At 36.2% G+C, this 72089-nt stretch overlaps 5 protein-coding genes across 5 annotated transcripts; 2 read left to right on the top strand and 3 right to left on the bottom strand.

The window, feature by feature from the left end:
- Positions 1 to 30536: 30536 nt before the first annotated feature.
- LOC143593002 (putative inactive receptor kinase At4g23740) lies at positions 30537 to 33472 on the bottom strand. Its single transcript, XM_077072758.1, has 2 exons — positions 32195 to 33472; positions 30537 to 31384 (listed from the first exon to the last, which is right to left on the bottom strand). Exons 1-2 carry the CDS (start codon positions 33438 to 33440, stop codon positions 30720 to 30722), a joined length of 1911 nt encoding a protein of 636 aa, XP_076928873.1. The 5' UTR covers positions 33441 to 33472; the 3' UTR covers positions 30537 to 30719.
- Positions 33473 to 36600: 3128 nt separating this feature from the next.
- On the bottom strand, positions 36601 to 40492 carry LOC143591288 (uncharacterized). The gene is made up of 5 exons (XM_077071540.1): positions 40272 to 40492; positions 40017 to 40069; positions 37144 to 37308; positions 36971 to 37078; positions 36601 to 36887 (listed from the first exon to the last, which is right to left on the bottom strand). Exons 1-5 carry the CDS (start codon positions 40471 to 40473, stop codon positions 36756 to 36758), a joined length of 660 nt encoding a protein of 219 aa, XP_076927655.1. The 5' UTR covers positions 40474 to 40492; the 3' UTR covers positions 36601 to 36755.
- A 3167-nt stretch (positions 40493 to 43659) lies between these two features.
- Positions 43660 to 44355, top strand: LOC143591277 (putative membrane-associated kinase regulator 6). The gene has a single exon (XM_077071530.1). It carries the CDS (start codon positions 43718 to 43720, stop codon positions 44231 to 44233), a length of 516 nt encoding a protein of 171 aa, XP_076927645.1. The 5' UTR covers positions 43660 to 43717; the 3' UTR covers positions 44234 to 44355.
- Positions 44356 to 48716: 4361 nt separating this feature from the next.
- LOC143591267 (S-type anion channel SLAH2-like) lies at positions 48717 to 52716 on the bottom strand. The gene is made up of 4 exons (XM_077071523.1): positions 52445 to 52716; positions 50959 to 51408; positions 49679 to 50446; positions 48717 to 49231 (listed from the first exon to the last, which is right to left on the bottom strand). Exons 1-4 carry the CDS (start codon positions 52565 to 52567, stop codon positions 48854 to 48856), a joined length of 1719 nt encoding a protein of 572 aa, XP_076927638.1. The 5' UTR covers positions 52568 to 52716; the 3' UTR covers positions 48717 to 48853.
- A 12225-nt stretch (positions 52717 to 64941) lies between these two features.
- On the top strand, positions 64942 to 65902 carry LOC143591257 (uncharacterized). Its single transcript, XM_077071518.1, has one exon. The coding sequence runs from the start codon at positions 65187 to 65189 to the stop codon at positions 65898 to 65900; it is 714 nt and encodes a 237-aa protein (XP_076927633.1). The 5' UTR covers positions 64942 to 65186; the 3' UTR covers positions 65901 to 65902.
- The last annotated feature ends 6187 nt before the right edge of the window (positions 65903 to 72089 follow it).

The raw sequence follows: 72089 nt of genomic DNA, 5'->3' as shown, positions 1-72089 counted from the left end.
ACACACTTAGGTCACGAGCACATTTGTTATCACATATTACTTTTAGTGACAATTTATATGGATTTAGGGATGTCTATTATTTGGAGTCGTCTTCGGCATAACAAACAAGATTTCTTTAGTAAGATTTTCTTCTCGCATAGACCAGGTGAGTTCATGCACTACCCTTTTTCTTAAATTTTTGGGTGGATACATGCTTCAATATATTTTTTTGAACTACTGGTGTATTGTTAATTAAGACCATTTTTGCTGCCATAAACAATCCCGGCTTTGTAGCACAATCATTAACTCTGAAAGGAGCCACGGGATATATGGGTAGTACTATCTGGGAGACCCCGCACACAGTGGGCCTACATCATGGGACGACCACCCGCTGAATGATAAAATGTATATCTTGTGACATATCCGCGCCATTTGTAACTTATGTTGGGCAGACATAAGTGTAATTTGACCCATAACAATAAGGGTATGGGTAAGGGGTATTTATTTTAGATGTTCACGGGTCGTGGACACAGGTTTGATTGTGAACTTGCTTAATGTGCACCGTACTATTTAGATCATTTTTATTTAAATGTTTTCATTACTTAAACTCATGAACTCACCAACTTTTTAGTTGACCAAATTATTTTAAGGATGTGTTCAGGTACCTCTTTTCAATATGTGGAATATATAGAGAATTAGACATGAACTTGTTTGGAGATAGAAGACTCTCTTTAGAAGACTTACATCAAACCATAGAGATTAACTCGAAGAAACCATTATGGATTGTAGAGCATATATTCTAATTAGATGGTAGTTGAACCTATAGCTTGTAGTTGTACTTGACATTTGATTGTAACCTTGATCTAGTGTCTTAATATAAATTAGTTACCATATTTCCGCTGTGTTTTGGTTGGTATTCAGTCATCACGTCCAACCCCCTAATCGGGGTGTGATACGAGATAAGTATTTTCTTGTAATTACTGAACATTTGTCTCCACTAGCAATATACAAGAACAAAAAAGAAGAAATTCAAAGTAATTCCGCCCATAAAACTGGTTGTTTTTTAGTTTCAGGTATTGTGTTTTCTTTTAATTTCAAATATTTTGCTTTATTTTTCATTTCATTTGTTTTAGTTAATTGAGTAAAGTGACATTTTCGTTCTTGTGGTTTGACAAATAATGTGAATTTAGTCCAAAAAGATTATTTTTTGCATATGGACCCTCCACGTTTCTCAGTTCTTGCCAATTACATCCAAATCACAAACTCCGTTAAATTTAGCCGTGAAGTCAGGGGTAGACATGTCTTTTCACCATTTCTTTATTATAATACTTATTTTAGTGAACTGCAGTTTTCGTCATTGTGGTTTGTCCAAATCAGCGGTTTTAGTCAAATAATTTCAAGTTTGCAATTTTCGTACTTGTAGTTTCATTTCATTTGCAACCAAACCCGAATTTATTAACCTCGTTAATTTTGGCCGTAAATCCATTTGCGTGCTCCTCACGTGACAACCAGTTTTGCCATTTCTCTCCCTAAATAAAGTTCAGTCATAATTCGTAAGCCCCCTCACGTGAGGGGTTGAGGTGATTTGGGGAGAAAGGAAAAAAAACAATAAACAAAACTCCCCTTCACGTGTAGGGCACACTGATGGGTTTAACGACCAGAACTAACGATATTAGGGAATTCAGGTTTAATTGCATGTGAAATGAAACCATAGGGAAGAAAATTGCAAATTTGAACTACTGGATTAAAACTGCAGACTTGGACAAAGTGGAGGGACGAAAACGACAGTTCACTAAAATAAGTATTATAATAAAGAAGTGGTGAAAAGACATGTCTACCCCTGACTTAATGATTAAATTTAACGGGGTTAGTAATTTGTATATAATTGGCAAGAACTGGGAGACGTGGAGGGTGCATATGCAAAAAATAAACTTTTTGGACTAAATTCGATTATTTGCCAAACCAAAATGACAAAAATAACACTTTACTCTAGTTAATTTTAATGAATTTATTATTTATTTAAAAATATTGATTAAAATTAATAAATATAAATAACAATTAGTTCACCCTTCTCACTCACTCCTTCCATAACCCTTTTCGGTGAGGATGAAAAGTGTAAATTCATTTTCCATCAAATTGCCTATGCTAGGGCTTTTAAAATGGCTCGCGGCTTGGAGTTTGCTCGAAACTTGCTTAAATTTAGAACGGGAAAAGCTCGCCCAATATGGTTCCATTTGAAAGTCAGCCGAGCCCGCTTACCCTAGCGTGGCTCAAATCAACTCGTGAACAACCCTAACCTACGTGTCAATATTTGACTTTTTTCACCTTGCCACTTTCAACTGTCCATAAGGCTATGTGTAGTGGAGGAACTACAAATTGGGGTGTTTTGCGTCTTATGACGCCCAGTCAGCAAATGGTGGGTTTTGTTTTTAACGTGTAATGGTGTTGTAGCCCCACATATATATATATATATATATATCACACACACATATATATATAATAATAATATAAACACACAAAACACACAGACATCGCAGGGCAAGAACCCCCCACCCCTCTCGCCAATAATTCGCCCAAGGGCGGTGTTCGCGCCCCAAATCACCGGATTTGCCGCCCACTACGGGTGGCCTAATAGATTGTATTATAATAATACCCCTGGGGTTTAGTGCTTAGTATTATCTTATAAATATAAATGTCTTTCTTAAAATACTAGAGTTAGTACCTTATAATAATAGGAAAAATAATATAAATATATATACAACATGGAGAAGATATTGGTTAAGGCAATGATAAATGGATAATAAAATCGAAGAAAGAAAAACCAAGAATTAATCCCTATGTACAGAAAATGGAAACTAAGAATTAATCCCCATGTTTCTGTAAATAAATTCCTAATTAAAAACTAGTAAAAATTTTGAAAGTTTTAACTAAAAATAAAAACAGAAAGGGGGTTCAAGATCCATTGTGAAAAGAAGGGCCAAATTGCAGAAACAGCACCAACTGAGTGGGGTTTATTATGTTATCCTCCAAGAAGACTCTCATGACTCATCAGAGGCTTTAAATTCAGCTCGAATTTTCATGACTTTTTTATTACTTTTTACTGAATCCAATGCCTAATAACATGTAAACAAAAAATTAAACAATGAATTTCATGGTACTATTTAGGGTTAAAATATTATGCCGGTAATATTTTTGGCAAATGGAGCATAAGCTTCTCTTTGAAGCAAGAGATGTTTGTCTCCCTTTCTATTATACTACAGTAATTATTGTTTGTCACCCAAGTTACCATTTTACCAAGTTACCGCCTGTCCGCCTGTAAGATATTTCCATGCATACTTAAAAAGTTTACGGAGGCACGCATGTACGTATACGTGGTATTCATTTGTTGTTTTAAAAATTAAAAAACGAATTATATGCTCTCCTTTAAAGCTTTGTCAAATTTCCACAACTAAGTTGGGTCCTATTCAAAAAACTGGTATGCCGAACAACACAGTGACGGATATAGAAGAAGTAATTAAGTTGCCGTACATAAAACGAAGTAGAAAAGAATTTGTATTAAAAATATACTTCGCTAAGAAAGTTAAGGGGCAACCATGGCTTGATCCACCAATTTTTTTTTTTTCAAAATGGTGTTTATTTATTTTTTTTTAAAAAAAGGAAAAGGTGTATCCACTGCTGCTAACAGAGGATTAGGAAGAACTAGTTTGAAAATGAAGTAGGATCCGCCATTGGTGAGGATCAATCATTGGGACCTGCCATTGGCAGCGAAAGAATATGCCACAATGATTGATCCTCACCTGCCAATGGCGGATCCTACTCCATTTTCAAACCTGTTCTTCTTAATCCTCAGCTGCCAGCAGTGGATACACCTTTTTCCTTTTTTTTTTTGATTTTTCCCGTTTTCCTTTTTTTTAAATAAACACCATTTTGAAAAAAAAGTATTGATCCACCTCTATAACAAAATATAAATATTTTTTTTTCAATAATTATATTTAATGTGTCGATATAAATACAATCCAAAATTTATTCTTTCCTTTTTAGTAAATTGTAACGACTTGTTAGTTGATGTATTTCAATTTATATTCAAAAATATAACACACTGTCCGAAATTTTAATTGGTTTATCCAAACTCGTTAACTTTAGGTACTTAAATGATGTTACTTATGGAAGAATTTGGAAAAACCCCAAAGATAAAGATACAAAGGGCGCTGCGAAACGAAGATTGGATTGCAAAGAAAAGTGCAAGGAAGAGAAGATCAATATTAGTTGTATTGAAGGATACACCCTGTATCATGGTCTGTATGGTGCTTGACGCCCGTATGAGGTTAATATTGAAGTTAATTGACTTAAAAATCGACGATTTGGCAGTCTTACACACAGTATGAAGGTATTAGAGGAGAAAACTTTGGACGCTTGGGACGGGTATTGAAACACTAATTTAGAGATCTTGTTTGGGAATAAAGATTAATTAAGCTGACTCATTAACGATTTTGCATTCTAATTTCATCACGTACACTTATAAAAATATGTTTTGTTTCATATTTACTGTTATGAGTAACAAAATTTTAATTATCATCTAGTTTTAAATAAATCTTGACGTCATTTGACTTGCTTATGAGCCTTAGTTGATTTTATTGAAGTTCTGATTTTTATCTCTTCTCGTATATACACACATATGTGTGTGTGTATATATATATATATATGTTGGTTTTATCATATGTTTACGTGGCTATATTTGTCATGCATGGCATGCTAACATATCTACGTACCTTAGGTTGTTAAATCTTGGGTTTGCACTTAATTAAGGGCTTGAGACTAGAAATAGTGATGGATAAGTTTATGGTATTCACAATCCAAAATCAAACATATCGTTTATTAATTGACCACACACAAAAATGTATCTTCTTAAAATACTTTGGAAAGATACGTAAAAGATTTTAGTATTTGAAAAGTAATAAACTTTACCCTAATATTTAATGAAACATGCATGCTTTAATAAAATTAGTTTGACCAAGTAGAAGAAATAAACGGCATGATACTACTGTAGGTCTATACTATATAGTTGAGTAGAGCATCAGTATTATATGTGGGGGCGTGGGGGTGAACGTAATCTTTTAGCCGTGACAGAGTTTTATCCGGTCAGCCAGGGCTCATGTGGGGTCTGCCCGACTTTATTTAAAAGCTGTTTAGCCGGTTACCGGCGGCGTGCACGGCCAAACAAGTCCACCGTTGCACGTGTCTCACTTACACGTGGGTTTCACGTGCCCACCACAATTTTGCCTCTTCACTGACTTTGGCTTGTATCTTTCTAAGAATATCTTGATAAGAATACATACAATTGGATTATTGTTAAGTATTGATAGGAAAAAAAATAAGTAATTTGTAATTATGATATGACCTTGAAGAGGTAGGTCCCAGCAGAGCCCAGTTGGACCCGCAAGACTCACCTCAAAGAGGGAAGCCTGCGTAGTTGAACCCGCAAGACTCACCTTCAACAGGAACGTCTGCGCAAAGGCTAAACTCGCAGAACTCACCTTGAAGAGGGACGTCTGCGCAGAAACCAACTGGATTCGCAGGACCCACCATGCTCAGAGACGTGACGTCCTTACGCGCAGTACGCAAGCTGTACCCGCAGGAAAAGCCTCCCAATGGTGAAGTACCCCGCCTGTTCCCGCAGCTGCGGATACAAGCCATCAGGGAAGGCTACCCGCGCAGCAAGGCTACACGCACAAGGCACTTAACTCTTAAATAATTCAGTAGTCACCTGAAGAAGGAGTGAGCAAGCCGTGAACACTCCCGCACAAAGCCGGGAAAACTCCCGCCCAAATGAGCCAGTCCGTACGATACTGGAGGATCTTTTGTACTGTACCTGATGAGGTATGGACAAAAGATCTGACCAAAGATACGACAGCTCACTGACAACAGTATGACGAGCAGCACGCTCTTGTACTGTATGTCACTATTAGCCGCTGCCTACTCACCAACCTGTCGGAGGACGTGCATAGCCTGCAGTTGGTGGAACAAGAATAGTACACAGCCGGCCTGGTCACTATCAGCCGCTGCCTACCCACCAACCACCAGCATGGCATGTGCGTAGCCCACAGTTGGCAAAACAGGAACACTATTCAGCCGGCTGTACCTGCTTGGAAACCTACCTTCGGCTATAAATACTCCAACACCTTGGAATGGTATCATTTTATCTCATATCTCATATCTTGATATATTACCTGATATCTGCTCTAGTCATTCTCTTAATATACACTTATATTCAAGAGCAATCTAGTCTGATTCTCACGCCGGAGGGTGGTCACAAGGAGGTACCCCCCCTTCTCAGTAACGAGCTCACGGTGTCTGTTTTGCAGGTTATCAGAAGAACCATCTTCGCCGGATCTAACCCCTCGTGGGAAACATTTATTTAACCCCCAGATTGTCCATAATCTGCCCGGGGTCGATTAGTGTTTCTTCATTGGCGCCATCCGTGCATAAAAGTTAGAACTAATTTTTTCAGTTTTTCAAACTTCTAGAAAGATGTTTAACGTTACTCAGGTCCCCAGGCCAGGAAGTAACCAAGAAACCCCGGTAACCGCAACCCCAGCTACTGGGAGGAACACCGGCGAATACACACATTTTACGAACACTACCCCGGTTACCCGAGCCGGGGCAAGTGCAGTAAACAATCCTCCCCTGGGATTCATTGATACCCAGGTGGAAAGACAACAGACGAGGCCCCCCCGCCAAACACTTGAACAAGTTAAAGCGTGGGCGGAAAAACGTCAAAGGGAATTCCGAGCTGAGTTGGATGAACGCTTGCGTTCACTCCAGGCTGACGAATTCGGAAGCACTCAACAGCTCAACATGAGCAATGAGTGCGAGTACTTGGACGATGATTCGGAAGAATCCGACACCGACGCAAACCCTCGCCATAGGGCGAAAGGGAAGCGTAAGGAAACGGACTTCCAACCGAGAAGGAATTTTGGAGAAACCTTCAAACCAAAAAACGCGGGTGGAAACCCACGTGACTTCTCTAAAACCTTCAGACCAACCGCTGCAAATGCGGGAACCTTCAAGTTTGCAAGGGACATTTACGGAAGCAATCGCCCCAAGAAGTGCCAAACATATGTCAAACATCGGCACCTATGATGGTATATCTGACCCAAACGATCATTTGAACAGATTCATAGCGGGGGCAACCGTCAGCAACTGGACGGAACCCACGTGGTGTTATATGTTCCAGATGACGCTGGTTGGAGCAGCCAAAGCATGGTTCGACCGTCTACCGGTCCACCATATCTACGATTGGGCAGACTTCCAACAGAAGTTTAGCCAACACTTCAGCCAACAAAGAAAGTATACCGAAGAGCAATGGACAATCCTCAATTGCATTCGAGAGGAAGATGAATCTTTGCTAGACTTCATCACTCGCTTCAACTCAAAGAAGCTAAGTCTGGGTAATATTAGCGAAGATCTTGTTCGCGCTGCTTTCATCCAGGGCACAAAAGACCCAGAGCTCATCCGCACCTTAACGGGTAAAGATGGCATGCCATCCACATGGGATGCCATCATGACAGCAGCTAAACGCTTCGCGGAAACGGAAAAGCAACTGGGCAGAGATCTTCCACAAAGCACAAACCTCTACACCCAGAAAACAAGAGAAAACAATGTCCTTACCGCCCGACTAAACAAAAAAAGGAAGCTAGGCATTTGGCAGTCAAGGGTAAACTTTGACACTTCATCCGGCTCGCACCCTCGATTAGGTGGAAAGAATAACATGCAGTCGTCGAACCGGAACTCCAGATGGACGCCACTCACCAAAAGCGTCACCGAGATATTCGACACCGAGAGACTCCCATGGCCAAAGGCTCCAATAATCCGAGAGCGTCACAACGCTGATCAGAGCAAATTCTGTGACTTCCACAGGACAAGAGGCCACAACACCGAGGAATGCGTAGATTTGAAGGACATCGTCGAAGCATTTGTCAGAGATGGGACGCTCACGCACCTCGTGGCGTAATGAACGCTGAGCAGGCTAATGCGTGTAGAACCCCAGTTGGGGAAAACACGAATAAAACTGCAGCTTCAATATCGGAGACTATATACTGCGTAAACAACGAGATTCCGAACCAAGTGCATATCGGCTCGAAAGGCTCGATGACACTCCCAAGAACATGGAATGGAGCTCAATTACACAGCGCATATAGATCAATTCCAAACTTGTAAGAGAAAAGGCCCAGAGCCACTTCTAATGGAAATGATTCTCTTTATCACATTGACGCTGATAACCTTACATTTATACTTAATGAACTTTCCACACTGATATGCCGGTCTTCACCGCATACATAAGTGGGGAAGTAAGTCGTTGCTTGTGGAAGGCGGCAAAACCCGCATAAACACAAAAAACGGCCAACCTTCACGCAGGTCAGTTATAGGTAAAGTTGGGTCATCCCACTAAATGAAAGTGCCGGTCCTACCCGCACAAATCATGATAGAAGAAACCGAACTAACCTATTGACAACCGCGCGTCGAACGGTTAATTTATTCAAAACACTGATATGCCCCCACCGCATAAATAAGTGCGAAAAGAAGTCGTTGCGTGAACCCGCATAAACACAAAAAACGGCAAGAATTTCTAAGGAAAAGAAGTGGGAACCATCTTCACGCAGGTCAGCCATAGGTAAAGTTTGGTCATCCTACTAAATGCAAGTGACGGTTTTACCCGCACAATCATGATAGAGGAAACTGAACTTTAACCTATCGACAACCGCGCGTCGAACGGTTAACTTATTCAGAACACTTAGAAAATATCTTCAAGGAAAAAATGAGGAAAACCTCCACCCAGGTCAGATATAGGTAAAGTTTAGCCATCCTACTAAGTGCAAGTGACGGTCTTACCCGCACAATCACGAAAGAGGAAGCAAAACTTTAACCTATTATCTGCCACGTTGATAGGTTAACTTATTCAAAGTACTTAAGAAATTGCTAAGTTAAACTACAGTATGCACAAGCGAATCATACATTGTTTATGCGGCAAAACAAGTGCCAAATTAAACTATAATATGCATGATCAAGTCGTACAACGTTTATAAAGCAAGAGTGACGGTCCTACCCGCACAAAAGATTTACATTCCATATAAATTCAAGTATTACAAGAATGGCCGGGTATCTACCCGCCTACAAGAGTGTAAATCTATACAAAAAACTATCCTAACAGTGAGAAGGGATCTAAAGGTTCAAGCTTCAGGACCCCTCCATCCAAACCCACTTGTACCCGCACCATCAGTTGGCTGTGGCGGTTCAAGGAAGGTCTTGAGAATGGTTAACCCATCATCAGCAGCAGCAACTTCGTTCACCTTCTCCACCACTGGATGCGGGAAGGCAGCATACTGGTTCACTGCTTGGTCATAAGCAGCTTCAGTATCCACATCATATAAAGGGAAGTTGGAAGGCGGGATGCCCTTCTCAACGAACCCTAGACCAAGCAGGAAGCCTGCCTTTTCCCCATCCTCATGCGAAGCGTTGAGGGCTGCGCTCATGGCATCGTCGTATGATGTGTCCGTGAAGACCCGATGCACAACCTACAAAACAAAATACAAGTATCAAAACCTTTTCTAAGAATAAAGAAAAGCGTGAAGACATTATGAAGCTAAGCTTACCTGCGACAACGCTTCTCGTAGAAGCCATTCCTTGGTAACCAGAGCCTCCTGGAGGGCAGCTTGAGCTTGGTTACGGGCGCGTTCGGCTTCACTTTTGTTTAGGTTGGCAAGCAACACTTCTTTAGCCGCAGCCTCTTCGACGCCCTTAAGCTTACGCTCAGTATGGTCAAGCACGCCCCTCTGGTCCAAGATCTCTTGGAGCTTCTTGGCGTCTTCCATGGCCAAGGCATCATGAGCCTGTTGGAGCCTCTCTAATTTGGCTTTAAGTTCCTCATTCTCGAGGCGTAGAGGCTCAGCAACAGCTTCAGCCTTGGTGGCCCTCTCAGTTGCGTTCAGTGCGGTTTCCTTAGCCAGCCGAAGCTGTTCGTTAACAGCTTGGGCAGCCTTGGAACGAGCCTCGAGACGGGCCTGAACTTTAACCTCAAGGGCCTGGAAGGCCTTCTCCTTCTCCGCAGCAACGGCGGAGAGCCTCCTGTTCTCCTCTCGGACAGCCCGCGCCTGAGCTACTTCTTGGATCCGAGCTGCCTTTAACTTGTCGTTTTCACGACAAAGCAGCTCGACGCGCGGCTGCATCCGGGCTAGGAGAATCTGGAGCTCATTTGTCAACCTACCCTCCTGGTAGCTTGACATTGCTTCCCCCAGCGCACCAGCGGGGGCGGCGTGGCGCGCCCATTCGACGCAGTCTACAGGCGTCCGAAGGGTGGTTCCCCGGCGGATGTTCCACCGCGGAACAAACACCTCATTCGAATCCGACACTGCAAAAACAAAAGGCAGTTAGGAAAAGATGATATATATATAATAAAAAGAGGCCAAATTCACCCTATGCACCTGTAGGGTCGACAACAGGCCGGTAGCCGCCGAACACATCACCTGAACCTAACGGATATCCATCCAAGAGGTCAGGCAGATGGGAAGGAGGCACAGATTGGCTTGAAGCCCCAAACATACCTGCTGAACCGGCCGGGGGCGAGGTAGTTGCCGGCGCGGGAGGCACGGTCGAAGCCGCTGCGGTGGGAACCAACGGAGGTGAACTCACCAGAGGTGAACTCACAACCGTGGCCGCGGCTGCGGAAGAATCCACAGAAACACTCACCGCCGGCTCAGTGAACGAATCAGTGAATATGGCACTGACAGCCGGCGGAGATGTCGTCACAGTTGGAACAGTTGGCTCAACTGGGTGAGCAACTGAACCAACTGAAGCAGGCGCAGTCGCCTGGGTCATCGCCTCAGGTAGGTTGACCAAGCCTACCGTCATGGGTCCGGAGGTGCTCCTCCCCGCTCCACACTGGAATGCGGTAGCATCCACGCCTGCACAAAGAAGATATAAGTATAATGGTGGAAAGCTATGCAGTTAAAGTAAAGGAAGATTATACTTACGGGTTTTCTTGAGCCTAAAGGTGCGAACAGGCGGGGACGAACCCGATGGAGCCGGCCTCTTCTTACCGATCACCGTCGTCGTCCTGGGCTGCTCGGAGGTGACAGTCGTCTCAGCCTCCGGAGCAGTGGTCTCAACACCACCTGGGTTCCCCGCCGCCTCCTCGCTCTCGGTCTCCGAGTTTGACCGGTTCCCCTGATCGGCGGTGGAGTCAACCTTCGCCTTGCCCTTTCCGCCAGCAGCCTTCTTCTTCCGCGTCAACAAAGGACCGTCTGCGGATACCTCATCAGAAGATGACAGAATTAGAGGAATTCCAGCAGAGGTTTCAGCATTGAGAGGTCGAGGGTTAAATAACTCTTTACCTGGCCGCGTGGCGCTCAGAATCGGGTGGCCTGGCGGGTAGACCTCCACAAACCGATCCCTCGTTTGCTCCAGGATGGGCAACTCGTTCTTATCAAGAGCACGAGTACCCATCCGAGCGGGACCATCAGCCTCCCGCGGATGCAGGAGCGACTGCAAGTCATTCCCCTCTGAAATAAAAAAAAGAAACAGTTTAGCGGAAAAACCCTAAATCAGCAAAAAGATGTGAAGCATACCGTAAGGGATAGAGTTCAAACCGTATTCAAGGACGATGGGAATCTGCGGCGCCTCCGCCCCAGCATTCTTCCACACCCTGCTCATCCCGAGCATCACCATCCCGGACTCCGCAAAGCGGTAAACCGGAGACTGGATCTGGAAAATCTTGGCGAACCATTCCGCCTCCTCATAGTTGGAGGCGTGAAGGTTCGGGAGAGCTCTCCCGTTCTTAAACGTCATCGCTATCGGGACGACGCGAGCGGAGATATAAAAGAACTCCCGCTTCCAAGACCGAAGACTGCGCTCGGTTTCGCAGATCTTCAGACCCTTGATCCGATTAACCAAGGTGTACCACCCCTGGATGCACCTCCAGGAGTAGAAGGTCATCAACCAATCAACGTGGGGCTCCACACTCAGAATGAGGCACACCCACTCAAAGTGGCGGATCTTGGCGATCGCCATCGGGTGTAGATCCGTCAAATGCACACCGTGCCTCTCCAAGACACGGTATACAAACTTCGTCAATGGGAACCTGAGATTCCCATAAACGAAGAATGCGGCATACACCCCTATTTTGCCCTTGGGGGCATCGTACACCGTCTGGGGTGGTTCCGGAAACTCAGGCTCGAACGGCTCGAGCATGAAATTCGGACGATGTACTGATAAAGCTCGGTGGGAAGAGCACACTGGCATTCGCCAGCAGTGCTCTTATCGTCTTTATCAGACGTAGACGTCGGGATCTCGACGTACACGTCAGGTTCCTCGGCGGCATCCTCAAAATCGTGAGTAGAATACATGGTTTGGAGGTAAAGAAAAACGGTTTCAGGAGAATGCTTGGCAGAAAGTTAAGAATATTCGCCGGAAATCGCTTAGAAAGAGAAGATAGAAGTGAAAGTGTGGATTACAAAGGACCCTCTCCCCCTTTATATACTCATCGCAATGAATGCGATGAATTTAATGTGGAGGAGAGAGAAAAGAGCTGGTGCAATGAAACTATGACACGTGGAAAAAGCAAGCTGGCAACAGCTGTTGACGGGACGCGCGCCGTAAAATCCGCACCCACGCGCCCAAAAAAACGCGCCCACGCGCCTGAAAAAGCGTCTGGAATGACCATGTACTGTCACGTCGCCATAACTTCCTGCACGTCCTGACACTGTCAGAAGAAACCGTCGGACGACGTTTCAACAGTTTGGACTGTTCTTATCCTTTCACCAACTCTTCGAATTTCAAAAAGATTCAAAAAGATTCAAAAGTAAGCGGGAATATACCCCTTACCTTGGCAACCAAGTAACTATAAGACAGGTGCGAGTACAGTGTTAAGGCAAAACCCTTCACATACTTAGCACCTGCAGGGAATTGAAGCCAAGAATACCTCGGAAACCAAGTAACCATAAGACGGGTGCGAGTACAGTGTCAAGGCAAAATCCTTCACATACTAAGCACCCACAGGGAATTGAAGCCAGGAATACCTTGGAAGTAAAGTAACTATAAGACGAGTGCGGGTACAGTGTCAAGGCGAAACCCTTCACATACCTAGCACTCCGCAGGGAATTGAAACCAAGAAGGATCTTCTGGGCCATGCTTGCGGAAACGGGAATAACATCCCCGCATAGCAGGAACGTCGAGAACTAGATTGAAGCTCCAAGATGGAATTGGTTGTTTAAACATAATTGATCACTATGTTCAAAACTACCAAAACCTCATGGAGAATCTACACAAGTGGAACTCAACGCTCCTGACTTGCGAGGAGGTTACAGACCCACCCGCATCACACCCAAAGATCAAGCAGAAAAGTCGGGAATTTCTGCACGTGACATTAGGACTTCCGCGGGAAGAATCCCCATGGAAAACCTTAAAACTAAACCCTTTTCAAATCCCTTTGCTCAAGTCCAAAAGTTCACCTCACTTATTAACAATTCATGAGAAGAACATTGGACTGGGGGGACTTGAAGAGGTAGGTCCCAGCAGAGCCCAGTTGGACCCGCAAGACTCACCTCAAAGAGGGAAGCCTGCGTAGTTGAACCCGCAAGACTCACCTTCAACAGGAACGTCTGCGCAAAGGCTAAACTCGCAGAACTCACCTTGAAGAGGGACGTCTGCGCAGAAACCAACTGGATCCGCAGGACCCACCATGCTCAGAGACGTGACGTCCTTACGCGCAGTACGCAAGCTGTTCCCGCAGGAAAAGCCTCCCAATGGTGAAGTACCCCGCCTGTTCCCGCAACTGCGGATACAAGCCATCAGGGAAGGCTACCCGCGCAGCAAGGCTACACGCACAAGGCACTTAACTCTTAAATAATTCAGTAGTCACCTGAAGAAGGAGTGAGCAAGCCGGGAACACTCCCGCACAAAGCCGGGAAAACTCCCGCCCAAATGAGCCAGTCCGTACGATACTGGAGGATCTTTTGTACTGTACCTGACGAGGTATGGACAAAAGATCTGACCAAAGATACGACAGCTCACTGACAACAGTATGACGAGCAGCACGCTCTTGTACTGTATGTCACTATTAGCCGCTGCCTACTCACCAACCTGTCGGAGGACGTGCATAGCCTGCAGTTGGTGGAACAAGAATAGTACACAGCCGGCCTGGTCACTATCAGCCGCTGCCTACCCACCAACCACCGGCATGGCATGTGCGTAGCCCACAGTTGGCAGAACAGGAACACTATTCAGCCGGCTGTACCTGTTTGGAAACCTACCTTCGGCTATAAATACTCCAACACCTTGGAATGGTATCATCTTATCTCATATCTCATATCTTGATATATTACCTGATATCTGCTCTAGTCATTCTCTTAATATACACTTATATTCAAGAGCAATCTAGTCTGATTCTCACGCCGGAGGGTGGTCACAAGGAGGTACCCCCCCCCCCCCTTCTCAGTGACGAGCTCACGGTGTCTGTTTTGCAGGTTATCAGAAGAACCATCTTCGCCGGATCTAACCCCTCGTGGGAAACTTCTATTTAACTCCTAGATTGTCCATAATCTGTCCGGGGTCGATTAGTGTTTCTTCATACCTATAACAATTTCTAGTATATACTTTTGTTTTCAAGATTAGACTAGTCTAATTGGCAAACTAATAGTAGTTTGGTTTGCCATGTATAAATTTAAAAAATAGTAAAAATCATTTTTGGTTGGTATTTCTTCACGAACAGTTCGTTGTGGAGAACTAGTTTACAATCAATTCTCATGCCATATGGCAACTAATTATTGGTGGTCATTTCTTTTTCATTTAACCTTTTTTTTTCTAACAATTAGTTTTCTATATAAATTGATCTTTGTTTAATAACTTAACTTAATTTATTTTCTGAATGAAACTAAAAACACACTCCTTAAAAAATGACGAACATTTTGATATGTATTTTTTAGAAAATGGATTTTTTTTTCAAAAATATGTATTTTTTAGAATATGATTCGCATATAATATTATTGGTGCATAAACTTCTTATCTTAAAATTTTATTATATTTATATTTTAAACACTTATAAACCCATATATATTTAATAAAAGTTTGGTTGGATTGGGTTGGGTTATAAATTAGAGTAATATATTTAGGTTTGGTAAAGAAACTATTTTTTTTAATATTAAATTAGGTTGAATTGGTTTGTGAATGTGGGTGGTCTTAATCCCGTTTTGCAAAAAAAAAGTGCTTTTGCTTTTTCTTGATGATTGATTTACATTTTCATCACAATAAGAAAATCCAAATTGTTTTGTTTTTACGCAATATTATTGAAACTTCAGTTGCACAAAAATGTATTCACCAGCATAATGTTCAAAACCAAATAAACTAAAACTTTAAACTAGCATAATTGAGTGACTAAGATGTGGTAACGAATATAGTAACAACTTGGTTTTCTAAGAAACCTCAATATTTCTTGAAAATTTATGATTTTTTTTACTAGAACAAAGGGATATATTTACACTGTGATACTATAATATAATGGTACTTCATCTCGAATTCCATTTGGATAATTCATAACGGATTACCAGTGAATCCATCTATTCACGGGTGAATAAATAGCTCACATTGGTTTTTATTTAACCTTACACATACATATTTATAAGGCACAAAGTGCAAACTGAGAATAATTGAAACAAACCAAACACATAACTAATTAACATGACACAACAAAATCGACTCTTCCCAGTTAATTGTAATCTTGTACAACCACTATCAGCCACTCCTATATCTTTGTAATCCAGTTCCAGATGAAGAATTCACGTACCATCTGGCCTCTACTTTCGATTTGTAGCCTCACAAAACACAACATATTATATTGACAACATTATAATCAAAGACCTGTCCAAGAGAGAAACAAATCAAAGATGATTCACGAGGTTTGAAATCCAAAGATGGGACGTGTACGTTCCCGGGAACGGAACTGGAACCGGAATGGGACCACAACCAAAAAAGTCTGAAGCCAACAAAATTTCCCCACAAATCAAATATTGGAGTGGATATGCGACATATCGTATAAACCAACATTCAGGATTTGAGTAGATTTTAATTTGATGTTGACTTAACATCATCATCATATTTACAAGGTAGTTGAGTTTAAATATTTTTCTGGAATGTTTTAATTTTAAAAGTGAAAAAATTGGCTAAATAAAGTAGAATTAATTGACAGTGTCAATATTTACATTTTCATTCATTGTTAACTAGTCATCATCAAACGAATGATTATAAGTCTTCTGTTTGGACATCTAGCGTTGAACGATTAAAAGATTTTACTGATTAAGAGATAATAACATGCTTCTGAAACTTACCTATAAAGAGACTTTATCATTAAGAGATAAAACCAAACTCACTTTACATTTGACCGATTTAGAAGTAGCATCTTAATATAATCATTAAGAGACTATCAAGCAACCCTTATTATTCTTCGGCAATTTTTTTTAAATACTTTTCATTAGTAATGAAAAATGAAGTATACAATCAGAATATTTGTTGTAGTAAAATATTTAATTATTCAATACACAATGTACTTAATTATCTATTATTAAAGTATATTTATTTATCAAAAAAACGGCTGTGTTTAAAGTAGGTAGACAAGGCATACCTAAACCTCTTAGTTTTGCAAAGATACCTGGAACAAAGGGAAGTGAGATATGGAAAGGTTGAAGCCAGAAAATAAGGATTATTTTGGTTCAGTATAGATAATTAACTAAAATAAATATTAAAAAATATGGTTTGGTTTTTCATTGTTGAATGTACACAGGATTTAGTCTTTCTTTTTGAAACCCTACATATGCCATCACTTTCTTTTTGTTATTATTACACATAAAACAAATTACAGATAGATCATTAATTCAGACGATAATGTATAGAATATTTGTTGATGAGTGATTACCTTTTAAACAATTATGAATCCTTTTCATTATAAATAAGTCATTTGGTTTTAATGAAAGTACCGAAAAGAATTATCAAAATAACACCAGTTGCAAAGTAACTAACATTTTAAACCCCTTTACTAAACTTTACCTATTTAATAACAGATAGCAATGCTATGCGTTAATAATCTATATTCTTCATAACTCTGGACTATTCGTCATATCACCGTCCACTTGATTTTTTCTCCACCTTTTAACCCCGCCGTTCAACTTATGTGATACTCTATTCTCCACATTTTCATTTATTTATATTATTTGAAAACAAAACAAAATGATATAATAAAAAGAAAAGAAAAAAAAAACAAATTGGTGGATTTGAATGGTTTGTGTGGGTTGGTTCATTGAGACCACAACACAATGGTCTTTTTTTTGGGGTGGGGGGGGGGGGTTTGGGGTAGGGACGTGGTGTTCAAGTGACATCATTTATGTTATCTCAGCACCAATAACAAAAATCCTTTAGTTATACCGCATGGTCTAAGCTTTTCAAGAGTGTGTTTGAATTCATTGTGCATGACCTAACTAGATGAGAGAAAAATCTATTAACCTAAAATAGTTCGGTTATTAATTTCTTATAATTGGTTTTTCAAATTTATATATTTATAGTTATGTAACGAAACTGATAACTAAATCTATTTTCAACAACAGATTGTAATGTATTCAAATTACAATAATATATTTTCTATAGCTTAGCATATGTAAACACCACCATACATTATTACTTTTCCCTTATTAACTAAAGGATTATTCAACGTATACATAAAAAGTAAGCCATTTTATTTGATAAAAGGTGTGAAAGTCGTTTTTCTATAAGCCTGCAACTTTATTTGAACCTGCTTCTTTGCTTGCTTGTTTATGGGGCTTCTTTAATATTTTCCTTTCATACTTGCAATTTCCAAGGACGTACCCACAATCTAAATTTATTAATAACCTCATGTTTACAATTGATCTTTAAACAAATCTGCATTTTATTGCCTACGTACACAATCCTTTCAAAAGAAATAAAAACAAATAATATCGATTATACTCTTCAGTGATTCAAATGACTGTTAAATAAATATATATCTCATCATACTCTATAATTTTAAGGAAAAAAAGGTATGATGCTTGTTCTTCCAATAGAACTGAGCTATATTATCTGATGAAACGTCTTTACATACTAAATTAATGATAAACAAACTATGATTATGAAATTATTAATTACTAATAAATGAAAGATGATTAGTAGACAAGATTAGCTAAAGCTAGTTGTGCCCATACTAGCTTCTACAAAGTACAACCACTACATCCACAATTTGCCACATAAACATCCCACTTAATTATGTTAATAAACATTATATATATTACCCTGAAAATAATCAAATTAGTGGGAGTCAACTGGTCTGTCCCCAATATATAAGTTGAATAATATAATGTATAAATATAGTTAGAAACAGAATTAAATTATGGGCAAAAAGAAGCTGAAATTCATGGACCATGTTTTCCCCTCTTACTTCTCCACTTCTTAGCACGATCGGTTTTTCATTTTTTAATCTACTTTGAAGATCTTCTCCCATCACTGTACGGCCGGCACCTGCTGTTATTATTTTATTAGTTATATGTATATATACCAGATTAATATCAACAATATATGACAGTAATTTTTAGATATTTCCTAAACTAATTGTTGATATCAGAGGTGGCAAATGGGTTGGGTTGGGTTGGGTTGAACGAGTCATGGGTTGAAATGAGTCATGGGTTGAAACGAGTATGAGTCATAATGAGTTTAGGTCAAAACGGGTCAATTAAAAAAATGGTTGTTTTGGTTTGGGTCAAAAGAGGTTGGGGTTAAACCGGATTTTGAGTTTTTTTTTTGTCAACGAGAATAACGTCGGAAACATTTTAGTTTTTTTTTCAATTTTCGTTTTTTATTTATATTTTAAATTATGATTTTTTTATTATTTTTTTTTTGAATTTTTTAAGGTGTTTTCTATTAAGATAAAAAACCCTTAAAAAATTATTCAAAAATAATAATAAAAAAATTATAACTCAAAACATAAATCGCAAACAAAAAGAGTAAAACGTTAAAATGTTTCCTACGTTGTCCTCGTTCCATAAAAAAAAACCACCACCTAGAATCGAACCGAAACTGAAAAATTCGATGAAAATGAAACAAAGAAACAAAAAGCCAAAACCGGACCACATCAATCGAAATCGAAAAAATCAATCAAAACGAAACTAAAAGAATTCAACCCGAACAAAAACAAAACTGAAAAAACGAAAAAAAAAATGAGTCTGGAATCGACCAGAAAGAAACAAAAGAAACCAAAACCCAACACGTCATGGGTGAAAACTCGTGTTGGCTTGAAACCTGAACCGAACCAGTTCCAATCTGAAACCCGTTTCGTGCCGAAACCTGTCTTGTACAAAAACCCGTTCCGATCCGAAACCTGTCACATTTCCTTAGGACACTAACCCACATCGACCCATTTCTTTGAACTTGTCAACCTATTTTGACCCGAAACCAAAAGGATGGAATTTCAAATGACTCATTTTGACCCATTTAGTTAAAACCTTTTACCCAAACCAACTCATCTAACTTTTAAAACAACTCAAATTGACTCATTTGAAAGAGTTTGGGTCAAGATTGCCACCCCTAGTTGATATATTACTTATTAGATGCGCGTTATTATAAAAAGAAATTTAAGAACATAAACTTTAATTTGTTATGTCTATAAGTTAAAAATAAATTTTATAAGTGGTGAAATAATTGAAGAAAACTTGCGTGAAACAAATATTGTTTACATGTATAAAACCCTAATATAGGTGTCACTAGTTTTTCCAGAGTAACGCTATGAGACGTGAGAAAAACTGTGATTATATTTGTTTACATCGTAAGACCATAGGCACACATAGTAAGCCGTAAGGTTGTACAAGTGCATTCGATACATACATACATAGACTGTACTAAGGGGGGAGGGGTGGTTCTATTTTCCTCATAAACCCAATAGTGGTGTGTCACATTACCAACACCAAATCCATCACATGTGGTGGAATTTACTAGGGGTGCTGGTGTGGCGTAATGGATTTTTGTTTTTTCCTTAATAAATACTAAATTAATCGACCTTCATCTCACCTTCACCGGACCTTTCTTCGGCCAATTTTCAGGCCAACATGACTCACTCATCCTGAAGAACAACTTCATTAATACTGGGTTTCACTCAAATCCAACCAAAACCCACTTCCTAAACACCCTCAAAACCTCAAATCCACCTTCACCCCATATCGCTGGACCTTTTTCCAGCCAAAATGACTCACTCATCCTGAAGAACAACTTGATCAATGCTAGGTTTCACTCAAATCCAACCAAAACCCACTTCCTAAACACCCTCAAAACCCCAAATCCACCTTCACCCTATATCGCTGGACCTTTTTCCAGCCAAAATGACTCAACCTTCACCCCATATCGCTGGACCTTTTTCCAGCCAAAATGACTCACTCATCCTGAAGAACAACTTGATCAATGCTAGGTTTCACTCAAATCCAACCAAAACCCACTTCCTAAACACCCTCAAAACCCCAAATCCACCTTCACCCTATATCGCTGGACCTTTTTCCAGCCAAAATGACTCACTCATCCTGAAGAACAACTTCATCAATGCTAGGTTTCACTCAAATCCAACCAAAACCCACTTCCTATACACCCTCAAAACCCCAAATCCACCTTCACCCCATATCGCTGGACCTTTTTCCAGCCAAAATGACTCACTCATCCTAAAGAACAACTTCATCAATGCTAGGTTTCACTCAAATCCAACCAAAACCCACTTCCTAAACACCCTCAAAACCCCAAATCCACCTACACCCCATATCGACGGACTTTTTTTTCCGCCAAACGACTCAAACATCCTAAAGAACACCCTCCCCTCCAACGGCTCCTCCCATCCAACGTTCCATTTTCCTCGATTTCCACCCCCCTCACAGCGTGATAGCCATCACGCAAACACCCCCATCACCCGTGGCACCGGCGGCGGTGTGCGTGAGGCTATCACGCGTGATGGAGGCCGGTCACGCTCCACCCCGAGTCCCCTAAGATGACTCATAAGTAGTATTTAATAGATAAAAATAAGGACGCGTTCGTTTCACGGAATGAAATGGAATTGGAATTGAAATTTGCATAGAAATTGAAATTTAAAGGAATTGAAATTGGAATTTAAACATTCCCAAAGGAATTGAATTTGCTGTAATTGGAATCTCAATTCCATCAAACGTGTTTGGTTGGCCAATGAGTCGGAGGCAATCACTTTGACCCACTCTACCGACGACCCACAATGTTTTTGGATGATCCGAACCGCTTCCACCCGACCTAACCCGACCCGCTTTCGTTTTTTTTGTTTCGTTATTTTTTCCAGTTTTGGTTAGTTTATTGGGTTTTGTTCCGGCTCGGTTTCAATTTTTGTGTTCGTTTAAGTTGGTTTTTCGTTTTCTTGTTTTCTTCGAGTTCGTTTTTTTCTCTTTTTTTTGTTAAGTTTTTTGAGATTTCGGCCCGTTTCGGTTTTTTTGATTCGTTTAAGTCATTTTTTTATTTCTGTTTGGTTCAAGTTCTTTTTTTTTTGCTTATTTTGTTCAGTTTTTTCGTTTTGTGTTTGGTTCAAGTTCGTTTCTTTGGCTTATCTTGTTCAGTTTCTTGGGTTTCGGCTCGTTTCAGTTTTTTTTGGTTCGTTTATGCTGTTTTTTTCAGTTTCTGTTTGGTTCAAGTTCTTTTTTTTTGCTTATTTTGTTCGGTTTTTTGGGTTTCGACCCGTTTCGTGTTTTTGGTTCGTTTTTTTCGGTTTCGGTTTGGTTCAAGTTCGTTTTTTTGCTTATTTTGTTCATTTTTTTGGGTTTCGGCCCTTTCAGTGTTTTTGATTCGTTTATGTTGTTTTTTCGGTTTCTGTTTGGTTCAAGTTCGTTTTTTGCTTGTTTTGTTCACTTTTTTGGGTTTTGACCCGTGTCGGCTTTTTTTGTTCGTTTTTATCGGTTTCTATTTGGTTCAACTTCGTTTTTTTTGCTTATTTTGTTCATTTTTTTGGGTTTCGGCCGTTTTGGGTTTTTGTGTTCGTTTATGATGTTTTATTCGGTTTATGTTTGGTTAAAGTTCGTTTTTTTGCTTATTTTGTTCAGGTTTTTTGGTTTCGGCCCGTTTCGGTTTTTTTTGTTTTGTTTATGTCATTTTTTTTGCTTCGTTTCCGTTAGGGTTTAATTTTTTGTTTCGTTTTGTTCGTTTCCCTTTTTTTTGTTTCATTTTAGTCGGTTTAACTTTTATTTTGGTTAGTTTTTTTGTTCGTTTATGTTTTTTTTTCTGTTTCGTTTTGGTTAGTTCGTTTTCGCTTTATTTCGATTTCTATTCTTTGTTTCGTTTTTGTTCATGAAATGGCCGGGGCGTCGGCGGACCGGGTCGGGTTGAGCCGAACTGACCCTGGCGTCAAACCGAACAGAAATTGACGCGGGGCGCCGAACCGAATGCGAGCTGACCCGGGGCGTTGACCCAAATACAACCCGGCCTAGAGCACTGAGCTGAAAGCGCTAAGACTCGAAGCGTCGACCTGAATGTGAACACACCCGAAATGTCGACCCGAACGCTGCCATGTTAGCCCCCCAATTAAAGATTCCATCAAATTTACTTGAATTCCTTCACATGATTGAAGGATTTAGAATCTCTTTATTTAAATGAATTTGAAGGAATTGAATTCCAATTCCAATTTCTTGTCAACCGAAAACACCAAAATGGAATTAAGATTTCAATTCTAACGAAACGTACACGCCATGCCATGAGATTTAAATTCCAATTCCTCTAAATTCTCACGAATTATGTGAAACGAACACGCCCTTACATATAGTGCCATAGTGGCATTTTGCATCACAGTTGGATCAAAATTAACCCATAAATGTTTATATAATTTTACAGTTAGGCAAGTATATATTAATTATTAAACATTTTTTCATTCAATCTTTGTATAAAATCGTATGAGATAAAATTGCTTGCAAATAGTACATCATATTTGTTAATTACTATTAGAATGAATATATGTATATCTAGAGGTGCACAAATCGGTTTTTTTAAAAAAACCGGTTCGGTTAATAACCGGACCGGTTTTTCTTGGCCTGGAAAAAAACCGGTTTTTAAATAACCGGACCGGTTTATTAACCGGTTTTTTTGGTGCAAAACTCGGACCGGTCTAACTGATTAGGACCGGTTTAGAAACCGGTTAGAACCGGTTAATAACCGGTTTTTTTAATTAACCGGTTTTTTTTTTAAATAACCGGTTAATAACCGGTTTTTTTTCATAATAACCGGTTTTAAAATTAACCGGTTTTTTCCATAACCGGTTCAGTAACCGGTTTTTTTCTCTAGAACTTGTAACCGATATACGAACCGGCGGTTACTAAACCGGTCAAACCGGTTTTTAAATAACCGGTTTTCGGTTTAAACCGTTGAACCGGTTCACCAACCGGTTTTTTTTGCCCATCTCTATGTATATCTACTTAATAAATACCATATAATTAGTTAATTCAACCTTAAACACTATCATTCGCTTTTGTTTGTTGCGGGAAGTTCAAAATCATTGTAACTTAAAGTGAATAGAAATTAATAATAATAAACTGCCAAAATTTGAATGCAAAACAATAAAACCAAGCAACATTTATTTGAAATTTGTAGAGAGAAATTAGAAAAAGAAAAATAATACCAAAGCAATATTTATTTGAAAATTGTAGAGCGTTTGGTATTTATTTATAGATTAGTAAAATATGAAGGTAAAACTACTGCGGTAGAAACTAGAAAACAATGAATGATCCAGAGGCAGGACAAAATAAATTCCTGAAGATCTTTGAACAATGTGATTTCTATTCTTGTTTTATTTAATCGATAACTTTATTTTAAATGAATGTAAAAATATTTTTGTCTTTTCCAAGGGTGATAGAGACGCATATTTTTATATGAATTTGTAATAAATGCTTATTGACCAGATTATACCATATGTTTAATATAAAGTTTTATCGATCTATGGCCTTTAGCTTGTGCATATAGTCAAAATCTACGTATAATGGCGGGCATGCTGCATGCATGTGTATATTTTAAGAATTCGTGTTTGTTACTTTATAACGTTACATTATTTTTCTCCCCTATAACCAAAAATAAAAATAGGTTGTGTGGTATTTTATATTTATTTGAACTTGTTTATGATTGGTGATATTTGTGTAATCAAATCATTTTACTATTTTAGTTAATTATATTGACTTAATATATGAACATCATTACGAGTGATAAGGTACAAAGTGCACAATCGTTTCAGACTAGTCTTGTTTTTGACTTCGATGATGTATTAAGGGGGCAGAGTTCCCAGTTGGATCTAACGGGTTGGGCCTGGTAATGTCTTACCCAATCGACCAATGACGTGCCACAATAATATTGCAGTAGTTAAAGCCCTAATTACTTACCACAAGAAAACCCAAGAAAAACGCACACACATAAAGGATTGAGGCACATGTGAGCAAACACGACCACACATCTAAGCCATAGTTTTTATTGATCATATTCCAATCGATAACCACATCCGCGTGCAAACACACACACATATAACGTAATTGTGAACATGAACACACGACAAGCACGCGATAATGGACCAACATGTTTACGAACACTAATGCATGTCACATATCAAACACAAACTGATGAAGTGGGTTTAGTGGAGAGAAGTGATGGTCACATTATGTTTGTGACGAGAGATGTCGGATCGACATATGAAGATGAGAAAAAGTGAAAGGTGGACTATGAGATGCAATTGATTTGTAATAGATTACCAAATCTGTAAGAGAAATGAATTGAATATACATCCCAAATTGTCATCTGATTCTTTTTACATATTTAGACGTGTCAGGATTTATGTTAAGAAAGCACCTATGAATTTTGACCGACCTGATAGATTGAAGATCAACTAGTAAACTAAGTGTCATTTTGGTCTTTTGATGGATAGATGGGAAAAATGCATTTTTAGATTTTACAAAGGTTTCCCCTCTTGTGGCTAGGGTAGTAGTGTGTTTTCACTTTTAATAGTGGGTCAGACTGCATTAAAACTGCTTCATAAGCAAGGTGACGAAACATGTAAATGTGTGTCTTGACAACCTTCACTTATGTATATACCCTTCGTATTCGATGCTTCAGGTTTCCTAGAGGCTGAGGTTGTAAACCTAGTTAATTGTGCCCAACGGACATGAACAGTAATGTTATGATCTCATGATTTATGAATGTTTTTAAACAACTTGTTTTGCTACTAAAAAAGGGATGCCGATCCAACTTGTTGCCCGATTACCTTCTATATAGATGTAAGCATTACTTTTCAATGAAATATAAGGCTACACATAACAATAAAAAAAATGCCAATGTATTCGTCATCAAGAAGCATATATAACTAGTTAACTACCAACATCTTCAATAGGATGGAAAATGAATAGCTTATTCATAATCTTAGAGGTTCTACACCTCCATATTCAATTGCTCCGTCTTGAAACTATAATTATTAAAATTTTGATGTGACAAGTAAATCATATGATCACCAGCTACAAAATTTTTGAAAAGTATGTAAGAAACTAATCTAATCTGTCTATTTTTCTTGTAACGCGACGACAGGGACATGAACACGACTATACAATTGAATAGATGGTCACGGTATACCTTTAGTTTAAAATACCAAATAATAGTAAAATGGTGGCCAAGGGAGGACACGTGATGTCCTTATGATTTTCTTGTTTTTAATTACTTGTATACTTAACATTAAGATTAAAAATAAAAACCCTTGTCCATCACTGAAAAAAATATAAATATTATAACATTAAAATCCTTCAAAAATGGACAAAGATATTATAAAAATTTTGTTAATAGCAATTAAGTTTTAATTACCGAACACGCACATTCGTTACTGTAGTTATACTCAACTTCACTATATATATATATATTATATCTACTCTGCATGATTTGAAACCACATATGCTTAGACATCTTTTTCTATGACCAATTTCTCATTTATTGCATCAGACATGAGCATCTAAGAAATATGATTTTAAATAGATTTGCATAGTGTTATTTAAATTTCCTTAAATATTTAATGACTAAGAATTAATATAAAATCACATAGTGCTTTGTAAAATTCTCGACAACCAATATATGTTACTTGCATAATTTATTATAACTATATAGTTTTATATATCATAGTGATGTCACTAATGACGGTTTAACCTCTTTATTAGCACTGCTTCTTCCTTGTTATGTGCTTTCTGTTTTTATCTTCGTCTTATTTAAACAAGAATTTACCAAATTGCTCCTCTATTTTCATTTTTACTTCTTTAAAATCAATAGAATAGTAGAAAAATGGTAATCCAAATGATATTTGCCAAAAACCTAAAATCATATGAAAAACGTACCACAAAATACTATGAAAAAATTCGAGAACCATGAACAAAGACGGTTAAGATATTTGTGATACGTTTACGTATCTCAGAGATTTAATTACTCGCATATTCGTAAAAATTATTATAAAAATCGAATACAAGGAAATTGGATGTAAATTACTGGAAACTGCTACGGGTAACTAAATGCATGTGGTTAAACTTGATAGTAGAGTCATAGCATTACTATACATAACCTGTTGGACTCGGATACGTAACCCAACAACCTTAGGAGTGAGAAAACAAAAAGTATAAAATGCAAAAAGAATAAATGATTGTCAAGAAACAATTTCTCATGTTGGATAAGTTTCAGTTTTGACTAACAAAAGTCAAGAACGGTTTTTGCCCAAACCGGTTGTTGAGTGAAAAACAACTGGTCGTTCAAGACCGGTTTTGGTTGTTACCAAGTCTAAAAAAGTGATTTTGATATATATTTTATAGTAGACAAAACCTGAAGCTTCATTTTGTTGGGCTCCTTTTTTTAATGATTAAAACAACACTGGGCCGGTTAAAAAGAAATCAAAAGTCCAATCAAATGAAAGCAGAAAGCGTTACCGGGCCTTAATGAAGTTTTTTTTATGAACTTACAATAATGAATAATCCAATTTCTTAACTTATTTTTCTTTTTTTTTATGGAGAGTATTTACTGTTCTTGTTGTTATAATTCTTTGTGAAAGTTTATATATTCTTGATTTTCTGTGGTAACATACTAACAGAGACTCCGAAAGAAATTAGGGTAAATTGGTAAAAATATGTTATTTATAATGTAATTTATTATATTTTGTTTGATCATAATAAACATTTAAATTTATTTATATTAAATTGCATTATTCTAATAATATTTTATATTAAAAAAATGGACTAATGATACTTATACTTTTCAATATTGATTTCGTCGTCAAGACAATCTATTCATATAATTCTACATGCGTTTAATTTAACTTTTAGACATGAAATCTTTCTTAGGAGATACATGGAAGTGTGGAACAATGCACAAAAATTTAGTGGTCTTGTCAATGAGGGCGGTCAGAGCGCTAGAGCTAACGTCAGGGATGGCAACGAAACTCGAACCCGATGGAAAAACCTGAAACCCGACATAAACGGGACGGGTAATACCCGATCCATTAGGGTTTGGGACGGGTTTGGGATTAGTTTTTAAAATTTTCGAGGGTTTGGGACAGGCTTGGGATTTCTAATATACCCCATTACCCGACCCGATTACCCGATAACATAAACTCATTTACCCGATTATATACCCGATGTACCCGATATAGCTTATTATATTATATATACATATATATATATACTATATTCCAAACATATTATTTGTCGGAACTTGTTTATGTCAATTATTTGCGACATGTTATCTTTATAGTGATCATCTTTGTAATCGATTAGTTATATTTTGTCAAAACCCGGTAGACCCAGCGGGTTTTGAGCCGGGTATACCCGACGGGTATTTTATTAAAACCCGATAAGAAATCGAAACCCGATGGGAAAACCCGAAACCTGACGGGTAATTACCCGATTAAAACCCGATGGGTTTGGGACGGACTTTCATAACCGGGTATGGGTTTGGGAATACCTAAACCCGACCCATTGCCATCTTTAAGAGCAAGTGGTTATGTAGGTAGCGAAGTTCAAGTATCTAAGATCATTTGTTCTGAGTGATAAGGAATTAGATAATAATGTGACCCATCGAGTTCAGGTAGGATGGTCTAGATGGAGAGCAGCCACATGTATATTGTGCGACAAGAGATTCCCAACTAAACTAAAGGGAAAATTTATAGGGTCGCAGTTAGACCTGCATTTTTATATGAAACCGATTGTTGAGCCATCAAGAAGACACAGGTGTGGAAAATGGAGGCAACAGAGATGAGAATGCTACGATGGATGTGTGGGCACACAAGGTTAGATCGAATAAGAAACGGTGTGTTTCGGGATATCTTAGGGGTAGCTAACATATCCAACAAGATAAGAGAGTGGGGATTGAGATGGATTGGACATGTGAAGAGAAGATAGACGACGAATCCTATTACATCCGTAGAAAACATTACTATAGAGTGGAGGAGGGGTGGAGGCTGATCTAAATTGACTTGGAATGAGATGATTAGACATGATTTGCTAGACCTAAACCTCTCCGAGGACATTGTTGAGGATAGGGATTTTGGAAACGTAGAATTAAGGTTAAGATTTTTTAGAGAGAAAGAATAACTTAGAGCATTCACATTCCATCCCCTATAATTATGTGTGAGGGGTTTGTAAATTATGGGGTGGGGTTGTGAGTGATTGTGAGTATAAATTATAGGGTGTGGAGAGAAATGTAGTGATTTTTTGTAAATTTGGGGAAACATTTGGGGAACATTGTTTGCCCCTATTTATTTTTTAATATTTGTTGGATTGGTTGTGAGTATAGGAGAGAGAAAACGGTAATGATAAAGGTATAAAAAATATTATTTAATTGAAAATGAGAGAGAAATGTAGTGTTTTTTAGTGTAATTCTCTTTACCTTATTTTTGGTCACACACCATTATGTTATTTTCTTTTCATATATTTATATACTTCTAGCTATACATGTTATTTTCTTTTCATATATTTAAAAAAAATCATTAAACTAAATTTTATATAATCAATAAAACTACGTCAAACATCGTTACAAATACATAATTAGGCTGATAGTCACTGGATGATTGGCTATGGGAATATGGATGATCGACGGAGGGATGATCGCTTGATAGGGGTTGCGCTATTAGGCTAAACACGCTCATGGAGTCATGGTTAGCTGGTCACAATGATAAATGTTATATTAATAATTAGTGTTTATATTAAAAATATCTATAAATTGATAACTTGGTTATTTTAGGAGTCGGTTTTTTAATTGATCAATTTTTAAATTTATAATTTGGTTGCCCCTTTTCTCAATACATTGGCTACGCCAACGATTCTAATATAACTAAATCATGTTTAAATTCAAATTTAGTTATGGGTGAAACCCCTACTGAGTGTAAAAGTTTAGTCGTTAGCAAAAAAACAAAAAGATGATTCAGATTTAGGGTTAACTGAAATGTTCGCTAGACCCAAATTCATACCCAATTATGATATTGTGTTTGCCGTTGGTAATGAAAGTAAATGATAGGAGTGTCCTGGTTTAAATTGTCAACTATTGGAATATTTAGGTTACATACTCTTAAAAGAAAGGAAGGTAGGACATTCGATATTTTGTTAATTTTGACGTAACAATAAAAGAAATATTAGCGATGCAAATTTGTTTGTCAGTTGTAAATTTATAGAACTCTTATATAAAATGAGTTTTACAAATTGTTAAAGCAAATTATAAAATCTCATTTTATTGTTCTATAGAACGTATATATGAGAGTGAAATTTATTTTTGACACTACATATACGTCACCATTGACTTGTATTATTGAAAATTTCGTCGATTGACGAAATTTGTCCAGAGAGGATATGGGCGTTCCATGGTTCAATTGAATGTACGATTGTGAGTTATCGTGATTTTTACATGTTCATTAACATAGGTTATAAAACTGACTGTCACTCTATGACTCTATGTTCCCACCGTGGATCAGCCGCGTGTTTGTTGATGAACATTCAACCTTTCACTTGGCATATAGAGGCTTGGCTTTCATGAATTCACGACACATGTTCTCCAATTTATATGCACGATCTGACGCAAGCTGTCCATGGAGTTGACATTGAAGTTGCTGAAGAAGTATTAAACAAGAATGTTGGTGATCGACCTTGGAACTCTTGTTAGTTCTTGATATTTGATTTTTTTTATGTATATGTATGATCTCAATTAATGGGAGACACATTTTATGAACATATAATGTATCTTAGAAAAGCATCAACATCAAAATACACACTTTATAGGGGCCACTTTTGCACCGACAAGCATCATTAGCATCATCCATCAAAAAATGACTCGATAAAATAAAATTTGCACGCACTGAATTCCAACGTTTTGTAACTCTACATGAATGAATGTATATTACGGGACTAATTAAATCAAAATCTCATAAGAAAATACAATTATTTTACATAGCTTGATACCAACAGACCACTAGTTTAGTAGAAAATCAAATATTTTGATTTCCCTAATTTCCAAGTCAACCTCATATGCAAATTTGTCAACCACAAGCCCTTATCTTATCTGCGAAAGTGTCACCATGAAGTTGAAAGCTGTGTTTTGGTTTTCACCACAGCAACCATAACTGCAATTAAGTCTCACATAAATTTCCACAATAAATTATTTGAAAAACAATATTACATAGCAACTACAGACGACCCTATCTGTTGCGCCACTATCGGAGACACCGCCACCTCCGTGGCCGGCGTTGACATCTCCGACACAACCGTATTCGTCGTCCTCCGAATATCCTCCACCAACTTCACCACCTCCACCATCTTCGGCCTCTGCTCGGGCGACCGGGCCACACATTGCATCCCAATCTGCAACATCTCCACCATCTCCTCTTCTATATTAGGATACTTCAACAGCTCCACATCAAACACCTCTGCGGTCCACTCCTCTCGGACCACCGAGTTAACCCATCTCACTAAATGCACCACTTCCTCACCACCCGTTGCATGGGTGGGTGATTTTCCAGTTAGAAGTTCTAATAACACAACTCCAAATGAATAGACATCTGACGCTTGGTACACTTTGCGGGTGTCGGCTACCTCTGGTGCGCGGTAGCCGCCTATCCGCATTACTGGCGGCGTTAATGGAGTCATTAACGTCGCGAGGCCAACATCACTTACGCAACCGTATTTTTGCGTGTTAAGAAAGATGTTGGAGGCTTTGATGTTGCCATGAACAAGTTTTCCTCCGGACTTTGTGTGGATGTAAGCGATTCCTCTTGCGGCTCCGATGGCTATTCGCAAGCGACTGTCCCAATCTAATGGAGTCCGGTTTTCATCTCGTTTTGCTGTAAATTAACGTATAGATTATAACTATATGGTACAGTAAATCATATGTTAGCTACAAACATACCCTTAATTCAGCCCCCTCATGTTGAATTACAAAACAAAACCACCAAAGTAAATGAAATTGGATGGAAACTTGGGCCCGGCTTGAGAATGTTCATGATGTGGTTTTTTGGGCCGTTTGTGGTATAAATATATTATAAGAATTGGGCCACATTACCATCCTAATTTCTATATAGCGCCCAAATAAATTATATTGGGCTGGGCTTTTAAAGCCCAATTTTTTAGACCCAGTATTAGGTTTTAATTGGGGGCCTAGTCTATCTTTAGAGCCTAGGGGTATGTCACTACTAGAAAATAACTTTTTTATTTCGCTACAAACGTTTCCGACAATTTTCCCGCAACTCTAAATTTGCGACAACTCTTTCCGACAAATTATGCAGCCACAGAAAAGGCGAATTTTTGATATTGTGTCCCGGGATGGGTTAGTATTCATTTTTTTTATTAATAAAATTTACCAGGTATAATTCACAAGAGATGCACGAATCGGGCATTTGGCCCAAACAATTTGGTTTGAAGCCGGGCCATGTTGGGTCAAAGAAAGTCAACCCAGCTTTTGGTGAAATTATTTCCGGTTCCAACCCTTTTTTGTCTGGAAATGACCGGGTACCGGTTCGGGTCAGGTTTGGCTGGGTTCAGATTGGTTTTAAAATGAGGTACGGTTTGGGTTCAAAACCACCCCAACCCGATATTTGTGTGCGCCTCTACCGTCTCCTGTCCCAAAAAAAAGAAGAATTTGGATACAAACATACCATGTAACAATGAAGAAACACTCCCTTGATCAAAATAGTCAAACACCATCAACTTTTCATCTTTCGAGGAATAATACGCCCTTAGAGTAACAACATTCTCGTGTCGAATGTTTCCAACGAGTTCCATCTGGAGCTCAAAATCTCGCTTTGCTGCAGCAACTTCCTTCAATCTCTTGACCACAACAACACTTGCATCCTCCAATGCAGCTTTATAAGTCATACCAAACGTTCCCTTACCGAGCACCTCTGCAGAAGCTCTATACAGATCCTCTAAATCAAACACGAGGCTGCTTCCTTCAAAGAACACAAGGCTTCCATTCCCATTCACATTCTGACTTCCCAATCTCAGTTTCGTTACCTTCTCGTCTTTTGGTGGTCTCTCTGGAACCTCCTCTTTATCTTTCGAATACCGCAGTAACATTATCAATGCAACTAGCACAAATGCTAAAGCACAACCACCTATTGCGATTCCAAGAATCGCGGGCTCGCCTAGTTTTGTACTTTTCTTACATGGTTGACTAATTGGAGACGGAACAGGTGGCATTGAATGACTTAAAGGCGAAATATTGTTTCCAATGAAAGCCGAACTTGGAAATCTTTCCAGAGACTTTGGTACAGGCCCGGTAAGATTATTGTTCGACAAATCAAGAGCTTGCAAGCTCGGGATATTAATATCCGGGATTTCACCAGAAAACGAGTTGTTAGCGAGGTTTAAAGCCGTAAGATGACTCAAACTTGAAATAGAAAAAGGAACACTTCCATTGAAACTATTATTCAACAGATCAAGTATCGAAAGATTGTTCCAATTAGTAAAATTCAAAGGCAATGGACCGTAAAATCTATTCGATTGAAGGTAAAGAGCAGTTAAGTTTCTAAGGTTGGAAAAATCAGACGGAAACCGACCCGTTAACTCGTTGGATCTCAAACTCAAGATTTGAAGATCAGATAACTGGCTAAGAGTGTTGGGTGGAATAGGACCTTTAAGACTAAACGCTGGTAACCGGAGAGCTATAACTCGTGAACGGTCATCATTACATGTTACTCCAGTCCAGCTATCACAAGCTGAAGTAACCATATTCCAATTAATTGCACGATTATGCGGAATGCTTTGAATGAAATTAATAAGAATCAGTTTATCTTCAACGGGCTCCGCGGTTGCTAATAATATAGTTGTTGTTCCAAACAAGAACATTGCAAATAATATGAACTTGTTCTTGCCCATTGTCTTCAATATGGAATTTGTCATAAACTCCAAAAGCTACAAAAGCCTTAATTTGTGCTCATCTGAATAGGAACAACAAGGTTGAAATTAATCAATTATTGATTTGGTGAAACAATAATATTAATAAATAACTGCTGCAGCTATTATGAGATGAACGTTGAATTTAATTAATTGGGTACAGCTAACTTTTATGACAGCAAATGATTCAGTCAAACAAGAAACGTAAATCAATGAATTACATCTTATTCCGTTGGTGAGTTTCTTTAATTATTATACATGAATATATCATAATCATATTCTACCGTATTTTACTGACTTCTGTGGCAAGGTTTGGATATTATATTGATATAAAGTAAACTCCTAGTGGTTTGTTACAATAAAAATAAAATACTCTTCATGAAGTTTATCAGATTAATTTAAAAGCAATCAGCTAAATCTCATTCTACATACAAAGTAGCAGGTACAACGATAAGACAAAATTGTAATCGAAAAGGAAGGAATATATTCACCAAATTAGATAAATACTAACACAAAATTACAAAACAACGTTGACAAATTTCAACTCAAGCAGAATCTAGAATAGATTAGCTAAATCATTAGTAATGTAATGTTACGACTTCAAGATCTATTAATGTAGCTTTTAGTAAACTTGGTTTTGCAATTCAAAAGGGGCTAGCGACACAGTTTGTTGCGGGGAAAAAAACATCCTACGCTACATACAAAGTGGTAGGAATAAACAATAATGATACGAAAAAATTGCAATCGAACCAGATAAGATATAAACTAATACAAATTCCAGATAGGAGTGAAGATAAGGTAAATCACCATATATATATATGTTGTTGAAGCTGAAGTTGGTTATAAGCTAGAAGCAAAAAGAGGTGAGTGAGAAACGTTACAGCAGGTAGAAATGAAATGAAATGAAAGAGAGAAATGGGTAGGGGTCGTAATTAATGGAGGTAAGCTAGCTAGGTAGGTGGTGGGAGAATAATAAATGTGATGGGGTATGGTATGAGCAATGAATGAGATTGGAGAGATAATCGGAACATGCACGTGGTGGACTGCTGGACATGAACAAGTAAGTTTAGTTTGTTTAATGTTTACTTGTATAAATTGTTACGGTGGTTCAGGCTAGCTTGAATCCGTTATTTCAGGAAGAGGTAATCACCGACGACCAGACCACCACCTATGCTGCACATGTTACCTTCCTCTCGTGAGTTGTATTTATATCAATGTTGGCAATTTTATTTGTTTATTATTATTATTTTTTTTTGGTTTCAGAATGGTACCAATGTCTTGTTTTTTGCTTATTTATAACGAGACGGTACAAATAGTATTGGTTTTTCTAGATTCTGTGTTAGATATAAGATATTTTGAATGTATTTGTGTGTTTCATACTTTGATAACTTAATAACATGTGATAGATGTATACTTTGTCTACATCCATCTACAATGTCTCTTTTAACGTATTTTCGTTGTGTGACCATCTTAGGATAGGTGAAATCCATGACAACCATCGTAAGGCTACGATAAGACTACAATAACTTCTGTAGCCCGTAAGCCAAGTATGCTTGTTCAAATTTCTTGCACGACCTTAAACCCGCATGTAAATTTATTTATCTTCAGTTTTTACAAGCACGATAATTTTTTTATTTTTTTTGAACGGCTAACATCCATCCCCCACTGCTCCTATATATTTACATCCATTGTCTGGGTTAAAATCCAAGACCTCCCACTAAAAGGCAAAAGTCTCTACCAAATGAGCTAGCCTCACACTGAAAAAATAGTACGATAAATGACCCAAAACCTAACCAAAGTAATTCATGACTTTCCATTGATGGCATGTTAAGTCATATTAGTTAGTTTATTTGAACTTGGCTACAAAATTAGAAATTTACAAGTTTTAAACTCAATTTAATGCTTATGGATCTTTTAGTCCGGCCATTACTTTCACACTTAAATTATATCAACACAATACGAATATCAATTTCTTATTAATAAACTAACTTATTGAATTTCAGCAGCACGTAAAGAGGTCAATTACACAAAACATAATAATAATAATAATAATAATAATAATAATAATAATAATAATAATAATAATAATAATAATAATAATAATCTTTTGTTAGCATATAATATTATTTCACTGATAATAATTATTTATATGTACGTTTGCTCTCATTCAAACCATTGTTGGCCTGAACTTACAAGAAAACTATAAACCATCTCTTCAAATTTTAAAATCATCAATTGCATTTCAACTACATGTTGTACAACACCATGTGGGGGGTGTTGATGTGGCACAAAGGAGCCGGGCATGAACACGTCACTACTTCATGTAGAACCGTGACTTCCCAACCCTGTTTGGTGACGACAACGTGTGGGAATTCCATTTTCATTCTACAATTTCTTTCCAATTTATATTATGAAAATTTAAAAACGTATGAAAATGAAAGAATAGTTACATGAGTAAGTCATAGGTTGAAAAATTGGACGAAAGCCGAAGAGTGATAATTACTTACCAAGATGGCACTTATATGACACAAAATGCTGAAAGATGATGAAAGAAGGAATTAAAGCATGCTCTTAGCGCCTAATAGTCAACTCACAAAAGCAACATTAAGTCTAAACTTCTAATTCATTGCTCTAGTAAATACACCTAATACTCTCTTTCGACATTCTCGGAGTCGCTTTAAAAAAGACAAGTGTTATCTTCATGTTTTAGATGGAACTTCAAGAAACCCAAACATTATAACAAACCCACTGTTACAAGACCATACATAACCACTAGAGATCTGAGACCAACAGAGGAAATAACAATTTATTTAATTGAAAAAAAAAATGAACATATGTATTGTCAATGATAAAATTATTGGAGTGACAGAATGCGCCTACCGAATCCAGGTGATGGTATACGTATGATAATAAAATATTCAGAGTTGACAAACTGTAACATGCACCTACATAATTAAACCTAAGTTACGTAATACGTATCATGATTTAATTATGTGTAGCAAGCACTTGATGACCATCATTCTATAAAATATTTGTCTATAAATAATATTTTTTATTTCCTTTTTGTCTTCATGTAGAGTCACAGCATGCTTGGAATCAGAATATATACAAGGTTAATTTGAATTGTTTTCTAAATAATACTACTCATTTTGAATAAGATTTTAGTTTTTAGAGTTATATTAGTATTATTATATTATTATAACAAGATCAATCTCTTAATATTTTACATGTTTTAAACAGGAACAATGGAGGATTTAAATAGTTTACAAGATCAATCTCTTTTAACAGTTTACAGGTTTCAAACAGCTTACAATATCAGTCTCAGGATGAAGCGCTGAGAAAATGTGCTGCAGCCTCCTTATCATTATCATGAGTGAATAATGCTTCAGCCACTCTATTAGCTTCAAACCCCATTTCTCTCAACAACGTGTACCCGTTCACAAATTCCCTAACCTGCAAAATCAAAACAAACGTTTCCTCGTCAACCCACATAAAAAAACAAATTTCCTAGTATAAATGCTGAAAAAAACGGGAACCTTAATTGGATCATCTCCGTATTTGGCAACTGCAATAACCACTGCATCTCTGTTAAGACCTGTTGCTATGTATTTACCCACCACAGGATCTACACTAACACTAGAGTTCTGCATGGATAAACAATTATTCAAAAAACAGGAAATAAAATTTATGAGTAACAAATGTGGCATACCGCGCGAGAAATTGGTTTTGTGGTTTTTTGTGGAAGATTTTCCAGCCCAAGTTCGCTCCAGTTTGGGTTTTCCTTCTCTGCTTCAGCAAGAATCTTCCTCTCTAGGTCAAAGTCAAACTGAAACGTGCTTCGAGGAATCTCTCCGATATGCGGAGACATTTGAGGCTACAACATGAGTATTTAAATCAAGACATAAGATAATACCAAAAAATGCAGAAATTTAATTACACAAGGCGATGAAGAGGCTCGTGTAATACAAAGCTTTAAATCACATATAAAGATGCAAGATCGTATAATTAGGTCTGGAATAGCCATTAATAGAATATCAGAGTGGGACAAAAACGAAAGGAGAAGTCATTGTGTAATCATGACAAATTCATCCAACACGATATCGCTATGTTGGTTGGGGTGTTAAATAATCCATTGGTTACTAACATTTTCTGGACCAGGAGTTGATGTCTTTATGTCCTCACAATAAATGAACTATGAATCATATATTGGACATGACATAAATATATTGCACATAAAATTTGCTTTAGCATGTATGAGAAACAAGATATGCCCTCACTAAACTAACTAAACATTACTAGTTTTTATTTTTATTTTTATTTTTTTTACTAATAACGCTAATAGCCATAGTAGTGCAAAAAATATACTGGTATTTACAGATGAATCATTGAAATTGAATGCAAAACTAAAAACATCCAAACAAATACGTACTCAAAAAAATCTCACTCATATGGCTGATCCCATACCCCCTCCTGATAAAAAAAAACCTTTTTTTTCTTTTTGTCATATATAATGCAGTAAACCAAATGACATAAAGCATAACTAATAAAAATCAAACAACCATAAGACAGAAAGTACTAATAAAAATGGTAGTACACCTACCAGTAATATAAAAGTGTGAGAAGACTGTACTAGTAACAAATAAGAGAGCAACAAGCAAAGACTAAGGTAAGGCAAAGCTATGCTACGGTAGTATCTAGAAAAGTAACACGAACCCCCATGCTTGGTTTTATAAAGCGTGAGGCGCATCGAAGCAATTGGGTCCCGAGCCGAGGCGCAAAGTGAGAAACACAAAAACGCACTGCTTTTTGTACACAAAGCGCAGGATGATTATATAAAACAAAATAATATTTTTAAAATAACAAAAAAAAGAATTATAAGTGGTTTAATATATAAGAAACCTTTATGTGCAACCTATAACAAGCATAAAATCTCTAGATACACTCTACCACCTTTAACGAGAAACAGCACGTCGCATGAGAAAAATAAACCAGAGCAAGAAAACTGAGTGCCTTTTGTACAGCTCTAGCCTTAGGTAAGTAGAAGCAATAGACGTTGCGCCTGAGGTCGCCTCGCGCCTAGCAAGTGCCTTTTGTAAAGCTCTAGCCTTGGATAAGTAAATGCGATAGCCACTGCCCGTGAGGTCGCCTCGCGTTTAGACGCACCTCTTTTTAAAACAAAAATATACACTCCCTAAAAGAATCAATGCAATAAAGAAAAACTAAGGCTAAGGCAAAGCTAAACTCCCACAAATCTACACCCAAATCTATACACTCTCCATAACTTTTACCCTACGTCTTCAAGAACTCCAAACCCCGATCAGGCCCTCAGAGAGGTACAAGTCTAGCAAATCCCGCCTAATATGTTCATCCCATGTTAGTTAGGGTATGCTAAAAGTCCCAAAAAACATCAACTTTTTATCTGATCCAGCCACGTGTCTCCACACATCCACCTTAGCATCCTAGCCTTTGCTACCTCCACCTTTCACCCTTATGTCTTTTAGAAGACAAGCAACCCTAAAGGTAAGCTACATCGCTTGTCAACGTCCCCATCACTCTGAACAAACGATAATACTTAAATGGGGTTTGCCTGCGAAGCAACCTCGCCTTCAAATCTTCAATACTGATGCAGGTGTCTTCAACTTCGTTCGCGTCATTGAGGTTATAGTTATAAACTTATAGTACAAATACTCCTTAAAGAGACTTATCCATAAACATTTGCCCTCTATAAATGATTGCCACTCCTCCAACCTCACATTCAGACTCGGTTTACTCTCCGCAACAAGCACCACACCGCTTCTTGTTTGTTAATGATATATATGTTGTGATTCTAAAACCGAGTTAACTTTGTTCTTTCTTAATGTTTTGACTTATAGTTAAGTTTAGAACCACAACATCTAACTCGATCACAAACAAGAAGTGATACCGTGCTAGTCACAGAGCGCAAAACAAGCCTCGATCAGAGGTTAGTGAAGAGGCAAGCCACCTCTACCGAAACTTTAGATGTCCTTATCCCCCTCACAATAAACGAACCATAAATCATAACTTGAACATATAACTTGCTTTAACACGCATGTGAAACAAAATCTACACCTTCCTAAACGAGCAAAACATAGCAAATGTTGTACTAATAACACTAAGAGTCTAAGAACATCCGTAGTGCACCACAATTGTGACGTTTTTGGCTTAAAACGGCAAAGATACCCCCCCCCCCCCCGGGGGAGGGGGGTGTTCCTTCAGCGTTTTCAAAAGAGCGTTTTGTGGAAAACGCTATCATGGCGTTTTGATAAAACTGGGAGGGGATAAAGAGGAAAATATATGTAATTATTGTAGGAGCGTTGTTACATTTTGCCCACTACGCCACTTTTTGCAAAACTCTTCATTGATGATGGGGATGCCACATGGCGCAAAATGCCCAAGGGTGGGGCGTTTTGACTACACATGGTCTAATAGCCATAAGTGCAAAAAATCTAGTCGTGGTTACAAGTGAACAACATAAGATAATACTACAATACGAAAATTCAATAATCATGTTATATTAATGGATAGAAACAATACTGAAAGGCATGAAGTATAGAACAATACCGGTGGTGTAATACGAAATTCGGGCTTTAAAGTAACCCTAATCCCCATTCCTGCTAATAAAATTGTCAAAATAGATTAATCAGATATCATAAAATTGTCACAGATCATAAATAAATTCAGAAAACAAGATACCTAGCAGAATTCATAACAATAATAATAAAATAAATAAAAATTGGTCCGATCTAAACGAATTTAAAATGTCATTAAATAAAGAGCTAAAATAAGTCTAATAAAATAAAAGAGTATAGGGGTTACAGGAAGAGGAGGTGGGGTTATTCCGGGCGGGCGGAGGGACGACGGAGTGAGTGCCGACATTAGGGTAGAGTGAGGACGGTCCGTACATCGGAGATGAAGATGACGGTTGTGGCCTGTTGTTGTACATAGAGGATGATTGTGATTGTGATTGTGATTGTGAATTGTAGGGTGGATTCAACCTGTTTCTAAAATCGTAATCCATTGATTTTGGTGAGACTGGAAGGAAGGAAGGAAGAGTAGATGGATGGTCGTCGAAAAACGATCGATCGAATCCAATAATAACGCGTCAGAGGCAAAAGGGGCTGAGAGACAGAGTCGTCGACAAGCGTGTACACACTTTTATTAGGTAAAGAGAAAAATAAATAAATAACCTTTTTTTTAGATGACCCGGGTGAGTCTCATGGTTTTAGAAAGGGTCCAAATGAGTCCCTCCGTTACTTAACACTGTTGGTTTAATGGGCAAGATAGACTTTTGACCTCTCTATACTATCTGATAATTGATCATTTGTATCCATATGCATTTTCTCAATCAACACTTTGCGTCCATCATCGAGCTCACCACCGCTGTACGTCACGTTGTCTTCTCCCACTGCCCCCCTTCTCTCGCTGTCTTCGTCCCCATTTCACCACCACCAGTCATCAAGGTAGTGGCTGTAACAAGATCCGACCTGCACAAATCAAAGTTGTTCGCATGATTTCTTCTAGAAATCAAGTCCTATGTAAAGAAAAAGGTTTTCAAGATTATGAGGTAGTTATTTACTCGTCACAAAACCTTTTAAGCATTTCATCTAAGAGCATTCACATTCAATCCATCAAAATATGTTAGTGGAGTTTTATAATATAGGGAATGATTTAGGGTGTTGTGAGTAAAAGAGAGAGAAATGCAGTGGTTTTTCTGTATATCTAATTTTTTAATATATTTTAAAAGTGGTTGTGAGTGAAAGAATGAGAAATTGTAATGATAAAGGTATAAAAAATGTTTTATTTAATTGAAAATGAGAAATAAAATTTAGTGATTTTTAATGTAAGTTTAAATTTAAGGATAAAAGATAGAATGAGAATGCTCTAATACCTTAAATGCATACTCAACTTTTGTGAATTGTGAAGATTATTATGATTCAAAATATATTTCATTAGAAATAAGGTTACCAGAATTATCTTTTTGTTGTAGAGTATTCATACTTACCTCGTAATTGTGGAACCCTTCTTGAATTGTAGCCTTGTTTGTAAGTTGATTTTGCTTTAATTCAGTTGAATCTAATTTTAAAGTAGTTTATTGTATTCTAGCCAAGAAACACGTGGTGATAAAAAAACAGCATGCGAAAACTAGCAGGAAGATATGGAGAGAAAGGAGAAAATAAACATAAAAGTAAGAAATTATCGCTTTCATAGACTACAATTAATGCAAAGAGATGGTTTAGAAAGACATGCTTTGTCACGCAATCAAAGCTCTAATGGCGAATTACCACGTTGAAAGAAATGACTGAAAGGACATGCGACGACCTTTCTTGGAAAGCCCAAATCCACCGGTTCTACAGCTGTGAACGTCATCAAACGTCAGAATAAGTCGTCAACAAACAAAAAAATGCATCATATACGATTCCTACAAAATAATAACAAAATAACAAGCAGGGAAATTTAAAAAACCTACCGCCCACCACAAGGAGCAATAGTCAAACGCGCCCCAAGAAAGAACGATGCAACATAGCATACAAATAAACACCCGCACGACATACACGCACCATTCGAAACTATCCATTTGAACGTTCCAACCCCTAAACTTGTTAGGAAGTACATGATGAGGTAAGGGAATAAGACCCCAACAAATCTCAAACTTAGTTTAGTGCTCAAACCAACACATTAGCTTGGAAGCAACTCGGGGGGGGGGGGGGGGGGGGCTTGAAGATATCGAATCCAGGACAAACTCAAGTATGACACAAATATTAAAAGGTAAAACGCCAAAACGGGGGGAACACACCCACAAGCGCATTCCCTGGAGCAGATAAGTCCAAAGATGCCACATAGACGGAGTACACATGGGACCACCGTTGGTGCCAGAGCCGTATAGGAATAAGCACCAACAAGGAAGTGCTACTTATACAGCATGTACGTGTGGCACCAATGCAATAGCCACACAGAGAAGACAACAATACCGAGTGATGAGCTCCGCACAAAACGTTATCCACAATCTTCACTATGTCTATATAAGGGACAAAGTGGATATTCTCATGACACTTTACTCAATTAACATTCCATACATCCAACTATAAAAGAATACTCCATCACACGATGAAGGCATTCCAATCTCACTCAACTCTCTCATTATACACACAACTTACTATACTGATTCTCACACGAGGGATAGGTTACAAGAACCACCCCTGTAACGAGGCTAACAACATTATTAATTTTGCAAATCGCAAATTCATACTTGCATTCATGATTCTCAGTTGACCACACTATGTGAAAATACCCGTTTTAGACCCTGGTTAAACCTATGTTTCTTCTGTACTTATATTTATAAACTTCATTCCTAGTGTAATCAACCACTAAGTTATTCGAGACTAATTACCATCGTTTAACCTTTTAACCTTCCTATTACTTGTTACCTTATTTGTTACATAACATTCCATGGATAAGTCATATCCAAATTACCTACAATAATAGTAATTTGATATTACATACGGTTTTCTTTAAGCTTGAATCTGACTTGTTACTCTTTTCTTTCAATAAATGCTCGAGCTAGAACGATATTTATCTGCCTCTGCGGTTTGGTCCCAACTAAGCGAGCAAGACTATTGTAGATAACTCATTTGTACGTTAGATATAAATCCACGCTACATTACAACTAGAGGACAATTTGCAATACCTTGACCACAAAAATTCGGCATAGAGTTAAGGCAGTCATTTTCTATACATTAAGGAACATTTGTATGGAATATGAATCTAGCTATGAACATTTGTCCTATACAAATCTAGTTATAACATTTGTCCGGAAGATGAATCTAGTTATAAATTATGTTTTGTCCTCAAATGACAATTTGGTTTCAAGTCTCTTTCTGCTTCTTCCTACCATACTTTATGTCCATTTCTTTCCCTGACAGTAAAGGGGACCAGTGTCTGGTGTTTTGTTTCTTTAGGTTTGGTTGAGATTATAATTTTATAAATTTTCTTAATTTAGTTAAACTTCATGATTTCAAGAATTTCCTTGTACAAGTGTTGAATAAATATATTAAAGGTATGGGACCAATGCATGTTCTTTCCTAATACTAAAAAATCATAACATGCGACATTACATCATGTGTAGGGTTCACATATGTCATTAATATTCCTTTAGTCTATTGTAACAAGGACCACCTAATAATTGTCTTTATTGTTATATATACACACCTTAGTCTAGGATATCTGATAAACATAACACGCAGACTCTAATATTTGAATCCTCCATGGAAGAGTCACAACCACTCTCCGTTGAGAGCTTTTCATACACTTGGTTAGTGAACCAAAACCAGCCGCCTCTCGATAGCCCAAACCTCTCCTTTAGATTCTCGTTTGATGGCGCTTCGTTCATCGAGATGGATTCTAACCTTACACCCTCCAAAAGGTTTCTCGTTAATAAAGATTTTGATTTCAACGTGCCAAAATATCAACCCCATGTGACCCTTGTCCACGCCGATAAGCTCATATCAAATGGTATCTTGGTACCTTTGAAGTCATATTCCAACTTGAATATTCCTGTTTCACCTCTCTCTTCTTCCACTCAAGAGGAGGGGCGTTTTCGTAAAAGTCGGTCCATGTCATTAAGTAAATGTAATAAGCTACATAAAACAATTATTCAAAAGTATATGGATTTGATTAGATCACTTTGTTATAGAATGAGACGCGGAAGGTCCAGAAGTAGTAGTAGAGTACAAGGCGTAGAGAACCGGGGTCCAGGTTCTAAGACAAGTGGGGTGTGTTAAGGTTCAAGATGTTGTGATTCTGAGATCTCAATTCATGAGGCAGTTGTACATTGCAAGAAAACAATTGGTATGGATTAGATTGAGTAGTTACTAGCTAGTTACATATATACTTTTGTAAACTTCTTGATACGTATATAATTCGTGTAACCGTGGGTTGCATAAAATATGAAATTATAATTAGCCTTCTTATAATTATTCTGGTTGTAAGTGCTAGTGTCATTTACTTGTTTTATGCTTGAGTTAGTAGTAAACGTGTGGGTGTGCTACCTAGAAGGAGACGATGAGGAGGGTATTTCTTAGAGGAGACTTAAATATATCAATAATCAACTACTTCATCAACCTTCAAGTTAAAAATAAATAAATAAATAAATAAATAAACATGTTCCTTGTACTATACAATCACATCATATGTATTATATGTTGGTTTGATTTTTATACTCGATGCAAGTTTGGGTGGTTTGCGAGCTCGAATCAACAACGAGACCAAAGACTACAAGTTCGTATTTAAATTGACGCAAAGCGAAAACTTAAACAACATAGATGAATTCTCAAAACATAAGGATCAAGCGGTTTTACAGAGATTTTCTAAATTTGATTGATTTGTCAAATTTTTGGAACCTAAGTTGACTCGTAAAGTTAGAAATTGACTATAACTAAAGACTTAAACTAAGTTTTATATATATATATATATATATATATATTCATTTGAAGTTTTGGTCCTTTCCATTATGTTTCTCCTTGTCCAGCTGATCCAAACAAGAGTTTGTCAACTTTGTGATCAGATCCTTGTCATTCATGTTATCAAGTTGTTTTCATAATTCGGGCTTATTCCAACAAAGAATCCATGCCTCATGTATGGTTACAACTTATAAAACGTATTTGGTTACATGTATTTTATTGGTTGAGAGCTTTAATATTAATGAGTGGTGTTGCTCGCATGTTGTGGCAGTTCAATTTTGAATAAAACTTATATCAAAACATAGATAAAATTAAGTGTGTTGCGAAAGTACATCCGGAAATTTATGAAACGTTATATTTGAATAGAAACAAATAATGTCACATCAATCAAAAACCATAAAAAAACGAATATTGAATCATTACGAGCATTCACATTCCTTCTATCAAATTTTGTGAGTGTGATTTCTATGATGTATAAAGTGGTTTAGAGTGTTGTGGGTTATTGTTTCATTATACGAGAAAGAAAATGTATTGATTTTTTTTATATATTTAAAAAGTTATTGCTCACTTCTAAACTTGTTTGTATATTTGAAAGTGATTTTTAAGCAAGTGAAGAAAAAAAAATGTATTAATAGAAGTATATAGAAAATTTTATTTAGAGATTAGTGTAATTTTATATTTTAAGAAGTAAAAAAATTATAAATACACAAAGGCAATGGATGAATTTCTAATGGAAGCCGAGTGATGTGTTGATGAGAGAGACTGAGTCGTCTTCTAAAATCATTAACTCTTTCAAACACCATTTTTAATTCTTATACTTGGATTAAAGCAAAGTTTCACTATTAGTCCCTAAAGCCCAACACTAAACTCCAGAAGCCCTTCTACTTTGTCCAAGCGCTCCTTAGCCCTTACACATCAACAACCGGAGCAACAACCCGTGAGCATAAAGATCCCATCATTCAAATCTTTTGGAGCCTAGTAGTACATGCAATAAAAATGTGATTACATTCCATTTGTGTACAAACAAACACACACACACACACACAGACAAAATAGAAGAAGAAATAAGCGTAAATCAAGTTGAGTATATTGACAGAATCGATTCCCAAGATATAGTGAATCAATGTGTTTAGATTCATTTATCGCCACTCAGATCTTTATGTAGTAATGTAGTAATGTACCCTACACCTACAATACCCCATAGTGACATAGTGATAAACCAGCTAAACTGCTAAGCTATCAAAAATTTCCAATAAACAAAAATCATGTTTGGCTCTTATCATTATAGTATATAAAAAGAGTCTTTATTAAATGGTTTTCACGTGACATAGCAACCGTCTTATAGTGAAAATTTACTTTGTTATTGACAAATTAATCAATGGCAAGTCCGTGTTAACTATTACATTGAAAAATGCTAGCTAGTTACGGTTCGTGAAACAGTCACAACCCTTTAAATCATCATAGGCAGTCATAATCTCAAAATCAACCATATGCAAACATGTCTTGGACCGAACCTACAAGACCTTATAATTAGACTAGCAAACATCATAAAGAGTTCCTTTCAAATTGTTAAAAATGTGTCATCAAAGCGTCACATTATATATACTGACCCATGGTCATGACATGTAATTCACATATTTCAGACTAGTTGCTTGCCTGTTGATTACAAAAGTTTTGTTTTTAACGGCATTGATCACAAAAGTGACAACCGAGGAAGATTGATAATTAGTACTTATAAACCCATCAAATGTTTTATCTTGTTCTTATGTTGGACAATGATTTTATCCAACCTAAAAAAAGAAAGAAAGAAAGAAAAAATATCTTGTATGTTATTGTTAAGATTCAACCACAAATACAAATGTATATAATCATTTTGAAGATATTCCCAATTATAAAACCTTTTCACCCAAGTACACACCATTCTTGGTAAGAATTAACCATAGTAGCTAGCTATTTTCTCTTATAAGACCTAAACTATACACTATTAATGAGCCTGGTCATAAGTGGTTCATACATATATTATTGAATCAAACCATTACTTTGAGTTTGGGGCTTTACTATTAATATTGTATAATTTCTTGTCCCACCAAAACAAACAACTAAGCCAAGGTTGGATAGGGCCCTAAGCACATCACGTGGAGTGTATAATAAGCAACACTTACATTATAATACCCCATTTCGAGAGAAACCATTTGAGGAAGCACAAAATTGAATTCGACAATGACAAAGTGAGATCACAAGGAACAACCGAGGACAGGAATTGCATCACAACGTGCTATGGTTGTATAATGAGTAAACTACGTTCTTTAGACGTCGTTTTCTAGCTATGGGATCACTCATCAAAATAGAAAACAAAGAAGCGTACTTATATACCTCTAAGAGATAAGAGAATAAGTCTGTGATATGATATAGATAGAGTAGACAGAAATTGGTTCAACTATCTCAAAAACCAAAAATGACCATGCTTGACTCTTTTTTACTGTTAATAGATAATGTGGTGGTTTTCTTTAATGGGTTATAACACAACAAAGTAATTAATGGGCTTTTTCCTAGTTTGGGCTTTTGTTACTCTCTATTGGTGAAAGTTTCAGCCCAACCGAAATCGATTGTGCTAATGTGCTGTATTTAAATTTAACGTTCAAAATAAGGTTCAAGAACATGTTGGATAATTCTTGTAAACTCTCCACAAATCTGGTACTTAACTAAGGAATAAACCTTTTTTCTTTATAAATCATTATATTTTAAACACACTAAGGATAAAATTATTATAATTTATATAAGTTAAAATCTCAAGAGAATAATGATTGTCAAAATCCATTAAAAACTATATTTCTTTTAACAAATGGACCCTCCATTTGAAATAATATATGTCAGATGTAATTTTCATTTTAATAAGTCTGTTTCGTGTAGGTGACTAGATTGAACGTCGTGTCGTGGGATGTATTAAAATGTAATGAGTTTATGGGGTTGTAGTTAGGGTTTTATTATATTTGGTGATATCTTCGCTAGCAAGTTAGGTTAGTCTATATAAACCAAGTTATGGTTAAGCATTAGAAACATACACACGAAATGCAACCGAGTTATGGTTCATCTAGAGAAACACGAGTTATGTGTAATAAAGGTTTTTGAGTTATATTTCCTCTATATAATATGGTAGCCTCTTAACAGTCATTAAGAGGCTACCTCTTAATGGATCATAACCTCTTAATGGTTAAGAGGTAGCCTCTTAACAATTCAGACTTAAGGCTACCTCCTAACTATTAAGAGGTTATGATTTATTAAGAGGTAGCCTCTTAATGACTGTTAAGAGGCTACCAAACATCCCCCGAGAGTTATTCAATATTAATTATTGTGTGTTTACGTTTTGATGAGCTATATCAATTCGTCATTAAATATACAACCTTCTTATTATCTATTTCATTACCTATCCTTCAAAAACATTGACTAAATTTATTATGGTTTGTGGTTATTGAATCTTCTTCTAACATTGTATACTAATTAATTAATAAATCATTAAGCAAACTATTACGGAGTATTACTTATTTAATTATTTCGGTTGCCAATGCCCAATAATATATTATCAGTTACTTATATGTCTATTTTCTATTCATCACCCGAATTTATCAATTAAATATGTGATTATAACTTCAATTAGTAAAATCAGTTTTGCCATTCAAAAGGGGTTGGCGGCGCAGCTTGTTGCCCGTTTATCTGCCTCTTTATTGTAATTGGATCCTTTTACTTTTAATATCATGATAAAAAAAAAATTTAGTAGACAAAAATAGTAAAACAAATAGAGCAACATTGTTATTTTCTTATAAAGGCCAACCTTAATATATACATCAAGTTAATTAGAACTTCCCTAGCTATGCTCTTCATTTGCCTAATCATTAATAAACCTTCGTTATTTTTACAGTACTCGCACTGATAATGGTTTTACGCCTAATCCCGGAGAATCACCGGTACTTCGACCATTTTCTTGCTAGATTTTACATGATGTTCGATATCTTTGGCGGACCCACATGTGTTTCGATGATACCATTTCCTTTGTGTTTTTGGTTTCTGACCGCTAATAGCAATCCCTATATCATTTGGGAAAAGGTCACGCAACACGAAAGCATGAACAATAGTCGTGACTAGTAACCCGGTCACTGTCACTGTGGCAACAATTGTAAGGGTTAGTGACAACGCTTTAGTTACAATATTTGGGACCTCGCTTGAGTATCTTAACGTGGCTATTGCAGCTCCAGTCATGGGGAAAGTGTATGCCCACCACGCTAACGAGAATTTGAATCCTCTAAAGAAATTTACACGAACCGCCTGCAATGTGACATTAATTGACCATTTTAATTTTTCGATTGTCAAAAGACACAATATTAACTATAGAGAAAATCACATAAATGAACATTTTGACTTATAGGTTTGAAAAATAACTTTGACATTTTTCTTTTACAAAAATGCCGTTTGACTTTTCTTTTTCTTATTTGAGAAATTGTTTCAAGCCAACCAGAACTTTTCACGTGGCACATCCTGTTGCAACGGCGTAATAGATTTCTATTTGGTGCAACAAATTTTTATCTGAGGCAGGAGAATGGATCTATTGTGCCAAATGAAAATTTGTTGCACCAAGTAACACTTGTCAAACACTGATTGATTGAAAAATTTTAAGTCAATCTATTTTGTCAAACTCATTGGTCAAGATGGCTATTATGATATTTTCCCTTAGTTATATGCATAATGAACTGACTCGAAGAGAACCGAACTAACCAGTGAAAAGTAGAGAAACATGGCAATGAAATATGCAATCCGTGACCCATAATCGAACGACCCGTTAATTTTAGCCCACGCCATAGAAGCAACACTAGGTGCCGCAACAAATAAAAAGAAAACCGGATGAAGCTCTTTCGGGAGAGTTTCATTTGTGGGAAGTCTTTGATACAATGTCACAAACAAGACCGTATAATGTGCCATCCCGACCGCAAAAAAGAAAATCGGGCCTTCTTTCAACCCCATCGATGCCCCTAATAATGCCCCGACAAAATTCCCAACTACCGATAAATGGTTAGACGGGTTTGCCACCTTTGACAACCTCCTCTGCCCGCCCGACATCCACTGCCCGTAAATCTTGAGCTCGAGGATAAATACCGGCGTCATTAACACGTACCATAGCCAATGTGGCAAACTTGTAGTGACATCTTCCGGAACCCCAATGGCCAAAAAGAGTAAGGCGATCCACGGAGCGAAAAAAAAGTTAACCCGAATCGGGTGGTAGTATTCTCTACGGACTGCTTCATAGTAGAAGATTATTTTTAGAAGGTATGTTGAGGCCACAATGGCAAACAGAAGGATGGATATGCACCATAATATGTAGTTAACTCTAAGGCTTATATGAATAAAGTGGGTCCAAGCCGTTGAGGCATTTTTCCACAAAATCGCTTGGCTGCTAACGCCAAGACATATACCGAATGACGAGATCGGAAAACGAAGAAGAAAAGGCCATTTTTTGTCTTCAGGAAGCATGATTTCTTCAGAAGGCTGTTAAACAGAAGAATGAAAAATAAATTAAAACACTTGATGTTACAAACTTTAGCTTAAAATCTTTTCATTTTACTTTATAACTAGAGTCTTGCCTTATTTCCAAATAAATGGTCAATTCAATAGAGATGGCAAACGAACATGAACTCAATTTGCAAACACAAAACCCGAAAAATCAAGAAGGATAATGGGACGAGTATTTAGGTATGGGACCATGTATGAGATTAGTTTAAAAAACTTACAAAAATATAAACTTTTACATATCTAATTTCCTTAGGTGATAAAATTATAAAAAAATTATAATCTGGTAAAAAAATATATTTGGAAATCCAACATACGGGTAATTTAACAACTACCTTGTATAATTGATGCCCGACAAGTAATTATTGTACATGTATTGGACAGGGTCTGAGACATGTAACTGAGTATGTGACTGAGACTATCTACATTCGTCACATTACAATCCTTAACTATAAACATCATAACTTTCAAAGAAAAGGATTTGAACATACCCTAAGAGTTTCCAACTCGGGTCCTTCTAAAGCATCAAAGTATCTATCCGCCGGCAAACTCTCTCCTTGAATATTTTGGGGAGGGTTTATCTCCGGGTCATTACGTGAAAACGACTTTCCACGTAAAACTGAAAGTTGTCTCTCAAGTCGACCCGACCATGTTTTAAACGAGTTGAATCTGTTATCCTTCATCCCATCCATCCTTGGGTTTTTCACGGGTAGCACAAGATGTTCCGGGCTTTTCTCTGGTCCCGTTTCATTAATTTCACATCCCGAAACTCCAAGCTTCACGGTTCGTGCTGGGCTATCATTTCCGACTACTTCATTGTTGTCTTTGAACAAAGCTCTTTTGGCATCCCATGGTGACGGTGGAATGCTAATTGAAACAGATTGTGTTGTTTGTTTGTAGGAAGGATCAATCGGGCTTACGACGTCGTTTCCATTGGGCCCCTGGTAAATTCAAACAAGCTCTAAAAATCAAAATGTGACAAAAGTCATATTGTATTGGATTGTAGCATACACTATCATAGTAGTATCATATAATCGATTTATATTAAATCTAAAATTTGTCCATTAAATTTTCATAAAGGTATAAACTAAAAGAATTACATCATATAAACTGAAGTCCACTCAAGCACTATCAAGTATCAACTAACTTTTTTTAAAAAAAGGTTGGTTATTATTTTAATAATTGTAATCTTTAATATATTTGTTATAAAAGCAAAAGTATGAAAAATATAAAATGCTCGCTAGATGGTTTAACCCATGACCTAGTGGTATAGTGTATGTCTTCCCTCACAAATATAAGATTATGGGTACAAGTCCTTGGAAGTTCAAGGTAAAGATAGAATTTAGGTGTAAAAAAAGTTGGTGTTCAAAAACAAAAACAAAAAACTAGACAGTCTACACCGTCTGCCCAACATCCTTTGAAACTTGTAATGTAGTTTTTGATTTGTAAAACCAATGGTTTCAAAACTGAAGCTGTTATACATCCTTAATGGTCTAGTGGTATATGGTATGGTGTCCAACGTCCACCTTTCAAACTAGAGATGATGGGTTAAAATCCTTGCAAGTGAAACTATTTTGTAATTTTATAAGATTATAAAAAGAAAAAGGATTATCATACACCCCTCAATGGAAAAAAGACAAAAAAAAAAAGAACCCTTTATTATATACATATAAGGGTATGTATATTCTATTAGAGATGTATGAAACTACAACCCCTTAACAAAATGGTGTACAAAACAGCGTGTCAAACAATAAAAGAAACTTAAAATAAGAAATAAAAATATATAATTATTTTGAAGCATCTTCTGTAAAATACGTATTATTTTAATGTTTTTACTAACTTAAAACCTGAATCTGTCATTGAGATTTGAAACCGACCAAGCCGTTTTGACCAGTACTAAAACATTTACCAACTCTGATATTACTATATTAGTTTACTAGTTACCAAACAAGTTGCCTCTATAATAGTAAAACATACCATAGTCGGAAAGCTTGATCCACTTGGCTTCATAACACCATCTTCGAAGCCCAGAATTTGATCTGAATCAGCAGATCTGATCGGTGATAGAACTACTCTAGGGGAATCCTTGCTGTTCTCCATTTTTATATATAGTCGATTTATTTCTGCAAACAAATAAAATATATCTTAAAATGATGTACCAATAAAAAGGTTTTACTTTTATGATGCAACAATCTTCATGCATAAGCAATGTTTTTTATCCTATAACAAATGTAACATTTTGACAAAGATGCAGATCTTAATCTCTAAAGACTTGTACATTTGTTTGTAAGATGTAAAGAAATGAGTTGTACCTTGAGAAATAAGACGGAATGCTCTGTGCTTGAGACAGAGCAAGAGAGAACAGCTTATACACACACTGAAATGTGAAGCTCTGTTATATATAGCACTCACTCTTCACACTCTATTTCCATACTATTTTTTTCTTTATACAAAAAGAATATGTTTATATACTTTAAAGCACTTGTTATTTTAAATGAAACTTAAAAACACTATGAACTACGCGAATAACTTTTTAAGTATTCACTTTATTTTCGTCATTCGAAACCACACTATTTGGTCTGCTTTTATTTATTTATTTATTTATTTTAACATATCTACTTTAGAGAGTAGTTTGTAATAGTATGAATAATAATCTCTCTTCAAATATTTCTAATCGCATCAAATTACAATATTTAATGGTAATTTTAAATCTTAATAGAATAATTAAGGGAAAAAGGCAATAACAAATATGCATGTTTTGCCGTGACACTAGTGATGAAATTGACCAAACATTTTTGTTAAAGTAACAACTAACAATTACAACTTTGAGTTGAAATGACGTAACGTTTCATGAAAAATTATATCAATTGGAGATTAAAACAGTTGGCACTTCATTCAGTTATCACTACCAGAATCCTTGTCATCAGAAACTTGCTTACTACGTATGACTTTTTGTTTAGTTACTGATGATTGCCTATTTAGTGTTAACTGCCATGTTACTACTAGTCGCAAGTGTTGATCGTCAGTTGGTGTTGACAACATAATTAATGTGACAAGGCATTTGTTGTTAGACCGGTTCATATTAACATATTGGTTCTCATGCAACTTTCTACGGAAATCGAAATTTTGCTCGTTGTTTCAATGAGAACCCCCCCCCCCCCACACTAGGGCTATCAACCCTTCGGAACCTGACAGGGGCGTTGCCCCCCTTGAACTATCATGTTTCTTAGTGCGGGAAATCTAAATAGTTTTGAACAAAGTTGCACTACGTACTTGCTAACTTGTATGTTCCCTTTTTTCTATTATTTCGGATAGAGGTACGTTTTGCGCACGTCTCATACTCCCCCGGCCCTACTTATAGCTTTGTTATTGTTGGGATTTCACTGGGTATGGTTGCTGCAATTTTGTCATTAGATAAATTAAACTTAAGGTCGCAATACTTGGTCCTCCTTTACTTACTTATTTTATCATATCTACTTTTTGTAATGTACATCTAGTCTCGCATACCAAGGATAGTTTTCGATTTGCTCATGAGAAACCCAACACATATATTATTGGATTTTGATCATTTCTATATAAAAAATAGTGAAGCAAAGATAAAATGCTTTTATGGATAAAAAAAATCAAAAGAATCTAATGTGAATCGGTCATTCTAGATTATTCAACCAATGCGCTAAACTTGATATAATAGAAAATGGAAGGTTGTATAATATTCGTGATTTCTTTATCCATTACTAGGGTGGTAATCTTGATCCAAACTCTTTCAAATGAGTTAATTTGAGTTATTTTAAAAATTAAATGAGTTGGTTCGGGTAAAAGGTTTTAACTAAATGGGTCAAAATGAGTCATTTGAAATTCCATCCTTTTATTTTTTAGTCAAAATGGGTCGACAAGTTCAAAGAAATGGGTCGATGTGGGTTAGTGTCCTAAGGAAATGTGATAGGTTTTGAATCAGAACGGGTTTTCGTACAAGACAGGTTTCGGCACGAAACGGGTTTCAGATTGGAACGAGTTCGGTTCAGGTTTCAAGCCAACACGAGTATTCACCCGTGACGTGTTGGGTTTTGGTTTCTTTTGTTTCTTTCTGGTCGATTCCGGACCCGTTTTTGTTCGTTTTTCAGTTTTTTTTGTTCGGTTTTAATTCTTATAGTTTCGTTTTCATTGATTTTTTCGATTTCGATTGATGTGGTCCGGTTTTGGCTTTTTGTTTATTTGTTTCATTTTCATCGATTATTTCGGTTTCGGTTCGATTCTAGGTGGGGTTTTTTTTATGGAACGAGGAAAACGTAGAAAACATTTTAGTGTTTTTATTTTTTTTGTTTATGATTTATATTTTGAATAATAATTTTATTATTATTATTTTTGAATATTTTTTAAGGGTTTTTGATCTTAATAGAAAACCCCTAAACAAAATTCAAAAAAATAATAAAAAAAATTATAACTTAAAATATAAATAAAAAACGAAAAATCAAAAAAACTAAAATGTTTCCGTCGTTATTCTCGTTCACCAAAAAAAAACAAAAAAAAACAACTCAAAACCCGGTTCGACAATAACCTATTTCGACCCAAACCAAAAAAACCCTTTTTTTAATTGACCCGTTTTGACCCAAACTCATTATAACCCATACTTGTTTTGATCCATGACTCATTTCAACCAATGACTCGTTCGACCCAACCCAACCCAACCCATTTGACACCTCTGTCCATTACTGAATATGTTAGATGTTTTTTTGATAACAGAATTTTTAATACTTTGTAATTGGTTTTGAACAGTGAAGTAGAGAGAGCGTGTGGAAAATTTAGTTGTAGTTACAAGTAACAAGTTTGTGTTGACTGCTGAAGTAAGAAAATAAAAGTAGAAAGTTGGTTAGTATTGATTTGTGTTGTCGAATAGGTTGTGTACATAACTACAAATTTCCTTTTAAGTACGGTGTTTAATTCAACATATAGATTTTGACTTTAACGGCAGTATTCATTTTGATGTCTAATAAATCCAAAAAACACCACCTTTACTTGACAATGACACAGTGGTATCCTTTTATTCTCCTCCTTTTAAGGCTAAAGGTAATGGAGTTTGGTTGAGCCCAAAATGAGCCAAGCAAAATCTAACACGTAGGCGTTGATGTGGCACATTATCAAGCCCATTGACCAAGCCCCAGAGGGTGTAGTGGTTCAGGTGATCAGGGGCTTGATTGATTTTTTTTTTTTGTTATATACACAAATATAAATTAAAATACTTCGTTAACACATAAATAAAAATGAAAATAAAAAAGAAAAATAAAAAGGAAAATAAAAAAATACATATAAATAGCGCTTTTATTTTTGTGTTGCCAATTCCTTCCGAATACGTTCTTTTTCTTCCTCCATTAGCGCTTGGTCGTATGGCTGTAGGTGGCTAAAGTCTTTGGCTAGAAAAGCCAAACTCTTGAAACGGTTTCTTTTGTGTCGAGCTTCACCAATCGAGTGGATGCCACTTGACAATTCCTTAATTTCTTTTTTATAGTCGCCATCAACAACCGTTTTTTTCCCACGATCCCTACCCGGAGGGCGGCTACAACCTTGGTCTTTCAAATGACCTTCAGACAAGTTTAGGTCGAAGTCAATATGATTCTCCGACCCGCTCGAAGAGACGTATGTGCCAGACGCACTAGTTTTGTACGTTTTGCCCCTTCGGCAAAGTCCTCCGCACATAGTTCAATCCATTTCGAGCACTTTCTTAACACATCCCACAAGTAGCCATCGTCAAACGTCTTCACCACCCCATACCTCCGCAACACCTCTTGTTTCCATTCATCACAAGTGAATTGGTAAACCACGAGATCATCGGACCCACTCGGCCGCATTCGGTTAGCATTGCGGTTATGTATGTTGATAAATAATCCTACATATTTACGAGTATCGGTCCACCGACCTGATATCATATTATCGGTACGAGCCCTACTCCCCACTTGTTCATAAAAACATTCCCGAACCTTGGCCCAAAAAACTCGAGCTTTTTGAAAGTCGACTACAAAATAAATAACAAAAAATGTAATAAGTACACATAAAACTTAAAAGAAATATCAAACAATAACATTTACGAAATAATTTACCCGCGTTCCGATCTTGGGATATTTCAATCCAAGTTTTCGCCAACGCAAGCTTCTCTTCTTTAGACCACTGAGTAGTCTTCCGCTTCTCCGGTGCCGAGGGACCATCCGCTTCGCCGGTCTTCTTCCCCTTATTTTTGTGGGATAGTTTTGCCCGCTCCGGTTGTGTTACCGGGACCGAAAAATCAGGTTGTGACATCCCAATGAACTCTTAAACGAATCGTCGACCATGTAGTTACATTCCTCGGGCAATTGAGTGTCGTTGATGTTGCCCCAACCCGACATGGTTTGTAACTTGATAAATTCTTAAATTATTAGAGAGAAATGAAGTGAGAATGGTGTGTTATTGTTATAAAATGGGGTAGTTATTTATAATGTGTTATTTAGTAAAAAAAATACAATTTAAACTAGTCAACGGCTAGTTTTTTAACCCCAAAGCCCAACGGCTATTTTCTGAGCCGCGACCACAGTCACGCCGCCTAACCGCGCCCCGGCTCACCGACCGGTGTAGCGGTGTTCGCGAGCCACATCACCATCCACCTGGATCGCGCCCCTCCAACCACCCCATTAGTATTACCCATAGTCTAAGTACAAAAAGAATGGAGGAAACTAGACCTTTCTTAACTTGTTTCAGGAATATCAACTGCACATTTTCCATGAAAATATAGTTAGAACATTATTCCGATAAATATGAAACTTAACATATGGAATCGGTTATTTCTACATGTCATTTTCAAAGGGTATTTTTTTAGTTCAATATAAATAAAACAAATAGCCTTTTTTTTCAACCATCCAACGAGTCCTACCCACGCCGATTAGTCACAAGCTCCCTCTTTCTGTCGCTAGCACCCGTCACCCAGGAATCAACAAGATATGTAATGGTTCTCCCTTCTATGAAACCGTGACGAATATATATGGTTGTGGAGCATGAGAGAGACTACGATTGTGGGAGGCAAGCAAGGGTATGGGTTGCTGGAAGTGGTGGAGCGGCAGTGCCATTGGTAGATAGATATAGGTCGAAGGAGACGATCAAAATCAATAAATAATTACATAATTATAATGTGTTAAAATCAGTGTTTTAAAAACCGGTTTAAACCGTCCGGTTGAACCGGATTTCGCACACTAGGCCGGTATTTTGAGTCAGGTATTTTTGACTGGTTTGCTAGAACATCGTACCGGCGGTTTTTGTCTAAAATACCGGTTTTATCGGCAAACCGATTTTAAGCCCGAGAATTTTTTTATATTTGCTTCCTATATTTTTTCAAAATTTTTTTTAACCCAACAATTAACATTCAAACATGTAAACTTTAGGACTATTTTTTTAAAATTGAGTGCTATTGCAATATTGTTTTAATATGGATTAACTTTTGGATTATTTTTTGTTATAAAAATCATTTAGTTTTGGGTTATTTTTGGATTGAAGTTACATTATAGGAAATTATATGACAAATTATTCAACTGGTTGAACCTCCCGATATAAACCGGTTCAACCAGTTGTACCATTTTTTAGCATAACCCGGTACAACTAAAATATCGGTTTTAAAACATTGATTAAAATATTGAGAATATGAAAGTTGACATGCCATTTTTTACCTTTAAGGATAACAATATACATGTTCAGTACAATTAAAAGTAGTTATTTCTTATATAATTATAAAGTAAAGAAGCTCTTTTATGTTTGATAAATACCTAAGTAAAACTACACACATTGAAGAATGAAGATTGAACCCATGTTAACTCAATAGCAAATCTGTATTCTACAAATTATCAGTGGTTTTTATATAAGGTTTTTTTAAGGATAATTTAAATTGTATACAAGACATTATTTTACAAATATCTTAGTTTACTCTTCATCCATCATCATACAAAAAAAAGTGGTTTATATATGTTATGTTTTGTATTGTATTGTATTGTATTTCGGTTTAGAAATAATTAAAAAGGCAAAACCCATCTGTAATCCAGATGTGCTCACTTTAAAACAAAATATAATGAATAAAAACAAATGCACATGAGAGGCATTATTCGATGCATCAAATTATTTCTCTTTAAGAAAAAAAAGGTGTATGATATGTGGGACAAGAGATACAAAATTACAAATCCCATACGAAGCAAGCAAGGAAGCTCACATTCTCACAACGATCAACAGAACATATACTAGGACACCAAAATGTGTTTTTTCTTCCAATATATTTGTTTATAAACTGATAGTAGCATTTGCCACGAAAAATTATGTATTTTCCAAATCTAGACACAAAGGAGATACAAAGTAGCTTTTAATACACAATTTCCACTACAACGACATTTGAGATCTAGAACTTGGTCATCTGAGCACTTCTATCTAGCTCTTACGGGTGTTAAAATTATATTGGGAGTTTCAAATATCTGAATTTCATATCTCTGAAAATTAGGATAGTGAATTTAAATATCCGAAATATGTGAAATATTCTAAAATATCTATCCAAATCCGAATATTTGATTATTCGAAATCCTAATATTTTTGAATTTTCGGATATTTCGATTTTGGATTCTAATTTTTTTTACACACCCCTGATTTTGTCTAACAAATAGCTTGTTGATAAACATATTTGTGTGAGATTTCAAGTTGTTTTGATTCGTAAAACAAAGTCTATGTTATAATTATAAAATGCTAATCATGGATAAATTATGTATTCATGTACGATAACCAAATATAAGAAAACCGTACCATAAATGTGATCATTGGAAGGTGGAATTGGACCTTCTCTTTCGACAATGCTACGTGGTAAGTTTGATTTTCTTTTTTTTTTTTGAATGTTAAAGGTTTCCTCCTACTATTTACATTATACTATCATTGTCAGGACAGGTTCCTCTCACCCAAAGGCCAAAGCCTTTACCATCCCACCAAAGTGGAGATGGCTAGATCTGAGTTTGATTTTGATTGATGGTTTATTTGTGGCCATCAAAGTAAACCCACCTAAATTACCTTTTTGTTCATTAAATTCAGGTTTATAGGGTTTACACGTTTCCTTCTTAAACTTAAGACCTTGCTTGTGCTTTGTAAATAGTTTATTTATGCATTGTTTTTTTCCCCTTTATATCTTTGTTATTGTAGTTAATTTTTTTTTGTCTAGTTAATAAATATTAATAACAACCCAATAAAGATTCTAATGAGATCATCACTCATAGTGTCCAATGAGGTATTATAGGATGATGAAAGTTTTAGTGGTGATGACTGATGAGACCTAATAATACCTAACATAGGTCACTTGGATTCAATGGTGGATTAAATTTAAAAGGACTAAATTGCTGCTGAGTCGTTCTTCCATTTTACTATGACCTTATTTCTATACCTTTTCTTCATCAATATTAAAAAATCAAATACTATATAAACAGAAAATTAAATAAATCAAATGATATCTATTTTGTCGTTTCATGATATACGCTTAAAAATAGTCTAAAGTGTTTTTTTTTATTATTAATATTATTCTTTTTTAACAGTTTTTAGAATTACTCTCAATAACTGAGTGAGTCTTTCTGAAATATGATATCAACCGTCCATACTGATTTTGACGCTTTATCAAAGAATGACTCTCGCTACCAGATGATTGAACAACCGGGAGCAACTTACTTATGAGACTTAGTTGCAACTCATAAAAAGTATCTAATGACTATGAGTTAAATACATTATTTTTAACAGAAAGACGGATATTCCTTAATAAAACACCACATATAGGTAAGATGATTTTTTTTATATAATATTTTAAATGAAATAGTGAATATACTATTAATCATGCTTTGCAATTTTGCACTGAAGTACAAAACATGAAAGTGCATGTTTCGTACGATTATGCCTACCTAATTGAGTGACGCTATGTGGACCATTTGGTCTGGTTTTATTAATGGGTTGGTGCCACCCCTTTCCTAAACAACATCATTAGTAAGTTGTTACATACTTACCTTCATGAATGGAAATGGGTTGAATCATAAATATTATGGTGAATTAGTAAAAAACCCATACCCTTTCAAATTTTCAATAGTGTGGCCGTGTGGTGTGGGTCTTGCTGACTTAGCGGGGTTGTTTTATATTTACGAGCACACTCTGTACTTGAGCCTTGGCTAAGAGCATTCTCAACCTATTCTCTAAAATTGTTAAACTCATATAATTTATGGTAAATATTAAAAAAATCATCAAAATCACCTCTCCAATCCATTCCCTATTATAGGGATGAGTTATATGACAACTAAAGTAAAACCCTAAATATAGGGACTCAATTTTGATCCATACCATATAATATATCACACATCCTCCAATCACCATTCACTATATAACAAGACAAGAGAGAAAAAGGTAATAAAGAATTAATTTATGGATATGAATAGAGAGTAGAATGTGAAAATTTTTTGAAAAATGATAGATAAGAATATAAAGATCCCTCACTGCACACTTTAGATATAAGGAAACCCTTTAGTTTAGGAGTCAATCAGGCTAGCTCTAAAAAAAGAACATAGCCTTCGTATGATCCCTTTCTAGTACCCTATCTTGAGCAGGAAAGTGTTCAGTAGGAAAAGACTGGAAGAAATGGGATTCGAACCTATGCATGATGCAATCTTCTTGTGTGTCGATTTAGCAAACCAATGCCTTAAACCCTTGTGCTATCCCTCCCATGATCAGATCAGATAGGCCTTTGTGGAATGGTGTTTTTTAGCTAAATTATAAGGAAAAATATATGGAATGGACTGTGAATTCTCTAAGCCCGTACACAAGTAACGCATTCTTTTTTAATAGTTAACATCAAAGCCCAATATAGCATTATTATTATTATTATTATTATTATTATTATTATTATTATTATTATTATTATTATTATTATTATTATTGTGTGTGTGTGAGAAAAAAATGTCTCCAAAAAGATATATCCAAATCAACCTTTAATATATTTTTTAAAAAAATTTTTAAAAATCATTATCGTATTTAAATGAACAAAAAGGATTCTGGCTACATCCCAAAATATTTTGTTTCTCTTTTATTTAATTGTTTAATCTTTTATCAAGCCTATGATTTATTTCATATATCTACATATATTACTTAGAAGCAGAGCAATATGGTATTCATTAGATTGTTCATCTTTCTTTCTATTGTTAAACTACGCTAGCTAACTGCTCGCATATGAATGTAAAATCAAATTTCTATTGGGATCCCCGTTAAAAGATGAGGATGATTCAACAAACAATTCATTTTGTTGATTCAATTGTCTTCTTTCGCAGACATATTATAATATCGCTCTTTCAATTTTTAAACAAATGCTTTGGCCGAGGAATCATGATATTTACAAGGTTCAATTTACTCCTCTCTGGAAGCTAATAACCTCACTGACAGTTGAATCTCTTGGTAAACAAGCTACCTTTAGCATGGTTAAAATCCCTATAATAGGCCGGAATGGTGGGGAAGGAAGCCCTCTCTCTACTTCAAGAGGGGGGGGGGGGGGGGGGGGGCGTCAATGGCTGCTCCTCTATAACTTTCGTCCACCATGATCATGAATGAAGAGAATTGTGTAGATAGGAGGATGAAACAAACCAACCCACTTGCTCTGGGCGCCTTCCCCATGTCATGTTTAAATATTTTTCTTGTTATATAGCCGACATCCATAGAGGGTTTACCATTTTAAAAATATAACATTAGTGGATCATAGAGATGATGGTGGCAAGTTTTAAGATAACAAATTTCAGATTAGCCCCTTTTTTTCATTTAAATTTATTAATACAACTTTATAGTTTGATTTGAATTTTATGAATGTTTTTTTTGGTAACTTTAATATTTGCATAAATTCAATCAATGTCATGCGGTTTTCTTTATTAAGTAAATAAGTATTTTGATCAACTTATTTAACCCGATATATTTTGATTCGATCTATCTGACCATTTTGTTTTGACCTTACTTAAATTGTGCCCCCCTCTAACCAAATTCTTGAATTCATCAATTCCACATGTGTACTAAACTTCTACACATAAACAAACGAGCTATCTATAAAGAACGAGCTTCTATTAGTTACGTACGGTGTAAATCATCTTTCACTCAAAAAAGTATTTCAATTTTTGGATATACAAGGGATTTGAAGCATGTGAATTGACAATAAAATCTTATCCTCATAGCAAACAAGTGAACAACCATAGTCGTGTCTTTGAAAAAGAAGGTCAAACCTTTTAGTCCATACACCCACACTCTTTGCTCTTTACTCTTTACTCTTTAATGCAAACAAAGCTTTGGGTCTTGGGGTTCATAAAGACTACGACTAAGCATGCCCACCCCGCTCCCTCTCTTTTGTCTTTACTTAACCTTTAAACACAACCCCCCAACTTTTGAATTCTTTTCTAACAAAGTTTTTTTTTTCTTTTTTTTTTCCTTCTAATTTTAATTTTTATAATCTTTTCAAAAGTATTATTCCATGTATAATAAAAATAACAAATATACAGTCAGCCATATGTAAATCCAGTCACGCCTTTATATTAGTTTCGTGCGATAGCTTCTAAAAAACTAGATGTGTGAATGGATCGGTCTTGGTCTAAAATCATATCCATGACCGTGTAGATACTTATTGTAATTATAACCATGACCAATCGATTATGACAGTTTCAGTTAAATCAATTTTGAAGATTATGGTGGATCTGTTATGGGTCGGTTAACCTTAAATTTAGGTATAGATAAAAATAGCTCGAAACAATATATGTAGCATTAAATTGGCCTAAAAGATTGGGCTTTAATTATTTTTATCATGGAATATACTGTTATATTAGTATATCACATAGATTAAAAAGTAGACATAATCTATAATATTCATAAAAATATATATAATCTATAATATTAAAGAAAACCATATAATCGGTACGGTTTGGTTTTGGTGGCTATGAAAACCTTGTAAACCACAACCGGCCCACTAATGTTGGGTTTTAGAAAGTTATTAAGCCGATCCACTGGTATTTGGTACATTCCGGTTATATCGTTTTAGTTTCATCAATTAATTTAGTTATGGGTCGATTAATTTGATTTTTTGCATACCCGTGTATAGATAACCACTCTCAAGTTGATAAAAGTCATGTAAAGTAAATATGTGTGTTGATTTATTTGTAATATATTTATTTGCTTTTCGGTGATAAATCTTGAGATAGAAGTGTGTCCAAAGAGAGAACAAAGGAAAGCAAAAGTCACCTCAAAACCCCCTTCACTTTGACATACACTTTATTTCTCACCCTATATATCTTTAGAACGCCACTCCTTTCTTTTCCTTTTTTCGTCTCATAGGTCTTTTTGACTCTTTTCTTTTTAGGTGTTTAGTTTCTAGTCAAACACCCTACTCCAAATGCTATGATTAAGAACATAGAATAAAGTCCACCTTAAATTAGCATGAGCTTGAGTTCGAGCCTAAAAATATATCTGACTTCAAGCTTCATATCTCGGGTTTGGCCAGACTAATCTTAATCACTAAATTGAGTACGTACATTATGGGTTAAATTGCTTCGTACGTTACACAGACAGCAATCAACTTGTATTTAATCCGTCATTTATATGTCCTTATGATTAAAAGAACTTACTGGAGGTGCATTTACTAGTAAAAGTCTTTAGTTAGTACAAATTTTTGCAAGACTGTGAGATGGAAGCAATTACATAATACCAACCTCACTTATTTTGGGCCAAGCCGTGCATTTTGTCTTAACATTAACATATAAATATAACACATTTGGAAAAAAGAAAAAAAAACTACTCAATATATTCTTTTCTGTTTCCCATGATGTAATATAAAAGTCGTTCTACAAAGTTCGACTTCTACCAACCTCTTCGGTTAGAGCATTCCCAGTACGTCCTCCATCTACATATCTAAAATTAACTACAAAACATTACATTTCCTTTTTATGTTCAATTAAATAATATTATTTTATATATTTATGATTACAGTTTTCTTACGCTACTTACAATCAATTTAACAAATATTAAAAACTAAATAAGGACAAACAAAGTTTCCCATAATTTACAAAAAAATAACTACATTTTGTCTCTCCACCCTATAATTTACATTCATAAACTATTCAAAACTTCACCCTATAATTTACAAACTCTCATCACATAAATTTAGATGATGGGTTGAGAAAGCTCTTAGTGAAGCAAATAGAAGAAGAAAGCATTGGAAATCAGACCCAAAAACACGAACATGAACATGAGTTGACCAAATACACAAGCGAACACAACATGATTTAAATTGGTCGACACAACATAACACGAAAAAATATGCGTCGGGTAAAAGTTAAAAAATATAAACAACTCAACCCAAAACCCATCAACCCGATACGATTGACACTTCTAAAAAAAACTATTTATATTAAATTTGTTTAAACTTAGACTCAAGTGATGATTAAAGAAAAATAATAGTTACCATTGGAAATTGCAATATGACGCCAATGCTACACACTACACCATCCATCATCTTCACACCTTGTCTCTCACACACACTGTTGACCCTGCAAAAAGCTTACCTCACCCTGCAACTTTTGCAGCCATTAAACGAAGGGAAAGCTTCCTCCCTTTACTTATTTATCAACACCCACCCAAACCATTTCTCCTCATTCACTCTTTTAACTCACTCACTCTGGCTTTCCCTACCATGGATGTCTTCAGCCTCCTCAACTTCTGGCGCAATGCCGGCGTTGGCCACCCCATTACCACCCAACAACTCGACTTTGACTTCACCATTAACGACGATAACTCATTCTTCGACTTGGTATTTACAAATACCGATGACGTCATTTTTTCCAACAATAAGAGGAAAGTTATGCCTCTTGACTCATCCAATACCAAGTCTCCGTTTCGAGCGTTGAAGCTAGGCTTCCATTATTATAATAATAATAATAATAATAATAATAATAAGTCGAGATCAGACAAGAAGAAAATGAAACGTGAAGTTGAACTTGAACACGTTTCGATTAGCTCTCTTTTAAAATCATCAGAGCCGTCGAAGCGGTTCTCGAAAGACGTGGTTCATAAATACTTGAATCTTATTAAGCCATTGTATGTTAAGGTGTCCCGGACATCATCAGAGTTATGTTCAAGGAAGAATGGTAAACCAACGGTGTTTAAGCGGCTGGGTAAAAGCCGCTCGTCGTCGTCGTCATCCGCCGGAAAAGTTACTCCGGCGCCGGCAGCAAGGCGTTCTTCCGATTCAGATTTGCAACAAGATGGAATCCAAAGCGCTATTTTGCATTGTAAGAAATCGTACGGTTCTCCTTCAGGGTACTGTGATGTGCTGTCAAGATCTGGAAGTGCTCCGTATCAAGAGTCTTGGATATGTATTGAAGAAATGAAAAGAAGCAGTATCTAAGAAATGGCGGGAATATATTCATGTGTATTTAGTTTTAGTGTGGGTATTATAATGATAAAAGTATATTATTATTATTATTTGTGTTGAAATGAAAATTTAGAGAGATAGAAGTATGGGGTAGTAAAGTGGAAATGAGTGAAAGTATGAGGTGGTATTTTGTAAAGTGAAAGGTGATGATTGCATCAACTAATTTATGATGTGGAGATTAAAACTTAATGATGACAAAATCTTTTTTGCTTCTGTATGCTCTCCACTATATATTGTTACTTGGATTGAGTATTCTATGGAATATATTAGATTAAATATATAGTCAGGAGCGGAACCAAAAAATTCAATCATGATAACGATTAGGGGGTTTAAAGGCGATCGAGATTTTTACATATGTGACACGTATAACACTAAATTCTTTTAAGGTGTTTGGTCGACCACTTAAAGAGATAGGTTCACCCTTGGTCTACACTAGAGTTAAAAAGGAAATGGTTAAAGTTGCTTAATTCTAAACAGTTAGGAATAGAAAATGGCAGTTGAGTAGCTAGTTATTGAGAAACTAATTAGTTACCGATACAAACGGTAAGTTCAAGAATATTCGGGTACGCTTCAATGTTGATCGAATACACGTGCCATCTAATCGTCCATCTTCACTTTCAATTGATGCGGGGTGGAAGTTGATGAAGCCAGTAATCCATCTTCCTTCACACCCTCACACTACACAATCGGGTACTATTACAAACCGATTTGCCAACTTGAGGGTGGAACCGGTTTGCTAAGGGGTAGATTGTTGGAATAATCCTAACAGTCACCGGTGAAACGGGGTTGAAGTTGAGACGAAGTTAATATGGTTAAGAGTTTGAATTTGAGTTGTATAGGTGATTTATTAGAGTGATATGTTTGGGTTTTATTTACTAGATTTAATGAGTAGTAGAGTTATGAGTTTAGGTTTGATTAAGTTTAAATACCAGGTATATTCAGATTGTTTGGTGTTGACTGTTGAGTATTTGGTGAGTCATTAGTTTTTTTTTATTAACAATAATAGTAGTCAAAATCGTTCTTCTGGTTTGGTTACTTTCACGACTTATGTTCACACAGTTTTTTATTTTGCAACTGGACTTTTCAGATTTCTCAATTGTTATTGATTACCTTGTCTACTTTCATCGTTAAGTTAGGGCTGATTTTGTCTTTTGTTCTTTGTTTTCGTTACCAATTAAATCTTGGCCTATAGCGACTTGAAGCTCAACATGGTTTAGGAGACAAGGCAATATCGGCATAGCTCTGCCCCCACTTCTAGGTATCGCAAAAACTATACTTGATATTCGTATCAAGGGATTATATGTGATTTCATTAACACGCCTCATCTTCATTTTGTTTAATTCGTTTCATTCATATATACCCTCAATTAGATTTTTTGTAATGTCCAACAACTTAAATAAAATCAATTGTATTTTATAAAGCACAAGAAATCACAGTAAAAAGAAAATAAAGGAAAAGAAATGACAGTGTAGATTCTGTTTGTCACAGTGCCTCAAACTCCAAAATCATAATACTATAGAAAATTGTTGCCAAAATATTTATGAAAGCATCGTTGAATATTTGTGCTTTTACTGCCTGATTGAGACTTACCTTTTACTCTTTTTGTCTGCTGACCTTCTGTTCACCTATACAACTATACAAGTATATGTATATGCACATGTATGGTCACACGAAAGATGTAGACATACGCCTCAATTACGTACCCCACCGTATAATAAAGCCACACATCTATTTTCATAAGATAATATTTAGAGAAAAAGAGCCCTGTAAATTCTTTATAAAAATCTTAAAAACCATTCATAAATTATTTGTTTATCAACCAATTAAAATTGGGTTTACAAAAAGTTGTACTCTTGTAGTCGTCTCGTCTAATCCACTTATTTCGACACTTTACAAATTAAAGATTCGTCTTCATACGCATTAACAAGTATATCTCTTTTGAATTCTCATGTAAGTGTTTAATGTAACTGGATGAACTATAAAAATGTAATCAAAGAAGAAAAGAAAAATAAATACATAAGGGTAAATGCATCAAGCAAAGGGAAGATTAGAATCTAAGATCTTCGTAAGTCATTACCATGAAAGTTTATATATTTCTCTTTGCAACTCTCTTTTTAAGCCTTTACCGTGTTATATATGCGTTAAAGTGCATGAGATGAGGTGGTGTGTGTGGGTGACATGGTGAGCACCACGTCCCCTCTCATTCCACAAAAAGAGTCTTAGTATCTAGCATTGTCCAATAGAGATAAGCACGACATGATGCCGGCGATAAAGATTGGATATATGATTTTACTTGGTGTTTTACATTTTAGTTAAACTTATGTGTGTTTTTTATTTATTAATATTAACTAATAATACCACATCATATAAAAATTTAATCTTAAATGTTTTAATTTTATTAATATTATTTTTAGTTATCAAAAGTATTTTGAGCAATCGATGAATAATGGATATAAGATAGGCTAAAGGGTGAAAGTGATACAGGCGATAACTTGACACTTAGATGGAAATAAGTGATGAATGATGGGCATGGTATATATAACACATAAAATAACAAGGAGAATGTGAAATCAAATTATGTATTTGTGTTCATTATATTTACCATATATAAATGTAAAAAGAGAACAACAGAATAAAGAAATAGGAGTTGTACGTATAGTATAAGGAAGGTGGTGGCAGAGGAAGGATGATTGCTTTAACCTTTACCAGGAATAATGAATCTAAAGAATAACAACAATAACAAGACAAAGTGACGAGACAGAGCCACAGATTCAACCCAAAGCTATCCACTGTACTATGATTGTTACATCTACATGTTTACTTTTGTTTTTTCTCTTGTTTTTATTGCAATTGTGGGCTTCGCTCTTGCTTTTCTAGGTTTATGTAATTCTACGTAACTAAACTAGATCTTAATTACATGAACCAAAATTGAAAATTAACCAACTATTTGATGTCAGTTAGTTCGGTACTAGTCTCTAAGAGAGAGGTGATTAAAAGCAGTTGTAAGATATTTCTCTATTTGTATCCATATATTTAAGTAAACTAGATGAAAGCTCACGCGATGCAGCGGGTCTTTGAATATAATTATGGTAATCACTTAAACAATTATGTGTGTTAATGGTTCGGTTTAAAACTTTAAAATTATTTAAACCAGCCATTGGTTAGGTTTCACAGTTTGTTTTTCTTTAACTTCCGGTTTCAATTTATAACAAATTAGTTTCAATTTCGTCTCATATGTTTAACTTAAAAATTATCATAACCGAGTTATGAACAACCATATGTAACATGTTATTTTTTTTAATAGAACAAAACTACGACAATATCATACTCAAATTAAAGAGAATAAATTACTCGTTTTAAATGTTTAACTTTTTAAAAAGATATTAACATATGAAAAAATTATGGTCGTTTAAAAGCGTTGGGGGGGGGGGAGTTGGTTTTAAATTAAAATAAAAAATAATATATAGTGAAAGATGAGGAATCAAATTTATAAGTATTATTTAATTTAACAAAAGTCTAGTAAAATAGAGAGTGAAAAACTGTAAATATTTTCAAAGAATTGAAAATGCACGTTGGATATTATGCTTGAAAGATTATTTTATCATTCTTCAATATGCTTTATATATTGTACCATGTGTTATATACATTGTACATCCTTTAAAATCAAGGTGTCTTAATTTGTTCTCATCTCATACATTATATATATTATTATAGATATAGATAGATAGATAATAAACTACAACATGTGTAAACATCAAATCCTTCTCATTAATTAAAGCATAATATAAGAGGTGTTTATGCTAATTAATTGCAAACGATTAATAATTAACATGCAATTCAAAATGATTTAAACATTAAAAAAACTTCAGGTTTATATTAATAAAACAGAAATTAACTCAAAAATACAAACAGACTCAAAGTTACATATCCAATATATTTTTTATGGTATCACTTTAAATGAGTTTCACATACATGCATCTTAAAATAGTTTGAATTTTTTGAGTTAATTTCTGTTTTGAGTCCAAGAGATTTGGCCACTACATCTATTTGAGTTGCATATGTTGTGGTCTAAATCATCAGAGAAAGTTTGTGAATAGTACCCATCTTTCTTACTAGATCTTATTATATGATTAATTCAGGGGAAAATTCCCAAAATATCTCTTTTTAAGAAAGAGATTTGAGATTTATTCCCACTAACAACGAATTTCAAAATTGTCCTTACAATCTCGTCGGAGGCTCGTTCCTTTTAGTTGGTTTTAGTTGGCACAACGAGTTTCTTCATACAACAAGAAGTTGACACTTATCATCAAAACAGGGCGGCACAACCAAATATCTAAAAAATTTTATGCGGCCCGGCCAAATATGCCACTATTGAGCAATCATCTGAATTTATGGGAACAAAAATTTATGCGACCCAACCAAATATTTAGCAAACACGTCGAGCCGGCTTCTTTGGTGACATGCCATCTTTTAGTCGGACAAAAGATTCGTCGTCACCCATAAAAGACACGTCGCCAGCGACGAGTTTGGAGAGGACAAACCTAGAATGTCTTTTTATTTGGGGTCAAAATGTGAAGCTCTCTCTTAAAAAAGAGACATCATCATCATCATCATCATCATCGTACTCAGTATATCCCACTAATAGCAATGCTATGGTAGGGTCTGAGGAGGGTAAGATGTATACAGCCTTACCTCTATCCCATAGGGATAGAGAGGCTGCTTCCGGTGAGACCCCCGGCTCGATAGTAGTTTTGCATCAAGCCTTAGACATAAGGCACATAACACTCAATCATCGGGACACCGGCTGATTGGTGCATGTGCCCTTGTCTTTCGGCTATCAACGCCACCACATGATGCCTGATTAACCTTCCGCCACTTTTAACGTTATTTTCACTTGATTAGTAAAATAACGTCAAAATTAGTGCAATTTTACTTTTGCCCACCCAAGGGTTCACACATATATACATTATATGCGCGCACCGCAAGCAGGGCGTTCTCTTAAAAAAGAGACATTTTAGCAAAATTCCCTTAATTCAAAGGTACAACACTGCCACTTCAGTTCACTACTTCACTTCCTCTGCTAAGTTGTTTGGTTATAAAATGTAATAGAATACAAGAGAACAAACCTGTTCAGCAGGTGCTTCGTCTTCTGCTTTGTTTGTGGTGTGGGACTGGAGAGTAAAGGGCCCAGTAATAATATACAAATTTCTTTACGTAACTGGCGGCCCAAACGTTCAGGGGTATTTTATTTGAATTACCTAATAAGTTTTTTTTTGAATGGCGGCTTTCATTTAAAAACGGCACAATTAGCAAGAAGCTAGAGGCCGGATTAGCTAATAAGTGTGCCCTGATTTAGATGTGTTTAGGTCGATTGTTATTATTATCAGAAAAAAATTAACACAAGCATCTGATTTGTCAAGACGACTAAGACCATTGAAACTATAATCAACTTCATGTGAAAGCAAAAGTGTTCTATTGTAGGTAGATCTTTGATGCGAAAACTTATATGCTATATGATCAAAAGCTAGTAACCTGAGTCATAACATTAGTTGAAACAATTGCATGTATAATTGTATGACATTCTGTATTACTTTTACTTTTTGAATAGAAAACTTTGAAGCAAACGTAAGGTTGTTTACAAGCTACAAATGGCCACAAGAGATGACTAACTTGCTAATAATTCTAGAATGACAACTGCTGTGGAACATACCAGATTACCAGATCATAATAAGCTTGGATACAACTGAAAAGGTCGGAGAGATGGAGTTGACAGTTAAGCAGCGTCTGGTTTGATGTGGAAGAAATCAAGGATGAATATAGCGGGACTGGTGATGATGATGAAGATGTCTGATATGTAATTACATTTTAAAGTAAATCATTTTATGAAAAACAGGTCAAAAGGCGTAAAAAGCCAAACCAAACCAACCCGCACAAAAATTGTCAGTTTTGAACCGAACCCATTATGATGAGTTTTGACTTGTCACTCAAAGTAACATGCCCATTTTTTCCTTTTCACTAGTGTAGGCTGTGCACTTAGATATTCATGCATCTTTAACCTCATTTGTTGTTTTTGGGTAAATTTTTTTTCTCTTCTTAAGTTGTATCAAATGATCTGGTAGACTGCCTGGATCAGCTTCCTGCTGGTGTATCTATTCAAGGCGT

Source organism: Bidens hawaiensis, unplaced genomic scaffold (genome assembly GCF_021521415.1).
Source record: "Bidens hawaiensis isolate Kalapana, Puna unplaced genomic scaffold, B.hawaiensis_p1.1 tig00001685_1, whole genome shotgun sequence".
In the NCBI taxonomy this organism is placed as follows: Eukaryota; Viridiplantae; Streptophyta; class Magnoliopsida; order Asterales; family Asteraceae; genus Bidens; species Bidens hawaiensis.
This window is presented reverse-complemented; position numbering and strand designations above follow the sequence as displayed.

What these genes read in the sequence shown, in the direction of transcription:
- LOC143593002 (XM_077072758.1), bottom strand. Translation starts at nt 33,440, where the DNA reads ATGACAAATTCCATATTGAAGACAATGGGCAAGAACAAGTTCATATTA. An exon ending in TGTTTCTTCATTGTTACATG is followed by an intron (nt 31,385 to 32,194) that starts GTATGTTTGTAT and finishes GTTAATTTACAG; the next exon opens with CAAAACGAGATGAAAACCGG.
- LOC143591288 (XM_077071540.1), bottom strand. Translation starts at nt 40,473, where the DNA reads ATGGATTACGATTTTAGAAACAGGTTGAATCCACCCTACAATTCACAA. An exon ending in AATTTCGTATTACACCACCG is followed by an intron (nt 37,309 to 40,016) that starts GTATTGTTCTAT and finishes CTCATGTTGTAG; the next exon opens with CCTCAAATGTCTCCGCATAT. An exon ending in ACGGAGATGATCCAATTAAG is followed by an intron (nt 36,888 to 36,970) that starts GTTCCCGTTTTT and finishes TTGATTTTGCAG; the next exon opens with GTTAGGGAATTTGTGAACGG.
- LOC143591277 (XM_077071530.1), top strand. Translation starts at nt 43,718, where the DNA reads ATGGAAGAGTCACAACCACTCTCCGTTGAGAGCTTTTCATACACTTGG.
- LOC143591267 (XM_077071523.1), bottom strand. Translation starts at nt 52,567, where the DNA reads ATGGAGAACAGCAAGGATTCCCCTAGAGTAGTTCTATCACCGATCAGA. An exon ending in GATCAAGCTTTCCGACTATG is followed by an intron (nt 51,409 to 52,444) that starts GTATGTTTTACT and finishes TGAATTTACCAG; the next exon opens with GGGCCCAATGGAAACGACGT. An exon ending in TGTTTCTCTACTTTTCACTG is followed by an intron (nt 49,232 to 49,678) that starts GTTAGTTCGGTT and finishes GTCACATTGCAG; the next exon opens with GCGGTTCGTGTAAATTTCTT.
- LOC143591257 (XM_077071518.1), top strand. Translation starts at nt 65,187, where the DNA reads ATGGATGTCTTCAGCCTCCTCAACTTCTGGCGCAATGCCGGCGTTGGC.